This window comes from Oxyura jamaicensis, chromosome 4, assembly GCF_011077185.1.
Source record: "Oxyura jamaicensis isolate SHBP4307 breed ruddy duck chromosome 4, BPBGC_Ojam_1.0, whole genome shotgun sequence".
NCBI classification, from domain to species: domain Eukaryota; kingdom Metazoa; phylum Chordata; class Aves; order Anseriformes; family Anatidae; genus Oxyura; species Oxyura jamaicensis.
Window position 1 is genome coordinate 17,941,400 of NC_048896.1, and position 72,089 is coordinate 18,013,488.

The window sequence follows — 72,089 nt, forward strand, 5'->3', positions numbered from 1 at the left end:
ATTTGCATCAGCCCATCTATTCTGCCTTATAGTTACAGTTCAACCAGATGTTTAAATAAGATAACACCATCATGCATCAACTGCAGCTTACGCTGGAACAAGATATATACCGCATACAGATATGCTTAAATACATCTACAAATACTTAAATATACAAATGCATTTGCCTGTATACATGTGTTTATCCAGTTCACACATTCTGATATTCATGGTGACTCTGGCAGGTATTTTTTAGAAGCATACTGGCTTCGAGAAAGTGTGGAGAACAAACATAAGTGATGGTGTTCTCAGATGCAGGGCAGAAAGATTTCATATATTCTGCCTTCTTGCCTGTATTAGGCCAGAAACCTCAGAATGATCTACATTATGTTCTAAAGATGGTGCCAATTTATTTTTTACTTCCTTTTACATCTCATTGTACTTTGTGGGTATGATGAGTCTGTGATGAAACGAAAATTGTTTTTATTTCCTATACCCGTCTCACATCTCACCAATTGCCTGGGAATAATAACCAGATATGTCACCAGTGCACCTCTATACAAATTGTAATTCCATTTGTGTTACCATCAAGATGATGTGGAACCTGTGACTCGAAAGACAAAATATTTTCAGTGTTTTTCAAAAATATTTTCAGTGTATTTCAAAATATCTTCTTTTACAGTTTATCTTTTGCCCACAAATGTACAGAAGCATTTTTTGTTACAGTCCACATACTGTCTTAAATCCTATTACATTACAAATGAAAGGGGAAAGCACGCAGTGGGATTGTTACAGAGGAGCATTGGCAGTCTTACTGGACTCTTATGGGAAAACAGAACCCTAGACTTGAATGAAAACCTCAGTTCCTTGACGCCTCCCCAATGAAAGCAACCTGCATGGAGTTCAGCTGGGAACAGACGGCCTATCAAACCCGGTTAGACTGCCTTGGCAAGCAGCACTGCCCCAGGACTGGGAGAAGCAGAACAAAAACTGGCCTTTCAGAGTAGTGAGACTTCAGTCCATTAGAAATTCTGGCTTCCAAAATCAATTCAGTAACACTGAAGAACTCACAATGCACTTATAGATCATTCCATCCAGATGAGTCTGAAGATGTATAAATTGAGTTTCTCAGGAAAGCATGCTTTGAACACTCAGAACCCAGGAACACACTCCAATTTGACAGAAGGGTAAACAGCAGAGCAGGTAACAAGTTCACATCGAGAGTTCACTCCTACTCTGCTGGTATGAACGGACACACCAAAATATTTGGACACCCAAGAGAAATTCACATTGTGGCATACAGAGACCTTGATGAGTATTAAACCCACCACCAACATTCACATATTTTTGGTTTAATAAAGTTAATACATTGTACGCTTGTTAGAAACCTTAAAAAACAGGGAAGCTCCAAACCCACTGGGAATGAAGTGAATTAGCTTTTAAGAATATAAAAAATAGCCACCAAAATGTAACACACTTTTTGAGTCGGTACTGTATTTCTAAGGTACCTGTATTACTGATGTAAGGTGAAATGCCAGTTTAGTCTCCACAACCCATTCAATCACTGATCACAAAAGCTAAGGAATTCATCATTCATCTTATTAATGGATTCATTCATCTTACTAAACCCAGTCTTCTGAAGGAGTAGCTCAGCTATCAATACCTTTTTCAGTGAGTGTCAGAAAAGAAAAGCTTATTTAGAAAGACTTAACTATTCTTTTCTTCAGCCCTGGGGCGATATTGCAAGAGCAATTTCTAGATTTTCTAGATTCCCTTTTATCATGCAAGCAAAAATACCTTGTTTTAGCTCTGACTGTGATTTGTGTTTCCCAGCACTCCCAAGCCTTTATACTCTATCAGCTGTCAGAGCCTTTTTCAGGGTAATTACAAAAAAGTGACTGCTTGTGAAGCCTCACTAAAATCTACACCTTCAAACATGGCAAGACCATTACAATATAGTTGGCGTTACTTGCTTCTAGACCACAGTTCTAGGTCAATGCCCATTTCCACAGACACGACCCTCACATTGCCATTCTCTTTTCATTACTAGCAATTGCTGGATGGCAGTCTAAATGTCAGTACAGTTTATAGGACGGAAACATCAAATTGAGACTGTTACTTTAGCCAGTTCAACACCTCTTACTGCCTCACAGTGCTCTTGGTGAGGCATGTGCTGTAGAATTACCCGTTATTCCAAATATTTTTTGTACTGCAGCACAGACAAGGCGCTGACAGCCTGTTCTGCAGTGTCCCAGCACCATGCTGCAACAATCAGAACTGATATCTACAACACAATCAGTAAAGATAAGAAGCCACACATCACTTCCTGAAGTTTTAATATCATAAGAACAAACTATGAAAATGTATTTAAAAAAAAAGCAAGACTTTTTTTTTTTTAATAAAGAATCTTACAAGAGGTCTTGAAAAACTTCAAAAACTTACAAAATATAATGAAGTGCTAATAAAGCAGCATTTCTTTTATAATGTGCTTTTTCCCAGTCAGGATAACGAAGTGTAGGCATATCAAAGTGTCATTTGTATCAGGAGAATAAATCACTTTTCTCCGTTCCATGCAACGGCAGAGTGTTTTAAGTCAATTTAACTGTAGTATGTTAGAAGAACAAAGCAACCTAAGAACACCATCTTCAAAAGACAACACAGGGAAAATACACAAGCCAGAAGATCTATCAAGTCTTCAGCAGCCACAATTTAGTATGTGGAAGTGCCAATAAGCTCCTCATCTGGCTTTGTTTCACTGTCTGGTTGTACATTAGCAACTCAGGAATCAGACAAAAAAAAAAAAAGAAAAGATGGTGTTTCCTGGTTACAGCTTACAGCATAAACAACTTCATGTAATAGAAGCCTAGTGTAAATTTAAGGTATTACAGCACAGTCAACAAGAAGAAACACTAAACCAGCACGGACTGATTTGGTACTAAATGGGACCAAATTTTGTACATTCTCTCCAGCTCATTTCACCACAGAAGTGGTAACAAGCAGTACAGAGCTGCACCATCCCTAAGCTATACAGCTACTTTGAAAGAGATTTTGTGCTTGTGCCATTAGTTTCTCAGTGTTAGTTACTGACTTCTCTGATATCCACATTATCACTTCATATATTCCAAAAAAACGTCTTGCGAAGCAGCTTTCTCAGCAATAAAAAGCAACACTTAACCATGGCAGTGCTGAAGCACTCTGATCCTCATTCAAAGATAATAAACAGCCAGCACATGAACAGTACTTTTCCCTAGACTCGAACAATTAAGCTCTAACAACTTTATCTTCAAAAATCCCCATATGCACACCAAGTCCACTTCCAGCTACACATTTTGCTCAGGTAGTTGTGTTGTTTTTCGTTTTGCTTTTTAAAGTATTAATTGCAGAAGTCAAATTTTAAAACAGCATATATTTAAATAGCATGGAAATAACCGGTAAGAATAACATTTGGTTGAAATATTGTCTCAGATACTCAAAAATCTCCCACTCTGCACACAGACACACACACAAAAAAAGCTTCAGATCTGCTATACAAATAGCGTTTGGATCAAAATATCCACTAGGTATTTACTCCCAGGACAAGCTTATCAGGTACAGGTCGAAGTGTAGTTTCTGGTGACTGTTTTCAAAGCTAAAGCAAAAGCTACAGGTGCACCCCTCGCTACATTCCAAGAGTTAAAACCTGTTTTGTGTAGGTAAGCAGATCTGTAACACTACTTATGTAAACAACAGCAAATTAAAGAAAAGCACACCACACCAGTGTCACAGTTCAACGATGCTATATAAGAAACAGGCAGATTTTGGGTTTTCCTTTCAAACTCGTAGAAGAAATACAAATATACGAACCTCACATATTCTGTTACGAACAAACAGTAATTAAATAGAGCAATCCTTTCTTCACTACATTCAGAAATAGCAATGTATTTACAGTATTTACAATTTTCAAAGATTTTGGACTTCTTACATCGTTTTAGAGGAATCAATCTTCAGGTTGAAAAAACAGTTACAGTAGCTTGAGGAACCAGTCAAAATATAAACAGCTTCTGAAGTAAGTCAGGTTAGTAATTCCAACTTACTGATGTAAGTCAGGTTAGTAATTCCAACTTACTGATGTAAAGACCAGAGTGCCTTAAAAGGAAACAAAACCACTCTTTCCACCTAAACATCCCATTATTCATGGGATAATATCACAAAGTACAAATGTTTTAGACAAATTGATATTGTTCATTTTCATAGTTTTCCGATTTAAGTAATGAAACCAAGTGAGCTGCAGTCTTAACTGCTTTGTGTATTCAGGCGGCTGCTGTCATTGCAGCAGTGTTAATATCAGTTACAACTTCCCCTCGTATTTTCATTTACAAGCAAGCATATTCTTACATAACTAAATTTTGACCTTTTGCTCAGATTAAAATAGAAACATACCAGTTTGAAACAAAATCTGTTTATATTCAGGTTCACTTTGCAAGTTCCCAAGTTAAGATGGGGAGTCTTCTATCCTGCACTTGAGAAAGCTACTCTTAAGCAGTCAAAACTTGCTCTAAATTTAAAGCAAGGGGAAAGAGAAAAAAAAAAAACAACAACATAATAATTAAAGGTAACTAAAACAAACAAACATGAAAACTAGTAAAAATCTGTAGGTGAGGAAGATGGTACTTGTGTTCAGATCTGTTCTTCTAAGTTGACAATAATCAATGAGCCTGTTCCAAATTAACAGTACTGTAGATAAAAATTGTAGGCTTCACAGTAATGCAAACTTTTAGTCTTTTAGTGCCTTTTTTTTTTATTACAGTAATTCCTGAAAAGATAATAGTGATTGAAAACTTGCAGACTGAAGATGGGAAAACTTGTCCATCCTCCATAGCGGCAGATAGGTCAGACAGAAATTATGTTATTTGCCTACTTCTTACACTATAAGACTTCAAAGAAAAGTAATGTCTGAAGTCCTTCACATGCATTTGACAAGAGTTGCTGGCATAGGAGTTCTGAGTTATTCAGCATTCCCTATATACAAATCAATGCAAATTAACTATATCCAAATTACTGAGATGCTCAAGTCAAAAGGAAACCTGAAAAATTTAGTCCTTCCATACCACTATTAGCTTTTCAATGGACTATTTGACAGATTACACACTCACGAGCCGTATTTCATACTTTCACAGAACAGAAATCATTGTCAATTCATCCGAGCCTCTTACAACCAAGAGTAGGTAGCTTTGAGAATTCTACATACCTGTCACAGGCATCTTCTTCCAAAGAGGTAAGATGCTACTGCAAAAACAGATCTTTTCAAGATGAAGCAGTTACATGTTTGGTCAGAACTATACATTACAAGTATTTTGCTTCCAAATAGTAGAGTTTCTGAACTACATACAAGAAGTCTGTAAGTGGCAGCAAAGCTGCATGTAAGGCATTTTAGGAATGATTCCAACACAGCTCATTGCCTTCAGCATTTCATTAGGTTCAACTAACACGAGCAACCTCTTACATTTTCAGACTGTTTACTATTAAAGCCATGCCCATTGGGATCAACCCTGAGACATCTGTAGACCTTCCCTAATGACAGACGCAACACGAAGTGAGCGTTTCCACGCTTGCAGAATGGCTGTCCGTACAGCTGGCTTCATTGTGTCGCACGAGAGAGGTCAATCCCGCAGCCAATCCTCACTAACTGGCCCAGTCCTGGAAGCGGAAACAGTCACTGGCGATCTTCCACACCGTGTTGGTAGGCGTGGCTTGCGCTGTCAGCAAGAAGTTCTGATTGAAGTAGCGCTGCTTGTTGCCATCAAATTTTACTGTCCCACATGTCACCACGAGAACTGTCGTCTGGCTTTGAGTTGCTTGCTCTTCACAAGGAGAAAAAGTATAAAGAGAACAACCCAAACAAAGACTAACAGGTAAAAGAAGTAGGAAACGTATGTGAAAGTTTTATTCATTTCTGGTTATAATAGGTATAGGCTAACAGTTGGTTACACATCCATGAAAAATACAGTGTTGTTGCATCATTTCTACGTAGACAATAGTGTATTCGCTCACCAACAGGGCTTTTTAATAGGTTTTGTATTTTCGTCTTGTGTTGTTATCATAGAATCATAGAATATCTCGAGTTGGAAGGGACCCATGAGGATCATCAAGTCCAACTCCTGGCACCGCACAGGTCTACCCAAAAGTTTAGACCACGGGACTTAGTGCACAGTCCAATCGCTTCTTAAATTCAGACAGACTCGGTGCAGTGACTACTTCACTGGGGAGCCTGTTCCAGTGTGCGACCACCCTCTTGGTGAAGAACCTCCTCCTGTTGTCCAGAACAGTGCTCGTTTTAGAGCACTAAAAACAGCCCCCGGGTTTTTGCTTAGAATAAGCTCTCAGGATTTGATATGCGTATTTAGCAAGTTACATACATTCTCCTTTCCCTCACCCCACTAGACCTCGTATCCTTTTCACAGCAGAGCAAAGCAAGCATGCTTGGCAACAGGCTTTTGTCTTGTACTCCGCAAATATGCATTAGAAGTAATTTATTAACTTCTCAGTTACGTAAGCATTTCTTTGGCAGTTGCTAATTAGAAATCAACGTAACTTAACATCAGTTCAAGATAGAAAGAATTCAGAGTACATACAGGTTAATGATTTGTTCCACGTTATACTGCATGTCAGTATCAGAGGCTACAGCAGAGGTCTCTTGACTCTCAGACATTGTCAAGGACAACATAACCTAGTAAGCCAGACTTTTTACAACCCATGAAAATACATCACACCTGAAAACGATCTTAACAAAAAATATCCCTGAAGTGTTTTCCCAGGCATGAGATGCAGCGTGGAGTTGCTGCACCTCTTGATTTGTGCTTTATATATGCACAGCTTTACCTTTTAACCCTCAGTATTTTCTCTAAGCTAGACCCAAGAGAAATACTGAGCACTATTATAGCTGTAGTTCACTTTCAGTGGTTATAAATTACCTAACTAAATAAATAAATTGTAATGGAAGCTTACCATGAACAGGCTGGCAGTCCAACACATTAACCTGGAATTCGCTAGACGGCAACATTTCAAAAAATTCATTCAGTGCTTCTTGCCCGGACACTGCATTACCGTTCCAAACTAAGGTTGCTTTGTCCAAATAAAGCCTAGTCAAAACCTGAGGAGTTATGAACAGACATATTTGGAAAAAAAGCGTAAGCACAACACTCTCCACAAAGAGGTTAGGAGAATATTGTTTTGCATTACAGATTTCTTCTGTTAAATAAATAAGATGCCCTCCTCAAATATTAGCTCCTTTTAACAACTAGCACTCCCGATCAAGAATTTAAATAAAAACATGTTTTGCTTTATAACTTGCACAGTGACTGATGTGTCCAAATTTAAATATTGATGAGATTTCTTTAACAAAGCTAGAAATACAACTGAACTACTTGATAGCAGAAGGCAAGGGCTACTTTTCCAGAATAATTAATTGCTGTTTTTGTGTGTGTACATACATGTGACACAGTCAGGGAAGTATAATTTCAGGTTAAAGGAAAAAAATCAGTAATGGTGGAAACCTACAAGAGGACAATTACCTGCAGCAGCAGCAGAGCAGCACCTCCCCAGTATTTCATAACCTGTGGGGTGATTCCCTACCTCCCCTGCAAGCTGTTGCTACATCTGCGACTATCCTGAGTACAGTGTGACTCAGCAGTGACACCCAAGTGCTATTTTCACAAAAACTACAGCTTTTGAAATTACAATTATAATACAGTAACAGGTCCAAAGAGCAGTCAGTTCCCACAGGTTTTTGTGCACAAATATCCATTACATGATACAACATGAGTGTGGTCCATGAAGACTTCTGGAGTCAGACAGAGCGGTTTCCACTCTATCTTTCAGCACTCCTAAAGATTCCCAGAAACAGAAGGGAGAACTGCTAGTAACACAAGCTTAGCAAAATAGGAAGCTAAATCCTAGCCTCAGAGGTCACGTGGTAAACCCTCAATGTAGCTGGACACGAACTGAAATATACTGAAGAACACTAAGGCATTACCTAATCGGGCCCCCCTCACAACAATGCTGCACAGTGGCCCCCGCCGCCCGGAAGAAAAACAAAAAGAAGACAACCTACAGGGCAGTCCAAGAGGCCAAGCTGAGATCTCTCTTTTAATACAACACGTAATATCAACTTCCAGGTACTTTAAATTAATGCTAGTTAGAAAAGCAAGCAAAAACACCACAGGAAGTTCAAACTACTGTCAAAATATCTACATACCCTCCTTCTTTTATCCATTGTCTCATAATAAATGTTGACAAATTCTTCTGCTGCTCTACAAGCCTGATCCACGTAAGTTTTGAAATCCTGGGGAGAAAAAAAAAAAACAAAAAACATACAAAATTACTGAAGATAGGCAGTTTTATGGAAACGAGTCATCCACACAACTTCTCCAGCTAATTGTCAACAAAAGTCACTATCCTTTCCAACCTCACTGGAAGATGATGTTAAATAATGATGAAATTAATTCCAAATTCCTCTTCTACATGCTGGAGGTAGCAGCTTTTAGTAAGGTGCCAGTTTTAAGAATCATTTATGAATGCTGATTTATTTATTGTATTTAAATTGTGGATGCTTACATCAGATAATGGGCTATGGCTAGCTGAACTAGTGTGAACACCCAAGTATTCAGTAAAAACAGCTTTTGTTGTGATGGCTGGTCTGAAGAAAAGTTAAGGAACAAAATTTATCCACTTATTTCTGAAAATTAGCAAGAATCCCATCACACTACCACCACAGGCTCATTTTTAATCTAATTATATATATATGTAAAACGTAACAACAGTTATAACTGGATATATACGAAGGAGAGAGAAGGCCTGTGACCATGCTGACCATATTCCAGTATGAACTGCTCCAGTGCTACATCCACAGGTAAAAACCACCACACACTTCTCACATATCTCTGCTTCATTCATCCCAAGGTTATCAGCCTTTGGTGTCACATCACTGCACTGGGATCTCATCCAGTTATTCATTCAGTTTGTTTACCTGTTTGGCCCTTGATCTCTTACAGACCGTGAACAGCAATGTCTGAACTTCCTGCCCATAGATCTATAAACTTTCATTTGGTTTTGCTATGATGATTTTGTTTAAAATATTATAATTCTTCTATTTCAGCATTGTATTCTTGGTATTTGCAACTCAGTCACCAGTTCCCAATTTAACTATTTACATCTTCTTGGCAGTTTTTAATGAATTTATACCACAACTACCACAAAGTCCTACAGCATTACCCCATGAAACACTTCTGCTCAGAGAAATTCCCATACTGCAAAATATTCAAGCAACCTATCAAATAATTCATGTTTACTCCACAAAAAGAAATATTCCGTGTTACCGTTTACTATTTGTTACTATCCCACTGTAAGGACATGAGCCTGTTCTTCATCTTTCTAGCTCGTCCAACGGTGCCTGAACCCACGGGCCAATTCCCAGCAAGACACGGTACCCTTAAAGACACTGCGCTGCAGCAAGTGCCAACAGGGACTCTTTGGAACCACGAGACCAACAGTATTCGGCTGCCGGGCAGCACCCCCTGCACACACGCAGCCGGCAGCCGCTTAGCGCACGTCGCCGTTCAGACCCCACATGGGTACAGGGGATGTGAGGGGAACCGCCGGAAAAGCTGTGAAGCGCTGTTCGAGAGCCTCCAGTCGAAGGCAACTAACCACGCGCTGACGTTCAGGATGCGTGCTTTGTAAATGCAGCGCTGAGCAGGCGTCTGGGAACCCGCACGGGCCACCTGGCTGCCAACAGCCACCCGAGGGAGCCAGCTGAGGCCGGCCCTCACCTCGCTCGGGGCGCTAGCTGAACGCCTCCGCGGACGGACACTCCGCGTCGTCCCAGGCTCCAGCCCGCTGCCCCGCAGCCCCCAGGATCTCCCACTCCAACTCCAGTTCCCTCTCAAAGACCGCGGTGACGAGCAGCCGCCCCCTCCGCGCCCCAGGCCGCAAGCCCTTCACCCTGAGGCCCTCGGCCCTCCCCCCGCCCCAGCACCGCGGCCCGGCCGGGCACAGAGGCCGCACAGAGGCCCCCAAACCTCCGGCCGAGCCCCCCAGCGCCGGCGGGGCCCAGCCGTGCCCCCGGCGGCGCCCCCGCTCTCACCAGGGCGGCGGCCATGAGGCGGCGGAGCGGAGCGGGCCCTGCGAGGCGCGCGAGCGGCGGGCGGGCGGGACCGGACGTGCGCCGCTCCAGGAACCCGCCGCTTCCGCCCGCGCGGGAACCCGGGGGCCGCGGGTTCGAGGCCCGGCTCCGCTGCGAAGGGCGCTGGGCGCCTGCCCCGGCGGTGGGGTTTGGGGCGTTCGTGTGTCCCCGCGGGTTTATTTCTGGGGTTGAGCCGGGCTGTGGGCTTTGTGCAGAGCTCGGGAGCCCTGAAGGGTGAGCCACCTTGCTCTACGGAGGCCTAAGGGCACGCTGCTCGGCTTCCTGGCAATTCCCAGCACCTCATTTGCTTTTCTGACTCCTGCTGAACACAGAGCATGAGCCCAGAGTTTCCTCCAGAGTCCTAATGGTCACCTCCGAGCCCCCGGTTTTATACGTGAGGCTGGCACCAGGAAATGTGACTGCACTGCTTTACGCTCACCCGCAGGATGTGACCCCCGGGGCAGATCTGCCTGCCCAGAGCCATCCAGAGCACACCACGTATTTATAGGAGGCCAGGGTGCCAACGCTGAGCTGCCCCCAATGCTGTTTGTAAAGGCTTTTGGAGAAAATACTAGTCATGTGAGAAGGTGGCTGAGTGGAAATCCTCGGTGAGTCCAAGTGCCTTGGCTTCTACTGCAGTTTTCTCAAAATAAAGGTCTAACCAGAGCCGCACTTTGCACCATTATTCTTCCCCAGCTCTTTCTCAGGCCCAAGTGAAGCTATTAGTCATAATTTCATTCATGTGTGGGTTCTCCCCTATAGCTACAAGCACTACCCTCAGCATAGCATCCCTAATTAACAAGCTAATGCGAGAGAAGACACTAAGCCAAAATACTGCACAGCTGCTCCCCCGGCAGTGCCCTCAGCCCTTGGTGCACACAGAGAGCAGCCCGCTCACTGCACACCTGCTCTACCTCTGAATCTGCCTTCAGCACATTCAAGCCTCAGAAACACAAAGGCACCCAGAGTGCAGCAGTGAAAAAGAAACAAGAACTTACATCTGTAGTTCTGCTTTTCAGTACTAGCAAAACCAAACACTTTAAGCTAATAATTAATCTGTAGATTTGCGTTGTTTCATTCTCTAAGAACCTAACCCTCTCTGTATTTTTTCATCTATTTGTTGTCATGTTCTGCTCTCCATGTTCTTCCTTAAAAACGCTTTACAGCGAAGAGAAAATGCTACAGGCACAGAACATCTAACGTATTACTGCTCGATGCCACAGTGCCGATACACGAATACCTATCAGTGTTCTCGATACAGCCACAGGTACAAAGCACCCAGCTCCGTGGGACTGCACAGTATTGCCTTTCTGTTCCGCACAGTTTGACTCTACACATGGTGCTGTGTAACTGTGGGATGCTAACGCAAGGCATCTCCTGGTCTGTCCTCTGACACGAGAGCGCTCCCAGCCAGCTCCCTAGTGCCAGCTCTGCAGTCACCTGTTACACCTGTTCAAGGGCACAGCAGAGCACATTTGCTACAGCAGCTGTTTTAAAGAAGAGTTCAAGGGCAGAGCAATTCAGAGTTGCTTGCTTTAAAACCTGAAGGTGACAAACGGAGGTATGTATGCATTAGCATCAGGGAATTTTATACTTGCTCTTTGTGATTCCTCACTTGTAAATTTAAAATTCACAACTTCTTAACTAAGTGTAAGAAACTGTGTTTCCTTCACACAGATTCCACTTAACAGCTGCTATTTTCTTCTTAGATCTGCAGGGAGCGGTTTCACATGAACTTTTTCTGTGGCAGTGCCAACTGAAGCAGTCCCTTTGTTTTACTGGCATTCCTGTTTATGGTATGGCTCAGGACACTTGGCCATTTTTTTTCCTGTGCGATTTTTCATGCAGATCCGTTCACCACTCGAGTTCAGTGTGTGACTCCAAGACACAGAGGGCGGAAGAAGAACAGCAACAGCAAACGTTGAAGGATGGGATGGATCTACTTCAGCCAATCTAAGCCCCAGTCTCGGTTAAGATTTTCTCTAACTGTCACTTGAACAGCTGCAAACAAGTCAAGGAACACTTTGTACAAAAATGTATATAGGACGTGTTTTTTGGTTTTCTTTTTTCATAAATGCATGTTTGTACTATATATGTCTATTAGTTTGTTTAAGATGCTACTTTAAAAACATCTATTCTTCATGAGTTTAGGACCAAATTACATTCTTTTTGCCCAGTTACATTCAAGTGGCATGGAGATTTTATGTATATAATGCCATCTAACCACCAAAAAAGAGTTGTTTTCTACAAACGGGTCTATTAAACATGTTTTTCTCTGGATTATTATATGCCTTTGTTGTTACCTGCTCTTTGCCCTCAAGTATTTAAACCTGATTGTTCTGAGAAGTGCCTGCAATTATTTCAAAGATTTGGACAGGTTATGTAACAACATGCATATATATTGCTGTATCATGCCAAACTCCCAAAATAAGATAATTCAATGTGTTCCGTTTGGCAAAACACTGAGACATAAACACCCCTATTGAAATCCCAAGGAAGCAAAGTCATTCAGAATGCAGCATGTTTTTGACAGAACTATCCAGCATGCAACAGAATGTAAGTTTCTGCATAACTTCCCTGAAAATTCCTGTTTCAGAGACTGCACCAGCAGAGAAAAAGACCTAGGTCCTACGGAGATCACAAGAGAGAGTGTATCTCTCTTGTGATCTCTCAAATGGCTTACAGTCACGGTTAACGCCGCAAGCAGCTGCACCAAACATGTGGCTGGCAGGTAAAAAGAGGATGTAAAGCTGATGCAAACATGCTTTTGCAAAGACCGGTCATGTATACAGCAGAACCCACTCCCGTTAAGCAACTATGCTATGAACCTTGGACCCTGTCATTGGCAGTAATAAAAACAAACAAACTTCCCTAACAACATTTCTAGTATGAAATGAAGTGCCAAGCAGACATCGTGTCAGTTGCATTTTGACAGCATAGTCAGCAACACCTGACTAGTTCCTACGAGCAGTTAAAGTAGCTTATGAGAGCAGGAACTGAATGGCAGCCTCAGTAAGTATTTTAAATCAAGCCAAGGTTACAAGCAAAACCATTTTAGTTGCTTGAGTTTCATGTCTTACAATGACTGGCCCTTGGGCAAGAAAAGGGAAACCAACCCAGCAGTGTTATGCTGTTGATAAAGTGCACGTGGGTAATCAGCCAATTAGTTGACTCCCTTATGTAGGACAGTCTGGTGGAGATGGTATTATTCACATTGGTCTGTTTGAAAACAGTCTACAGAGAAGCACAGGAGAATGGCATTTCTTCCTTCTGCTTCTAAAATAACAGTCATCTGCTTATTGTGAGGACTGAAAAGCAGTTCAAGTACAGAATAGCCTGGAGCACAACAGGACTTAAATGGCACTATTGTGCCCCTCCATTATAATTAATTTGGTGATCCTTCTCATGCATCTTGTAACATTAATGTTAGTGTTGTGAAGCAGCACTGACCTTGTCCTGGGAGAATTAGTCTGGACCTCAGATGGCCTCTCCGCAGTGCCTTGCAGCAGTATGAAATAATTCCTCAATATTTTTATGCAGAAAAATGGAGTCAGTGTGGGTTCTTCAGCATCTTCCAGAGTTGTGAAAATATTCAGGAGGTCTTACATGCTATGCTACAAGTAGTTAATGATAATGATGCGCTCTATATGTTAATTTGTGAATGCAATTTCATTTACTGGCAAATAACCAGGTGGAAATTGCACACATTATTTACTAACTTGTTATCAAGTTGTGCTTACTTTCACAGATAGCATGGCCAAACACGCCTTATATTGTGTCTGGAAGACTGGATGTAAAAATGGGTCAATGTATAAGCACTTTGTCCTTGATTTCCTACATATTTTAGATCTCTTCATGCTTCTGTTATGTGCATCTTTTTTTTTTCCACGTGGGAGTGACTTTTCCCCAGACTGCTGTGCCGGCCGGGAGCCGGCAGGGGGGAGAATGCACCAAGATGCAGCGCTCCCCTAGCAGGGACTGAGCCAGGCAATTGCAAAAAATAAACTTGCTGGTTTGAGTCGAAAGGCCGGCAGTTAAATAGGCACAATGCAGTATACAATAGGAAGAGACCTGAAGAGACTCAAGGGACCTGCAATTACTTACTAAAGATGATGTGCAGCTGACTGTGAAGAAATCGTATACTGAAGGTGATAAACACTGGGAATGGAAAGATGCATCTGTGATAGGACTGCTGGGGAGAGGACTGAGAGTTTGGGTCAGGGCATATGAGGCTGTGCCCTTTAGTAGACTGAATCACGTCCAGCAGTGTCAGCTGTATACTAATTTGTCATTGCTGTGTAGGAGTTGTATCACTAAGAAACAACATACCCTCCTGAACTAACAACTGTTCGATGATTGCTTAATACAAAAGTTCAAACATCTTTCCATTTTAAATCTCAAGTCTGTCATTGTGTCACTACATCACCTTGCTACCTATATACCTCAAATTAATAGAAGTACTTCATAATACCTCTCTCATATGAAGAAGACCTGTCATCAATTTCCAAACAAAAAAGCAAGGCATTGAAATTATACATGACTTGTTCAAGGTCACAGGGTCACAAACGGAGACAACTGCAGAACTGAAAACTGCAATTCCAATCTTTTACACTCACCATGTAAACATCTTCACTCCATTCTGAGATACTGCTGTAAAATTAAAAAGAATCAATCCTATCTGTTATCTTCATTCTGTCCTTCATGTTTATTTTCTTCACATTAGACACAATTTAGACAATGTGTCTAAAAAGGACAGTGTCATGTTCCTTTTCTATGGATTGGATGTGTATGTAATGACTCCTGTAAATGATGGTGGAGTGAAGGAATTGTATTTGTGTTATTACAGAGACTGTGAACAACATGGATAAAACACCAGAAACGTGACAAATACCTGTAAAAGCATTACCTCTTTGTTTACTCATATGCATCTGTGAAACCTGGAAGAGTAACAGGCTTGGTACAAGCCTCCCTGCTGGCAGGCTGTGCAAAGTTCTCTCTTTTTCAAACACATTAAATTAGGAATCTGAGGAAAAGATTTTTTAAACTCTCTTTTATCAATGGCTGCTCCATCAAATGAAGTAATGTGTAAAGAATAAAATCAGAAATAGTAGAAGCCAGAGTAGCTAGTGAGTTCACAAACCTTTCTGCCAGTTCAAGATTTGTGTCTACAGATTGTATTTTTTTCATTCAACTACTTTACACAGTGCAATCATTATATTTTGTTCTGGCAACGATTCATCAGAATAATACTTCTCAAGCAGGATTCACTGCAGGTTTTTTAGTGCAAGTTAGGGAGGTAGATAATTTAAAGATTCTCTATGCCTGTTGCCTGCCTGCCTTAGCACCAGTCACAACTCAGTGAAGTAATGTGTCAAATAGAAGATGTGCTAAAAACATGGGTGCACAATTCATTCTCAGCTACTTCTAAGGATGACACAGAATGCTGAATATCCCTTTAGAGTAACGACTTCTTGTTGGGACCATCTAAAGGGGAAAACCAGAATTTTTTTCCTTAATGTGAAGCAGTATGCAAGACCAAGTTCAAAATATTACTGTGAAAGAGGTAACTCGGTAGCTCACAACAGCAGCCAAAATATATTCAGGTCTAAGCTTCCTGCAAAAACAGAGACTGAAAATCAGAAATCCACCACCACAGCATTGAAAAAGTAAGAGCAGCAGGACGAAATGTAAAATGGTTGCAGGTGGTATGGAAACTCCTTAAAGATGTATCAGAAAGCCGAGATACTCAGAATCAATTCATGCCACTTAAAATGCTCTAAAAAGATCATTAAGGTCGAGAACACTGAATAACAAGCTAACACAGAGAATTAGAAGTACAAAGACATCCTCCAAAAAATGAAGTTGTTTCCAAAAGGAGAAAATAGGGGGGAAAAACATCATGTTTGGCTGGTAAGATTTAAAAAGGAACTAAGGCAAATCAAAGTAGTTCTCAGAAACATTTTACTAAGGCACTATGAATGAAATCCTTTTTCAAACATATCAAAAGCAACAAGCCCTGCCAGAAAATCTGCAAGGCCAACAAGTGAACAGTACACACCAAAAGAAGACAAGACTGTAGTAGAAAGCTAAACAAACTCGGCGTATCTTCAGGAGTTTACAAAGTCTCTTACATTAGAGCCTTTCTTAAAAGGGAATGAAATGAAGGATCTGTCATAAAGTGAAATGTCAGTACAAAAGGTTTTAGAACAAATCCATAAAACAAATAGTAACTAATCACAAGTTGTATGCCAAGTTATGTGCTCCTAAAGGACATGCTAACCACGGCATGTAATCTCTAATTTACAACAGGTTCTGTGCCCCAAGGAATGGAAGTGCCAAATTCGAGACCAATTTTCTAAAAAGGCTCCAAGATATATCTGGGGAACAATGAAGCTGTAAGTCTGATGTTTGCCCTTTGCAAATTGCTAGAAACTATAATAAAGAACAGAACTGGTAGATACTTTGATAAATGTGACATATTAGGGCAGACTCAACGTAGCTTTTTAGGGAGAAGTTTCACAAATCTATTAGGTCTTCAAAAGAGTCAAGAATCATGTGGGGATAAAGAGCCTTGCTAATGAACAATTCCTTCTTCCACTAAGTGATTTCCTTAAACTTTGAGATTTTGCTAACTCATGGTTGTAGATTTTTCATACTTTGAAGTAGCTGAACAGCTTTTATGAAATATGAAATATTTTATTTAAAAATATTTAATATTTTATATGAAATATTTTATTTAAATGTACAACTCCAAGTACCAATCCAAATTATGACAGTGGAATAATAAGACTCTCTGCTTACCATCTCTCACTTTATCCAACTCAGACATTAGATATAACTGTAGGATTTTTATGGCATTTTTGCTGATTATGCAAAATTAGACTTCCAGAACACTCACCTAAACCTGACTCCCTGAAGATATCTTTTCTTAACTTAGAAAGCATCATTTGCAAAGGAAACAAAAGAGTCCATCTGAAACAGATCAAACATTTTCTCCAGGACTCCTCCTTTAGGCACTTTCCCTTGAGCAAGCCTTTAGTTTGGGTTTTTAAGTCTTACAGTAGTATGAGCAGAAGCAATTTCCACTTTGTGTTGAATAAATCCTAGTCATTCTGTATATTGTCCAAATATATTCCCTAAATATGCATTTGAATCTAGCTCAAGTAACAACCAAGTCTAACTCATAGTTTCTCTTCGGAAGCCCAGCTATTCCTACCAGTTTCTCAGCCTTTATCTCCAGCACCTCAAGCCAACTTACCCATGCTCCCCAGGCTTTTCTATTCTGGAAAGAATGCACAAGGTACAAATGCCAGAATGACTCAGCAGCAATGACACTGAACTCGCATGCAGAGTTCAAGCAGTTTACATCAAGATGACTCACCAAAATACCTTTACATCTGAAGATGGTTCCTAGAATATGCTCCACTACACCCACTTACCATATGGAAGGGAAATTTTGAGTTAGTTTAGATCTTACAGACCAAAGCAGAGGCAAAAAGTGTAACTGTTGAAATAGCTGGGATCAGCAATTACAACTGTGGGATGCATTGGATATATGGGGTGGATTTCAGTCTGTAATCAGTAATATTAACCTTTAAAATTATTTTTTGTTGGAAAGCTTCCTAAAAAGCTGATACTAAGAGCAATGAATTGAAACTGTAATCACAAATAAATGGCAAATAGGATGACATGCATATCAATGTATATTGATAATACCTGTATGGAGATAGGAAATAGCTTTTAGGGGTGACTGCTTTATAAATTTGGTCAAATTTACTCAAAATATCATAACTAAAGTAAAAATGCATTAAGATTTCAAAAATGTATTCAGCGATCTGTGTTACACCAGTTGTTGTTTTCTTCATCAGTTGGTACTCTTAATTAGAATTAATAAATAGCAAAGCTCTGGATGATTTCAGAATCGCTGCAAAATTGTATAATTTTTATTGTAAATTATTTTGATACCGGGTGAATAATGATCACAGGATGAATGCAGAATTCAGTCTCCAACAAGAAAAAGAATTCTCATTTTTCCCATGATATTGTCACATGGCAAGTACGTACACTTACCTTATCATCTATACAAAAATGAAGCCAGACTACATAATGCTAGGCTACTGTTCAAACTAACCTTGTACTGTGTCAAAGAAAACTGTGAGTTTTCTGTAATGACTTCTGTAACAGGCTAAAATGAGGTCAATAAGTCCTAATTACCCTTGGTAAAATGAACAGTCCTTAGTTTTGCCAATACTCCCAGATTAATGTGTTTGCAATTTTCATGGGTTTGTAATTTATTCGCCCTTAAGATTACATAATTAACACTGACAAAGTTTGAAATAGCATATCCTTTATTAAAAAATCCTACAAGCTACTATGTTTTTTAATTTCTTGATTTCAAGAATATATCCAGCATTACTTAAATCATAAACTCGCTTGAACTCTGCAGGTTCAAAATCTCACCACAACATTGTACATAACACTGAAGGGCAAATTCAGGAGGAAGCAGAAGGCAATGTTCTTGTAAATTACAATAGCTACTCTACTGAAATAAAAAATAAAAAAAAAAACAACAACCAGAGACCGAAGAAATGATCCATGGCTATGTCAGTGATTAAAATTAAACTGGTAGGTTCACTCTCTCATTATTAGGTTTATCAGCCATCACTGATTGAATGCCACACGCAGCATCCTTGTTAACAATGTCCAATTACAGTTCAGAGATTTAGCAGGTACGGTGATGTTTACCAGAAGGATTCCCTCAAGGTCAGCGATTCATGCAGCGCTTCAGCCCTCCAGTTGGTAAAGCAGTATGTTTAAAGGCTATACGCTATTCTGTATGACCTTGAATCTTTCTGCATAGTGAATGGTTCTTGTGAAACATGGTTTTCTAAACTTTTGTGAAAGTTATCAAAATGCATAGGTAATGTTAGCCACATGTAGAGAAGTTCAAGGAACCATCTCCTAAAATAAGAGAAGCAACTGACGTTAGTCAAATCCAGACAGGTTCTGATGAGTGTGATGCCTGTGAAGTCGGACCATGACTCAGTGTTCAAGGGCTTTGCCTGAGCAAGGGCTGAATGAGATCTCAATTCAATCCACTGATTGCAATGGGAACTGGGTGTAGGTCTCATATGTTCAGCACATTCACTCTTTGACTTATATGCTGGATAAGATAGACTTGCTAAAATACTGCTAAAGCTGGATTTTGGATTTATTAAAACACGGTGGACTTTAAGAATGTCTGGTTTGGTCAGTTCATTCTCAGAGAAGAAAAGGCATATTACTCTGGATAGACCCAGGCTGAACCTGTGTTTGTTACAATCCCATGGGGACTGTGGACTATGCACTGCTCCACCTCAAATTCCTGTCATACCAGAACTGGTGGAATGCAATGACTCTTATCCTGATAAACACCCCTCTTATTTTTTAAAGAAAAACAGGTCTTGTTATATATTGGACTGTTCCACAGACCCACTGGGACACAGTGAGATCAAGGTACAAATACCTATTCTAATTTAATCCATGTCAAAGCACTCCCAAGTGGGATAAATTTTCAGAACAGGTCAGTTCAAAGTGTCGCCACAGTTGCTAGTTAAAGAAATTTTAAAATCCAGTCAATTTCCTTAGGTAATGAAGTCGTATATGAGCTCTTATGAAGACTTGGCAATGTGTAAGTAAAACCTGGGTAAACATACTTGTATTAAAATGGACTCCACGATGGCTCAATGTAGCAAGCTGATAACTGAAGTGTGTATATGTACACAGAGGTGTATATGTACACACTAGGATTTATATCCTAGAGGGAAGGCGCCTATAGCCTTACCTTTTAGGCTTGCCAGGCAGTTCTCTTTGCACTTGTCCTTTTATCTCAAAGTTCTGATCAGGGCTTCAGCAGTATATTGTGCCACTTTGCAGCCTAGCATCAGCTCAGTTGTGCCCTGTATACGCAAAACAACATCGCAAATAGCTGATTATCAAGGTATCTGAATCACACAATGTGTTGCATCATACACATCAGCTGACAAGAGGATTTTACAAGCATCACTGGCAGCACATGACCATAGTTTAACTTGTGTGCAGCTGAACCAGCACAATCCATAATTGTTTCTCATCAGGGGCTGCAAGCAATAAGTTATTTTTCTTATCTCTATCTAGCATTCCTCAATTTTTACTAAAGCCTGGGAAGAAGGGAGGCACTCTTGCATCCAGTTCTCCCTTTAAATAAATTGCCTGTACATAGCCAGATTGTGTTTTGAGGAAAAATTCTGTATATAAAATACTGGGAATCATCTCCAGTTTTGGAGCACTGGTAAAGTGAGCCCAATTCTAGACCTCACCCTAGGATATTTTTAACAGGCTCAGAGACAGAACAGGAACAATTTCAAATGGCAGTAGCATTCTTGTTCCCCAAACTTATGAAAAACTGGAAGGAAAAATCTGAGCTGCAAACAACTTCTAAACCTGCTCTAAATTGCACTACAAGTCCATCAGTATCTGAGAAAAAAGGTGACGTGAGACGGATGGCCATCTCTCTCCCCTCCTTCTGTCCAAGGTGGAATGTCAGGTATTTATCCCTTTCATGTGTGTTTATAAATCCTAAAAAGCATGAGTGCACATCTTCTTATCCCAAACGAGTTTACTCATAAATCACAGTACCCCCAGTTTGCCCCATGTTGCTGCACTGTTGGAAACTTTGGTTTTAAAGTAATTATTCTTAAGAAACTCTACCACTAGTAAACAAGGAAGTTTAATAAATTCATCCAAAAAGATTAATCTTCTTCAAACAGAAATCAACCAATCAATCAAACAAAACCCACATGTATTAGTTTTATACTCTATATATGAATTTTAAAATCCAAACTAGAGGGTTTTTTTAAGCCAATAAAATTTTTGGAGGCAACAGGAAGGCTTTTGACATTAGAATGAACCAAAGGAAAGAGCTAATGCAAACATTAGATTTAGGTTATCTTAATAGATGCCCAGAGACTTTCTCATATGTGCTTTGCACAACACTGTAATGTTTTTATGGCTTTAACTACATTTATCTCTGCTTTTAATTTACTTTCCTTTTGAGGTTCACAGGAGTGCTATGGTAGATAAAGGCTATACAAATAAAAATAATTAGCATAATCAGAATTGTTTCTGATAAACACTTCCATGTTCTGATACTTCTTGTTTGTAGAGGGGGAAAATATTGTACATTGCTAGAAAGAACTAAAGATCAAAGCATATAATCCAAAAGCAAATAAATACACATTGCATGTTACATCTTTCATCATGTTTTACTGCTAGTATCTGATCTACCACTGGAAATGGTCTGAAATGCAAAGATTGTGCCATTTGGATCTGGAGCTTTTGTTCAAGCCAGCTCTGCAAACCTTTCAAATGTTCCCCTTCTTCTTGGTAATTCCATTGCGTTTCTTTAAAAGGCTGAGCAGTAAACTACAGAAGTGTTTTGTGTTTGTTTCACTCCTTGATTTGTTCTGGCAAAGTTTGCCTGTTTTAAGTAGTTGCTACAGGTACAAATAGCATGCAGAACAGGAGCTGGAAAATGTTCCTTTTCCACTGGTAATTTCAATAAAATCAGCATTTTAAAAAAATTTAATCAAAAACAAGAAACCAGCAAGATTTTGTTTGTGAACAAATTTTCATCTCTTCTGGGTCAAAACCAATTTTTCTTCCCAATTTTCAGTTCTCTGTTGTATTTTTTTTCCAGTATCTTTTCCCCCTTAGAAAGCAACTTTTTTTTTTTTTTGAGACTTTTTTGAGAATGGTCTAATTTAGTTGAAAACTTTTCATTGAAAAAGAAGTTTTACGAACAATTTTTGAATCAGCCATAGATGAAGCATTAACCACTCTACATTACAGATTTAATAAAACTACAGAACAAAGTTCACCCTGATGAGATAGGCCTGAACGGCTAGAATTATGATTTATATTCTGTCTGAAATAGTTCAGGTCAGCCTGTAGCATATTTGGAGCTAAATTTACATTTGGCTCACACTTAAATGCTGGGCATCGGTAGGTAGGCCACAACAATTCACTGGTTAATGGGATGACCTAACAACAATAAAATGCTAAGTAACATTTCTCCAGGCCAAATGTACCTGTGCCCATTTAAGGAATCATTTTGCAGTAAAGAATCATTTACTTCCAGCTGGATGTAAACAGCTTTGTCAGTTGCTTTTTTTTTTATTTCTTAAATGGAAGAGTTGAGAGGATCCTCTATGATTATGAAAGGAGTACATGCCTTCAGATTTTTATGAAAATGTTTTACTTTTATTCCCTGAATATTGTAAAATATTTAGGACTGTCTGAGCATCTGAGCTATGGTTCCATGGTCAGTTGACCTGCAGCTCTGCAGTGATCAGAAATGCATACCTTCCTCTCTGCATTGCCCTGCTCTCTGGGTTATCTGCTCCCTCTGTTGTTTTTACTATCAAGTTCATCTTACACAGAGCTAATTTAATTAACTAAAACCGTGAAGGACTCCACCTTTTCTTACCGTCCATATACTTGGCAAACTAAAGTAGATCAAAGCGTTGTCTCACAAGTGACAGAGTTGGCAAATAACAGCAGGTGGCTGGAGTATATGGCTAGGATGAGAAGTGGAAGGAGGGAAGGTGGGTGAGAAGAGCACCAACGTGCTGTTACATCATCTCAGGCCACTTTGTGAAATGATACCTTGTGGCTGAATTTGACATACATGCAACCCACAGCCAAAAAAGTATGGTCCCATTTTTCCCCCTTGCTATCTCAGTTGTGCATTCCCATCACTTCCTTTGTGCCCACATTTATGCAGATATTTGCTGAGACTGATCACAGAAGTGACCTGACTGCAAATCATTCTGTTGAATTGATTCTCGGGTCATTTCCTCATCTATATTGGCACGAGGAAGGTGATGGAAGCATACACTTAGGGCAGGATTGCCCCTTCTGGTAGTAGCAGGCACTTAGGTCAGCTTACAGCAGCTGTGGAAGCATATCCAGCAAGTCTAAAGTGAACAAATAAATAAAACTGACTGTGGATATTTACAAACAAGCTGGGAAAACTGAACATCAAGCAGGCAGAAGAAATGGTGGCAGTATTGCAGTGTTTGTTTTTTAAACATACATTCAGTTTTTGTAGTGGAAGCTCTTCTAGTAAACAGATGAGGGTATTTTCAATACCTACACATGTATGAAATCTATTTTGACAGTGTATCTCAATGCCTGGAAGCTAAATTCTGTCTAGATTTATACCTGAGAAACCATATCCTTTTAATGAGGGCATCTACATAATGAAAGCATGCTCATTAGCGTACTGTAGGCCATGACGCTTGTCGGTAGATCTTCTGCCAAGGCAAACCCCTCTGTTACTGTGCAACAACCCACACTGAGAACACGTATAACCTCACTGAGGTCTAGGGTGGTCTCTCTTAAATGCTGAACACAGTGATCTGATAACTTCAACCTGACATCAGACTGAAGAGGAATTATTTAGTTAAGCCATTGAAGTTGGAATGTGGTAGATTTCATTACTGTGAGAAAAAAATGTAGCCCACTGTTTTCACTTAAGAAATGTGGATAGCAAGGATTACTTATGTAAGGTGCCTCATCTACAAAATCGAGTTTACATAAAAATCTTTCATCCTTTAGCTTCATGTACTTCAGTGCCCTCCAACATGGGCAGAGTGTAACTTTAACACAGATTAATTAAGTTCTTACTGCAAGTATAAACAGCTGAATTGTTTTAGGAATATAAAATGGAATCTGTTTTATCCTTCTTCATTACATGGATTATAACACATCGGATTGGAAAACAGTCAAATTGCATTGGCAAAGCCAGTACATCTATTTTTATCTATTGAGTAACTTGTTAAAATACACAGGAAAAAATGTATTGGACTTTGCAACTCACTTCTCTTTATCCTAATAACTTGCTAACTTGCATTCTATAAGCTTCATCTGTATATCTTTCTTTTATAGCTTAATAATCAGTGGAGCATATTAATTCTATACAGGAACTTCACTTTTTTTTTTTTTTTTTTTTTTTTTAATTCCTAGTAGTCTATTTCTAGTAGTCTATTTCTGTGGTCCTTTGCATAGGCAGAGTAAAGTAGAACCAAAGCTCAAAGAGAAACGAACTGCATGATTGCCTGAAGCCACCTAACGAACTGCAACAGAGTACTCACAACCACAAGAAAGAACCCCAGTGACATACAACCCAAGATAAGCATTACCACCCTAAATCATTGACTCATATGCCTCTTGCTTCACAGATATTTCCTGTATCGGAAGAAAGGTAGTTGGAAAGCAACCTGATGTCACTGGAACATTTAGACAGATATAAAAACACAGACCACAGAAAGGAGAAACAGAAGTCGCTTATCACCTCTTCTTCTGATCGTATTTTCTATGCTTAGATAATATTGATTGTTCCTGACAGCTATACAGATCAGCAGATGGTGGGAGACAGTTATTATTCTGCAGAAATGGGCCATTATTTTACAGTTCATAATCAACATTTTACAGTGTACTTTCTAGAAGGGGGTTGTTTCAAAGAAAGCTTTTTCACATTATTCTCTCTTCTAGGATGCTTTACAAATAAAAGCAAAACTGCTAGGAATATTCAGTGGGAGTAACTGATAAAATACTTCCTCTTTTTCCCTTACATGTTTGAGAAGGTGAAGTGCTAGAAATATTTTCTTTCATTTTAATGAGGCAACAGATGTTATTTGATAAACAAGCTTACCGTCTACTCAGTGTTGACTGAAACCCAGACTAGGTTTTGAATTTGTACTAAAACCTGGAACCAAAAGAAACTATTTTGACCTGAGTGCCACATGCATGCGCAAAGCAAGACATCACAAAACCTGTAAATACAGGTTTTTTTTTTGCATGACAGTGCAGTATTCTATTCTAACAGTAAACTCCAAGGACAGAGCTACCGAGAGTTCCATAAAACACCTGTAGTCCAGTAGTCAATGGCTAAAACAATGGCAAAACTCCCAGTAACTCTAATGGAAGCCAGATATGGCCTAAATATCAAACGAGGGAATAAAAGTTTCTTCCAAATGTAACTTTAATCACTACCTCAGTTAGAGAGCCTCATTGCTCAAGCCACAGTTTTAGCAGATATTTTGGCAAAAGGTCAAGCAATTCCATCAGCTCTTTGAAGACAAATATTAGACAGAGACAGTGTCTGAAATAATTTCCCCAAGTACCATTCAATTAACCTACTTGGCTAAAAGGTGATGCAAAAATCAATATTTTGTAATAGATGCTTGTGTTTCAGATGAAACTAGTCAATAAGCATCAGAGCAATCTCAAATTAAAGACCAATATAGACAAAGTTAAAATATCAGGCTGTTTCAGTACCAAATGTGTTGTAACTTAAAATATGTCTATTATTTTGTACAGGATATTCCCCCAGTTACTATTTCAATATGTCACTTCTTTTATTAAATTCACTACGACTTTTCTAAAACAAAAATAAAAATAATTACTGTCATTTTGGGAGAACTCACAAAACAGGTGCGAGATCCCCCTGTTGGTCCTGCAACAGCTGTTAACTGGAACTGTGCATGTGGTTTCCTCTGAGTGTATCAGTTTGAATAGACCTGAATATTTGGAATTTTTCTGTTTGTTTTTCACGAGCAGCTTCTCTTCCCCCATTCCTTGTAGCCATGTACATACATAATCAGATGGAAACAACAGGGGACCCAGCCAAGAGCCCAAAGGATAAATTTTAGCATCAGAGGGTGTGTTATTTTGTACCTACAGCTGACTCAAGGAGACATTAAGCATGTCAGTGAAACAAAAATAAATAAGCATGGCTGACTGAACAGTAAGAAGTTTCTTATTCACAAGCCTATTAACAGAAGGGGTTGTCAGTAATGACAAGGAACCGTACAAAATGAGCCGATTCTAATCTGTGTTTTCCATTACACTGTAAATATATCCTCCAATAAAATTTACTGGAGTAGGACACAGGATGTGCAGAAGCTCTTCCAGTGAATTGTTCTGGTTCCACAAAATCACTGGCACACTTTTGGCGGGTTGCCTGGTTCCCTTTAGCTGCAGTAACAGCTTGCTTTCCAGCAGTGAAGTGCACTAATAAGTTATTTTCTACACTTACTGGGTAGAAGATAAACATTTTTCCAAATGGATAACCCCATGATGTAAATAAGGGTTTCTCTGCATGTAAGCACTCCACTTTGGTAGGACACTGGGAAGGCAACGCACATTCCACTTTTCCTTTGAAGTCGTCAGTGTGGATGTGGGATAGCCACGGAAATACTGGACCTGTCAGATGTCAGCGTTACACCAATGCTTCTGCTCCTCTGTGCTCCCCGGTGATACAATGGTGAACCTGACATCTCTGTGAGTGAAGACTTGCAAGAAGGATCCCATCTACTCTTCTTTTTCCCAAATACTGTGCATGCCTCCCCACCCCTCACCAATAGTTTCATGGAATATCCATTTCAACAGGGATGTTTGTTCCCCCAAATAAGAAGGACTTAAGGGCAAGTCCAGGCACAGCTTCCTTTTTACCTCTACTCTTTTACAGGTTCTCCAGTATAACGACCTCATCTATTTTTCTATTGACAAGCTCTAATATTTGGAATGCATCTCTTAGCACAAAAAGCATATGAATCTTCCTGCAACATTTTTACCGTGTTTACCAAGTACCCAGTAGGATGGATTCGCACTCCCTCTGAAGTTATTGGTAACTAACTCTGCGTTGCTGCAGCGAAAGCACCGACTCACCAAAGACCACTACATCTGATTATTAACTCCCATGATTGGTCTACCCTGCTAGTGAGGAACACACTCAAAACGTGAAGTGGGAAGCATGGGGGACACTCAGTTGTGAGTCATTTGTAAGAACCTTTCTGAATTTATTACCAAACAGCCAATAAAGATAAAAAATATCATAAGACATTTGATACATTTTCTGAACTTGTTCAGAATGTGTATCAAAGGGAGGAAAGGGATTATCATCTTTAAAAATACTGTTCCTCCAGGTCACCATTCTCTTGAGATGAGGTTCAAGGACATGAGGATTCTCTTCAGAAGAAAGGAAGACTAGACTTAGTCAGAAGCATCAAGGATTTCTTAGATGACCTCTGAATTTATCTTTCAGGATTATTTTGCAGGGATACTGAGAGTTATTTGCTCCTTTCAGGCCCTAAAACAGATCAGGTTGATTCAGGATATTGGTAAGAGGCTGCAGAACCCCAGACTTATAAACTTCCAGTCAAATCCATCCAACTTATTGAGGGACCTAAATGGCATTTATTACTGATCCTAATTCAGTTCCCAGAGAGTACACAATTTCATCAATAATGGCGCAGCCGTTGTTCCACCTGGCACCATTCCCCAGTCAGCAAAATGAGGATACAAGATTAGGGACCTGTAGGTAAAAAAGCTCTCTCTGCTCCTGAACAACTTAAGAAATCTAAAAGACAAAGCACAGGAAAAGTGAACATCTCCTGTAATCATGTTTTTAAAAATCAAGGTGAATATGCTCATAGATCAAAAATAGGCTGTGTCCCTAAGTTCTTCTCTATTAGTAATCACTGTAAAACCTCTCCCTCTTATTTAAATTTCAACACATTAATGCACCATTGTGTAATAAATGGTTTCTTAAGGATCGAGAGGAGAGCATCCAAGAAGCTGGTGGAAGTGCCATCAAAACAGCCAAGAATAAACCACCATGCCAATGCTCTGTTGATTTATTCCAGAGCAATGCACCTGGACCCACCAGCTGTCATACATATTCCATCTGGAGCAGCAGCTGTTTGCTCAATAGTTGTCATATTGTCTGACACAAACAATTGCTTGTTAAATTTGTCATCAGTGAAAAATGGAAAATGTTACATTTTGTTCCTGTCCTTAGGTTTTGAGTAGTTTTCCTGTGCAGGGCTTCTGAATGGGAGTTTGTGCAGCTGAGCATTTGTAAGTGTAGTCAAAATTACAGACCCTGCAGCTCCTCCAAAAGGGTCAAGTTCAAGGTGGTTCGCTGTGAGCTAAGGACACCTACGTTAGCAGGGGTGGAAAGCAGTAGCGAACAGATCAAATTGCAGAGCATAGAAGATTTCCATCTTCTTGGATTGGTCAGATTCTCAGGCAAAGAACATGAAACTGACGAGGACATTTTATACAAGCTACGGGGATGAAGGGAGACAGAAATTCCGAATTGTGGAAAGTATGGAAGATGTTACAACAGCCAGGGCTGGGGAGTGACCTAAGAGAGTCATAGCTGTGGGGAAAGAACAAATATGTTTATTAGAAATGTTATTAGAGAATGTTTTGCATGAAGCAGTAGAATTTGAATACTAGATGAATGAAGCAGCAAGTTATTACAGGGTTCAGCAACAGGGAGGACTGTGGTGTTATTGCCTGCAAAGAAGATATTCCACAGGAAATGAAGCACCACTGTGATAGGCGAGTGCTTAGAAATGGAGAGGAAGATCTGAAAAACTTCAGAGCGTAGACAAACTTTCAAGATGAGGGCTGATGAAATCACCATACAAATGTGTGTAACAAGAAAATGTGGAAATTAAAGACAGTAATGTAATATCTCTGAAGAACAGAGAACAGAGTGGTACCTATCAGAATAGATGTTTTATGAGATAAGCACCAGGAATGAAGGTAATGAAAAAAGTAGATTGAGATGCAACCTGAAAAAATTGCTTTTAAAACACATTCCAATGGGAAATCATAGAATCACTAAGGCACATAATGGATGGGAAATCTAGTTAGCAGAGATAGTACCTGCCAGACAATTATCCACCTAATTACTTCTGTGTATCTATTGTTTGTGGCACAGGAGAATTTGGAATGAGTGAAAATACTCAGCGTGCTACCTTACACTGCTCACAACAAACAGAAAATCAACAGCCACCCAAACTGTCTCCAATAAACCTTTCCACTAACAATATGCACTACCAGAAGCACGTGTGCTTGATGAAACTCTAGGGCAGGCAGTTTGGCTACACAAGCAGAACTGCCCTGAAACTGAAGATGACCTGCTTTCCTCTGAGCTGCATGCATCCACGGTTTGCTAATGCCTCACAGCACGTCAGATTTGCTTACGTTTTTTGGAGTAGTATAATGATTAAAGAATAACATACAGGCATCTTTTTAAAGGACCCTTTTGGATGAACAGTGTGGATTTATCATCATAAATCATCCAAAATGATATTTCTCCAAAAATGGGATCTGATTAAACATTGCTAAGCTCAAGAATTTTTAAAGGGGAATCCGTGGTGTAAAGGAACTAGGTCAAAAATAAGGGAAACAGCAGACAGCGATGTCTCCATTCTTAACGTAGGGTAAGACTTTTACTAAACCGAGGCTGACTGACACCAGTCATTAAGTTCCCTAAGTATAGATAGACAAGACAGACAGAAAGACAAAAAGAAAATCCAGTTGCATTTTATTGACAGCACTGTTCCACTTCTCCCCGAGAGGTGGCATTTAACCAACACCCCAAGCAGCCCGTTCCACGCCAGGCACTGTGGAGCTGACAGCACGGTGTATTTCCACACTCCAGCAATGATTTATAAGGGCAGACATGGGCTAAACATTCTGGATTACCAAGCAGTATATGGTTTGTGACTGAGGTCAAACATCAGGGTAACATTTAGTCATCACATGTCAGGGTAAAGTCTAAAGGACAAGATTTGGTGCAATATATTTACTTTCCACTGATGGAGGAATTTTGGTTTAAAAGAGTAAGGAGGGAAAACACAGAAGACATATTTGTACGTGTTCAGTACCAGAGCCCTCTGTCCGTATTGAGTTGTGGATACAAGTGCAGCTTTCCCTTGTCTGGCCATTCCTTTTCAACGTACTGATCACACCGAAACACTACTGAAACAAGATCCTGTGTAGTTGGTGTCAGAATTTCTTGCCCCAGAATTACCAAAATTTAAAGCACCTTTATTGAACTTATGTGAGGACCTGAAAGCTTTCATATTTTGCAGAAGTTGTAAAACCTTTGAAACTGCACCAGGATACTGGTAAGAGTTTAAAAAGCTTAGAGAGACAAAACTTTAAAGTTGTTCTTAAAAACTGCATTTACCACTGGCAACCACCACCTTAGCCAAGTACTCAGGCTTCTCAGCACTGACTGCATACCTCTGCAGGATTGGTAACAGTAACTAACAGCAATAATTAATTTTGTTCCAAGCACAGCACTCTGTAACTGGGTAAAAGCAAGAGAACCAGAGAGGAAAGAGGAATATTCATGTAAGGGTCTGACAACATTTTAAAAGACCTTTTTCTTTTGGAATTCAGCTGATTGTATGAAATGTTAGATGTTTGCAAGAATATTATGGAGGAATGCTCTTGAATATCAAAATGTTTTCTCAAACTACCTAAAACAACTTGCATACATCTTACACAGAACTACATTTTTTTGTATATTAGGTCTCTGTCCAACATCCAAGCCATGAAAACAAAATAAAACAACACTACTGGAAATCTGGAAATCACATTGTAATAGAGGATCTTCACATGGGGACAGTACCTCTGACTATCTCACAGAATACTATTAAAGCAATGGGACAGGAAACTGTGAAATACTTGATATTCACAAATAAAAGACCTTGTGGCACTTAAGCACAGAATTGGAATGAATGCTCCCAAGTTCTTATTAAATTTCAAGCAGAAAGACAAGTAGGCAAAATGACAGTGATAGCATGCATCTTACGTTCAACTGTGGAAAAAGAACAAATGACACATACATTCAGAGTGATAACTAAAAGTGGCTTCTGGAGCATGCAATAGATCAATAAGGAGAGGGAAAATGGGAAGTATTTAAACTAGATCCCCCAGACATTGGAGACTGCTGAGAACTAAAGAAGTTTTGTCAATGGTCTTTGAAGTCTTCCATACACATTGAGCACATGCTTCTATCCTTCCTGTCACGGAGGGCTCTGCAAAAAGAACATCTCCTCGCACCTCAGCTTAGGTGACAATGCTAGTCCTTCGCCAGAATGAATCACACAGCCATTGCACGCTGCGAGCAGCACTCACCAGTGCCCGGGTGCGTTCAGCAACATTCTATATTCAACTAGCACTACTCGTGTCAGCTGCTTTCTGGTTGGTCTCATTTGAGAAAGGAGACAGGAATGTGCACCAGGGACATGTTCTAATTTTTATTTTTAGACAGATCTTTACAACCTTGAACAGCTATCAAGAAAAAGAACCCAATGTTGTAAACAAACGGAACTAGAAACTCTAAGGTAATTGCATTACTCCGACGGTAGAGGCAGCAGATTGCAGGTCTCTGTGAAGTAAAATGCTTGGTGCTCCCCCAGTTCCATTCCTGTGCTGTCAGAGTACATCTCCTGTAGCCACCCCTCTGCCTGTGGGTACCATCTGCCTCATACTGTGAGAAATCTGAGTGTCACCGTGGTTGCTTTACCAGTCTCTTTGACTTCTGAGACCTCACATAGATCCAAAATATTGCAGCATCCCAAAGCAACCAATGAGAAATTCTAACTTCCCTTATATCCCAGTACAGACTTCCTCTCAGTCTGTGCTCTCAGGTTATTTTAAACTGTTTTCTAATGGCATCACACTGGGTTACAGCACTTGGATGCTTGTATAAAATGGCAATAAGCTTAAAAAAGCCTGACATGGACTACATTAGCTCCCAGATAAACTTCTGTGAATTTTGCTGGTATAGACTCAAAGCCAGCTGAGTTACCCTCAAGTACCAGAGTGGGTGCTTTATAAGCCAGTGGAGTAATTGAAAGTAAAATGATTAAGGATTTTAGGCTCAGAGTGGGTGCACTTGATATCTACTCATCGGAGAATGGAAGTTTATGGACAAAATGTATATTATTAACACAAACAACACTTCTGTCTTCCTGCATAATACTTTTATATGTGGACGTAACAGTCCAGCTCTGAACAGGTACTGCAAGAGCAGTAAATTCTACTGACCGCCCCCCTCCCTCCACCCATTTTATTACGAAGGAATAGTCCTATAAAAAGAGGTGGATTACTTGTGGTCATGAGATGATGATACTTCAAATAATTTTAGTGAAATTTTCAACCCATTCCACAAGTTGCTTAGGAGTCTGGATACTACCTTTTAAATGTGTCTGAGACTAAAGTAATGGACATGAAGGTAGCTATTTTGGAAAAATTCTAGCTGAGAACAAAAGTTGTGAAATAGCCTAACCCCCTGATTACTAATAGGTTTGCCATGTTTTGAACCTAGGGCTGTTTCTGCTGATTGCATCCTCAGGCTGGCATGACCCTTCTGCAATGTGTGACTTCTCTTACAGCAGGGGCTCTGGAATGTCACAGGTTTACTTACCACAGTACAACACACAACTCTGCCAAATACAGAGACGCATATCTCTTGTTAGCGCTAGTGTCCCTCAGAACTCACACAATGAGGCTGCTTCCTCACAGATGAGAGGCTGTGCGTGCCTGAAAGCAGCAGTGTGCAACATGAGAAAATTTAAATTTGCATCCTTACATAAAATATGCCTTTACATTTTTAAGTCCAAACATGGAAGCTTGCACAGACAAAACAATTTGGACACGGGAAGAGAGAAAACATTCTGTGCCGTTATATTGCTATAAATCCTGAAATCAAAGTAATTACTCACTGAGCTGGGAATCTGGCTTCTGGGGTAGTCTATTTTTACTTATTCCCTCATGACGATTAAAGTTAGTAGCCTTTGTACAAGATAAGTTTCATGATGTACTTGGAAGATGGTAACACTGATGATAAGGACCAACCTGCTTTCTCTGCACCACCAGTGATTTGCAATGCAGCTTGCCTGTCTCTGATCTCACAATTGTTTCTACTTACCTCACGGTATTTCAGTTCTTGAAGCACTTTTGGAAAGGAAAAGGGATTCCTTTCCAATGAAAGTGATATAAGAAAACAGATACAACCTTTTTTTCACACTGTTCCAAGAGGGGATCCCCCAGCAGTTACCAGCATGCCACGTACAAAAGCTTCTCCGTTTTGCAGGCTGCCCAGCAGCATAGTGTAACAACTGAAAGGTAAGCTGCTTCTGCCTTACTTGTCTTGATAGCGTGTCTGTCAGAACTGAGTTTTATTCTCTTCATAGATTCTTTTCACTTCCTTTCCTAGCTTTGGTGCTCTTTTTGTGTTTTCACTTCTCAGCCTGCCTTCTCATGGAAATGTCTTTACATCTTCCTCTTTTCAGGACATCCCCATCCTCTGCCTTTCATTCACATATATTTCTCATTTCATTTATGTTTCTGCCTTCTTTTCGACATATCTTTGCTTGTGTCCCAGCCACCGTTGCCCAAAGGTACCTCCTAGGAGCCAAACGATTTGGTTACACTGAAGACAGCCAAGGGCTCCTTAGCGGTACGGACTCTCAGCAGCAGGTGGGTGCTGAGGGTTTGATCAGAACACGTAGCAATGCCAGGTTAGAAATGAAATTGGTTGTTCTGAAGGTTTACCACATCAAATATGTTCACATGATGATACAATGGCAAAATATTAAGAAGGAAGAAAACCACAAAATGCTTGCTCTCTGCAGCTGGCAGAGATTGTGCTGGAGCTCTTCATCTGACTGGAAGCGAGGACAGCCACTTGGTAAGGTGACGCTGTGGCGCTCCCCTGGCCTGACCACACTCCTGGCTTCACTGACGACTGCAATATGAGAATTAGGGAAGGTAAAAAGATCGTGCACGCCTGGGTACCTGGATGGCTGGTTACGTTGTCCACTGCTGGAATACATGTTGGAATACACAGAAAGCAAGAAATGAAGTAGGAACAGGGGGAGCAACAAGCAACATGATCTTGGTGGTGTCAGCAAGATGAAGTTCCTACCACTGCACCCCATCAGGGGTTGCTGGAATGGAGTCCCACTACTGAGATCACCGGTGTGAGACAAAGTTTTTGTTATCGAGGCTCAGACTGTGAAGAGAGCAATGGTTTTCTGGCTGCCTTTAAGATGAGGTAGATAGCAAACCACTGCCTACAGAAACAGTTGCTCTAAGTCAGACAGCACCTAAAACCAAATAACTTTCCACGATATCCCTCAGCAGAAATGCGAGGAAATCTGCAACAACAGCACAGTAATTCAAGTAATATGAAAACCACAGACATAGATTTTACTGAGGAAAAACCACTGGAAGGAGTACATGACATTGTCATACTGCAGGGCAGAACACTAGAAGGGAGGGTATCTTATTGCAAGGAGAAACGGTGAGGTAATGGTAACATTATTTTATAAACTGCATACACATCAATGACAGCTTTAAGCTCAATGTACTGGAATGTCTTGAAATAACAGAAAAAGAATTCATCTGACCAGATAACAGGCACAGAACATTGTTAACAACAATGCCAGCAATAAAACCAAGAGGAATTTTGTAGGCTTACATTGACCTGGGTTGCAGACCAACATTCCTTGTGTGTGTGTCAAACCGTTATTTATTTTTTCCTCCCCCAAAAGGTTAGTATAGGAAAATAAAACAACATCAGATGAATCTATCATGTGCTATGGTAGCAATGAAGGCCCATGAAAATCAGGCCCAGACCGTGCTGCACATTCTGTGAGAAAGTAAGTCAGGAGTTACTGAGTGTACTTATAAAAGAGTGCAATATAAATGAAAATAGTATCAGTGTCTGCAGAACTCTGTTGTTGTGCTAGCACAGCATTCAGTTGTTGTGTTTCCCAGTAGCAACACCCAGAAAATTGGTGTGACTCGGGAAAACAGAGGTGTGGCTAGAGCCATGAAATGATGTTGACCATCACATGGTTTGTTATTTTGCCCTTTAATAAACTTTTCTTTTTTTCTGCATGGTAAGTGAATTCACATAATACAGAGAAGCTCTGCTAAAAATGTAACTACCAGTTAGCAGTTCTGTAAACCAGAACTGTTAGGGGTCGTGAAAGGTTGTGGTAGGGGTCAGTCCTGACAAAGCCCAGAAGCATTACTGAATGACCAGCCCCACGAGCAGGGTTGTTACTGAAGTTACCTAAATTCATTAACAGATGTCCTGCTACTAATGATGTTGCCACTGATTTCTGCTGGAGCCTGCTGGGTTTAGAGGCATCCTGTGATCTCCACTGTCTGTTGTCTGACCCCAGCACTGCTCCAGCCGTTAACAAAACTTTACATTCATTATGTATTTTATTCTCCTTTTATGTGTTGCATTGAGCTACGCATCAGTCTTGGCTCAGCTTTTGGCTTACAGACCTTTCACAGCAATTGCTCCTTTCCTTAGTCAGCCCTGCCAGAGCTCTCCCTCCGGCCTCCAGCTGCCTTCAGCTGTGCTCAGGAGGCAGTACCACATCGCTTTTTATCACATTACTGTGTGTCTCACTATAGCTTACTACAATCAAACTGGTTCTTTTTTTTTGGGGGGGGAGCGGGAGGGGGACTGTACATAGGTTTGATTTTGCAGAATACTAAGAACTTTCAATTCCCTTTGGTTTCCATGGAAGATAAAGATGTCAGCACTCTGGAACACACCCATTCAGTTTACATAGGCTTTGCACCTGCAAAACCCTCAGTGAGTTTAACTGGTTATCCTGTCAGATGTGTTCTTTAGATGTACACTTTGCATAGACTTTGATAGCAAATATTTCAATGGAACTATTTTAAAAGTCTTTTTCTTTATTATTTTTTATTTATTTATTTTTGGCTTTTCTGTTTTTTCTTTCTTTTTAGAGTTTCTGTCATTTCCCCAAATACATCTACTACACTTTATTGAAATGCTTCCTGTAATGCCATCTTTGCTCCACCTCTCCCAAATAATATCTCAAATTTCTGCTCATTCACAAACATAAATGCTTTTGCATACCAAAAACCTGTTCAAGCAGCGCTTTCATTCAAATGGAGGGAAAGCTACTCTTCTTCTGTCAAGCATTTGGAACTTCAAAAACCAACAGACACATCAGGCTGATGTCTCATACGGCCCCAGCCTAAGGGTAAAATAAAATGTGAAGATGTTTGAAAAAAAAAAAAAATAATAATAATAAAAAAAATATTGCTGCATTTTAGATTTAGGGACTTGAAAACTGAATCCTGTTTTCATCATTACAGGCTATTTTTGATATTTTCCTTGACCACAACTGACTCAAAAATAGCTTCACTGATGGGTTTCCTTTTCCTTTGAATCTATGTATCAATTAAGGAAGTTGTAATTCTAAATTAATAAGCATGGAGGCCAAAGAGGAACCAGTGCTTCTCATTGTTTAGGGAAATAATTTGGCATTTAATGAGTTCTTTATGGTGGCTGAATAGGAAAGTAAGAAACAATTCATGTTGGGAGGGCCCCCCTGACACTTCCTTTTAGCAAGCCCAGTAGTTGTGGATTTTTATAATACAATCTTGCATATTTGCTAAATCATATGTGTTCATGTAACCCTGCCTTTTGTTAAACGAACAAATTAAATCCGTATGTAACACTGAACAATTAGAAAACAACGGCCATGTTATATATGAAATGCTGACTTGGTACTGTCTGTCATTCAGACTGCTCTCATGAGCATAGGATAAAGGGAAATGCAAGAGGAAATCTGAAAGAGGGACTAGATCAAAAAATGAAACTAATAGGGATTCTGTCATTCATCGGCATGAATCCAGTCAGGAATTACTGAGACTGGAGGAACAATTATATGCTTAGTGGAGAGTCTTCTGTGTTTTTTATTACTATTGATGTTTCTATTCTCTCTGGTTTGGAAAAACAGCCATTGAAGCAAAGTCCAGACCTGAAAATTTAGCCTTCTATTGATTCATAGTCTAGAAAAATAAGAAATAAAAAAGCAGAAACAGAGAAACACATAAACGTTGAAATGTAAGTGTTAAATCCAGCACATTCTAGGGATAGCAAAGCATTTTCTCAAATGTTTCAATTAATAAATTAATGATACAATTAAGAATTATCTTAACCTTCTTAATTTGGTTAAAGTAAACTGATTCTAAAATCATTCCCATCTGCTGTGTAATCTTCTTTCTAGCAGAAGAATCCCAAAGAATAGCACTCAACGTTCTTCAGAATGGTTGTTAAATCAAGGCTTGAAGGATGCCCTGAGAATTACAAGGTATCAGGTGTTGTGTGTAGGTATTGTGTTTCCAAACTTTTATTGAATTACTGACATGTGCAGACAAATCCAGGAACATTTTTCTTAACATTTTTCCTTCTCATGTTTTTATAGATCCAGTGTACCAATAAATCCAACTAAATGTTTCACTGGCTAAACTTATACAGGTATCATCTAGAGAAAAAAACAACCAACCAACCAAACAAACAAAAAATGCATTTGTTTTTTATAATCTCTTTTTTTCTTATTGCTAATCTATTGGCTAACAGGCAAGAAGGCATTGACTGGACACAACAGAAACAGCACGAAGGGTGCATCACTCCCTGTCTGAGAGGTGTGAGCTCAGGAGCCATGTGTGAAAGCAGACAACACAGACTCCAACACAAGCTCTGCCTTTCTGCCAAAGGGGACTGGAAGTGATCTGAAGTGCAAAAAGAGACAGAAACCACTGACTTCAGTGGAATGTGAGGCATGCTTTCCCCTTTGTTTTCCAGCATGCTTGACTATTACAAGAAAACATTGTCTCTAGCTTTGAATCTTTCCAACCATAACATCAGCCAAAGCTAAAAGGTGCTGAGCACTTTCAGAGAAGGTGCAGAGCTCCACTAATTCCCATTAAGGCTCTGTAACAAGAAAGAGGCAGCCTTCTGACACTGAAGCACGTTCGCAGCTTTCAAACTGTAATGTTTCTGTGTCATAAAGCTGCCCTGCTGGTACTAAATCTAATCACTACCACGTGCCCCATCTCTCATGTAAGCATGTTTTGGAGAATACTTTCTACAATAGCTCATCTGTAGATTCAACCACAAATGAAATGTCTTGCTTATGTTGCACTCCCTTTCCTGCCTGCCTGCGCAGAATAAAGAGAAAAGTTTCTTCAATTATCAGGCAGCCTGCCTCTTTCTCTTCTTCAGTCTGAACATATTCAGCGTGCCTCCGAGATTACTGTACATCTGAATTCCCTGTACACATACATAGATGTGTACACATGCAAATGTAAATATATCATAATAATTTTCTATTGCCATCCAAATTGGAAACAAATATGGAATATTTCTGACTTTAAAAACTTTTCTGGAGCATTCTAACACTAAGAACATATTGGTTCTAACATACACATACCTGAATTCAACAGAACTGCAAGAATTGCTAAGTAAATCCTGTAAGAAAAATAATTCTTTCCAGCAAGACGTTAAACCTTGTAAAAATATAAAAATATTTCTTTTGAAATCAAAAATGATCTAGCCATCTTCTTACTTATGCACTCCTACTATCGACCCAGTCGCCTAGCCATTCATCAACATCTCTGGGGACGTTTTCTATCCGCAGTTAGAGCTTATTACCTCTCTCCCTAGGAAAAATGTATTGGAGAAAAGGATTTTTGGTCTCCATCTGTGTTAAAAGTTTGCAGGCTCTCTTTTTATTTATTCTCTCATTTTTATTTCATGGATTCCTGGGAAAAATAGTTTTTTCTGACTCTTTGATACGGGCCTCTCCATATAATTTCCTGTGCTGAAATTCCTTGCCCTGTAAATTCTGTGTGTAGCAAGGTTCCCTAATTCCTGGTTGGTTGGGAGAACAAAAGACTGAATGGTTGCTTGTGAATTTGCAGTGGTGTTACCGCTAGACTGTTAGCCCAGCTCTCTGTAGCTAAAATGAGTCAGATTTTGATACAAAGTGCTGTTTCATTTTCTTAATTGAAATTTGAACAGGCTTCTGGTATGCTTGTTCTCCAGTATACTATGAAAAAAAGCTGCATACTAGTTTGTTTTTAATTCTTAGAAAGCTCACTCGTCTTTCGAGGTTACTCTGCTGTTGTTTACACTGTGTTGCTCCTGAATGGTGGAGGAGGACCCTCAGACTTGACACAGGAAATCATTAAAATTCCTGGTATTCCTGAAGCAGACTTGTGCACAGCCCCTTCTCTTCCCTGCCCTTGCACAAAGTTGTGAAATGCTAGCTGCAACACAAACTGTTGGCATCAGATGGACTACTCTACCTGATCAATCAAAAGTGCATTTCTGAAGTCAATCATATAGCATACGTGAATTAATAAGACACAAACGGAATACATTTGTCATTTGCTCAACTATATTTTGCCCTTCTTAAAAGCTTTCAATCTGAGGAACTCAAAATATTTCATTAGCATTGAAGAGCTAATCTTCATAACCCCCTTGTGAGTTATTGTCCCATTTTATAGTTGAGGAAATGAATGCAAAGAGATGAAATGGCTCATTTAGAGTCACAACAGAAATAGTAATATTTGTGTATCAGCAATATGCAGAGGCTGCAGCTGAAACTTAGGCCCCGGGGGTTGCACAGACATACTCAGTCAGCTTTCAACCCCACAGAACTTACATCCTAAATGAAGACTAACAAGAGGTTATAGGGGAAATGGATGCACAGAGCGGCAAAGTGACTTTCCTATAGCCAGACAGAAATCCAGATCTCTGATGCCACACTGAGATAAACACAGCATAAATGTCAAACCTGCTCACTAAATAAAGTCCAGACATGTAATCCCATGCCAGAGGAAAAAACCCTACTCTTTTCTTACCCCATCAACCTTTTTTCCTTATTCTTCCTTTTTTATATGGTATTAACATCATATTTTATAACAAATATTTTCTGGTACCTAGATAGTGTCAGATGGGAAACAAAACTTCAGCTTTCTCAGAGAAGAGAGGGACATTCTCCTGGCTAACAGACATACAGTCAGCCAAAGAACATGACCCTCCCTTTAGCTCTTGAAGCTGTAAATAGTTTATAACATATGTTCTATCACTGTTTTGGCAGAGCTATTCCAGTAATAATTGTAGGGGAGCAATACATTGGGATACACCTATTATAAAACATTTTACATGCAAGTCCATAAGAAAATATACTAAATGTTTGCATTTTTCCTGTTCCTTCTATCTTATTCAGCAAAATATAAAACCTGCATAGGCCCTCTCAGATAGAGCCAACAACGCAAGAAGGTTTTATAAACAACAGTGGTCTAGTTAAAAGTAAGATGAAGTCTAACAGGAAATTATCAGCATTATTAACATGTTATTTTTTCTCGCCCAGTTCAATTCACTTCAGGAATTATGTCAGAGGTGATACTGCCTAATAATGAGTTTTGGGGTATGTCACTGGGCATGCCTGATTACCAAGAACCAAAGTCCCAGTGAAAATCACATTTCACAATGCACGAACCACCTGGAAGACCCTACCCATTCATGGGAGAGCAGGAACTATCTGCCACATCCCTTCTCTTTTCCCAGCTAGACAAAGAGTGCAGAGATGCAGACAGTGAGTCAGTCCCTGTTGCTGCTCCTGCCTACGACACTAGTGAGAGTCTGCGAGCTCAAGCAGAATGGGAAATACATGCAATTTTTCTCAAAATTGCAATCTTTAAAAGAAACTAAAGACTGGTCTCTCTTTCATAGGTTACTTGGGATGCTCTTAAGCAGGGCGCAGAATGAAGTATTTTGCTGGCTGGTTATACCTTGTATATCTTGATTATTTAATACCACAATATTTGGATGTCTCTCCATACGGATTAAAATTAATATTTGCTTACTGTGATATTAAAAATAAAGCAAAGTTGCCCTCCTCCTTCACCTAGAGAAAAAGAAATGCTATTTTTTCTGTAAGAGAAGTGTTTTTATAAAAGGACTAATTCTTGTTAAATTGGGCCTAAGGCAATTAGCCTATTTCTTACTGTCAGATTTAACTGTAATTTGACCTACTTGAAAACTAAAACCTGTGCTACACCTGTCTGAATTCCCTTTTTGTACTGAGACTGAAAAACATCACATCTGGAATAGACAGTGCACAGAGGAATTAAAGCCAAGTGTGGGGCTGCTATGCCTTTGGAGAAGCATTTTGGAGGCTAAGCACTTCCAGGAGATAGAGAGATTCAGTCAATTTCAGTAAGCACAGACTGGGTCTCTTCTAACCTCTTCCCAAGTAACTGTCAAAAAAATTACTCCAGATATACACCAGTATTAGCTACAAGTGAAACAACTGATCTGTTTTAAGGAATGATCCAGAACCTACAGAAAAACACAGGGAGAAAATGTATTGCTTCCAAACCATGGATTTCTAAGAGATTCAGGCAATGGCACTAACATATGGGTCTTGCTATCTACTATTTACTTATCACTCTATTACGACAAGGAAGCATATCTGGAGCACTACTAGATGCTCCTGTGAAACGGTGTGAAGAGAAATTCCACGTTATATAGTCCATCCCTTTTTTTCTGCCAAGGGTAAATCATACCATCAGAAATTCTGCATGTCATCTGTGTTTTCGTTTGGTTTAAAACCAAGAGTTTTGAAATATCCTTCCATTTTAAACACATATTTCATTCAGCATTTAAGCCATTGGTGTTTAATATCCCTTCCAAAAGAATAATTATGGCATATATAAATATATGTACATGAGTGCATTTGTGCATATGTATATGACAAAATGTTACACCTATACATAATCCAGAGCTCTTTCCTGTACTACATCTAGATGTATTTAAGCTTGCATGGAGGCTGCCTAGATGTCTCCCCTTTCTATTTCAGAATCCTGCCCTTTACGGACAACCAGAAGTGGGCCAAAACTGGAAGGCAGTCTGAGTATTTGCAAAAAAAAAAGTTATAAATACATTTAACAGCTTGTTAGAGCAGAAGAAATCACTTGACTGGACCAATGTCTGCAGCATTTGTCATTCTGCTCGAGGTTGTTTTGACTACACTGGAGACTGCATGGGATGATTGAATATTTTGGTTTCTGCGTCTTTTGCCTGAAAAATGACCAGTAACCAGGACTGTCATATTTTCACAAATGGAAAACAATTACTCAGCTGATTCTGTAAGAACTGAAGAGTTTTCTTCTTGTTTTTCTGGATGATCAGCAATATACTTGCATCTCTGCTGTGTACAAAGCATCTCTCCCATTGTAGCAGGTAAGAGCAGAACAGAACAGAGAGATTTTAAGATTTGACTTAGCCTACAGACTAACAGAACTGTACAAAGAGATCCTACGGCCCCATAAATTCTGTTAATTGTAAAAGGCCATTGATATGTCAACTGACTCATTTCTGTGGTACTGATTTTGCTGCAGTAACATGCTGTGCTTTAACGGTCAGTGAGAACAGGGCTCTGATAAATCGGGTTCGACAACCACCGAGTGAGTCCATGATAACAAAACAAGAAGCTTGAAAACAAGTAAATAATAAAGCAGGTAGAATGGCCAGAATTCTGTATTATTCTGATTAGAGCAGAAACACTGTAAATAGGAAAGAAGGCTTTTTCTGTTGTCTGGGGCATTTATCAGGTTCCCATCACAATATTAAGATCCATGGCATTAGGATTGTTCCTTCACTTCTTGTTTATTGATTTGAACAGTAGTTGTTGCTGTTCCAAGAGGGAAGGAATCTCATACAGTTCTCTTTTGTATATACTTAGCACTTGATACATGTACACAATCTGCTCATTTCTTCAGAGAAAAACATTTAAATTCCTAAGAAGAAAGTATGCTTCAAACTTCCTGCCCAGAATGCTAACTGCAGTTGTCACCTATTACAAAACTGAAAATGTTGAGATCAAATACTCTGAAATAAAAATTAAAATACCAATACCAATCTTCTGGAATACCAAAGCAAGGATTGGTAGATGACCAAATTTGCAAGTGAGAGAGCGTGGCAAGAATCAGCATCTGGCTTTCAGTGAAACCCAATAAACAACAGTTCTGCTCTCAGGATACACTAAATGGAGTATACTGTTGTCAATTATTGCCTTCTGTGTATTTTAAGCATGCACAGACTCCCACTTAATTTATAGAATCTAGCTTTAGCGGCATACTCAATTTTCTTACTTGTCTCAGTAGTTGGGAAGGAACATACTGCATCCACAACGGCTTGCTCAAACTTTCCAGTTTCTTATCTAAGTTCAAACATAAGAATTACATTAAAAAATGCAACCCTTATATTCAAAATCCAGTCTTTGCAGACCCTTATATTCAAAGCCCAGTCTTTGCAGAGCATTCGGTTTTCTTTTAGGTTAATTTTATAATTTTATGATATATTTATTTTTAATAACACTATAATTTTTTAATACCACTATTGTAAAATAAGTCTAGGTATTGGACACCTGTAATTATCATTAATTCAGCAGGAAGATACAGGTATTCAGCATTAACCAGGATTTGCACCTAAAGAATAATGTCTTTCAAAGACAAACAACCCATGCTGTAACCCTTACTACACATATCATCGAAATATAATGGAGTTCTGTTTTTGACTGAATATATATTTATTTATTTCAAGCCTTACTGAAATTAACTTACTGTACCTTGAATTATTGCAGACTGTAGGTCTAAACAAACAATGTCAATACTGCTAAGCCTGACAAATTAGGTTGGGATTATGTATGTTTTTGATTGTTGTCACAAATCACATGTCACTATGTGATAGATTATTTTGCTAGAAGCAAGAACAGGTAGAACATGAGGCACTGGATATGTCTGTTTTGTAAAATAAGGTACACTGCAGAGATTCAAGAGCTCCTGATAACTTGAACCAGTATTTTCATGTGGCATGACACACTGCCAGTGGAAATATTAGCTTAGGTACAGAAATATATATATATATGTTTATGATTTGCTTTGAATATGAATAATTAGAGTTTCCAGTAAAAAAATAAGACCAGGATAAAAAATACTCCTTGTGTAATGCTGACTAAGAATTAGACTATGTGGCATGAATGGAGATAAAACCATTTCTCAGGATGGCTGCTGCAGTTTTTTTCCATAACGAACAGTTTAGATAGAAGGTACGTGACCAAGTAGACAGGCCAGAAAAGATGTTAACTGATTCCCTGTAGGGAAGCTTGTCAAAAACTGTAAATAGCTCTGCTTTGATATCACAAATAAACCACTTCATACAGACTGGAACGCTTGCTAATTTGTACATGTCATTTTCATTGATATGATATGAAAATTCCCAAGGCAACTTCTAAATTTAATCTAAGACTTCCTTTTCCTCATTTAAAGCTGAATGATTTCCTTGTATGGTTTTATCAATGGGCCAGAAAAGCTGATAAGATTGCTTCCTTCCTTTGTTAGATATGTTTGGACTTCTGCCATGCCATTTTGAAAAGTAATACATTTGCTTTCCTGTCCAGCGCAGAAGCAACAAGTGGGAGGCGACTAGCTTCATTCATAAAATGTAGCTAGGAGAGTGACACGCAAGTAGAAAATCAAACTAACAGACAGGCTTGCATCTGAGCCATTCAGCTTCTTGGCCCCTGTGCCTCCAACAAGCTACTGCTATAAAGATTGCAAGGGTACTATGAAGCAAACTGCTCCTCCTAAGGGGACAGTCTGTGAACTAGTGTGAAGTCCCCTCACAAGGAAGGTAGTCAGAGTCTTAAACTCTCCTCCTGCCTTTCCCTTTTGATTCCTCTCTTCCCTCCTCATCACACACTTTCGATATGGGGCTCTATTCTTATCAGTTCTTTGCACACCACGATGAAGTAGGTGTGAGGGGGATGAAACCATGACCTGATTTAATCCTGCACTGCCCCTCTCCTCTGAAGGGGAGTAACTAGGGCTGCAGCCAAAAGTGATTCTGCACTTCTGTGGCATTATGGGGAAGACCTTTCCCTTCCTACTTCATCACTTCAGCCCCACAGCAGGAAGAACAATTTTGGATTTAACAGGATCTTCAGTATTTACCATTCAGGCTCACGCATCCCCCGTTGGACTTCAGCCCAACATGTGAGTGAGTGCAGCAGATAGAGAGAGCTTGAGTGACTCCTGTAAATAGATGTCAAGGCATTATTTGAAGTTATCTACTTCCTAAACACACCTACAAAAGCAGCAGCTGTTTTTACAAGATACATAATATCACATCCTCCTGGGCCTAAAAGAATCAGACCTGAACTGCTATATAGTGCTTTAACTGTAAAGGGCCCCCATTAATTGATAAAGTTCCATCACTGTGTGTGTGTGTCAGTTTGAACCATATTTAATTTGAGTGACAGCCTTCTGGAAGGAAAACCCGGGGGACTACAGACCAGTCAGTCTCACCCCTGTGCCCGGCAAGATCATGGAGCGGCTCCTCCTGGACACTCTGCTAAGACACGTGGAAAACAGAGAGGTGATTGGTGACAGCCACCAGGGCTTCACTAAGGGCAAGCTGTGCCTGGCCATTTTGGTGGCCTTCTGTGATGGGGTTACAGTGCTGGTGGAAGAGCAACTGATGCCATCGACCTGGACTTCTGCAAAGCATTTGATGCTGTCCCATGTGACATCCTTGTCTCTAAACTAGAGAGATGTGGATTTGACGTACAGATCACTCAGTGGGTAAGGAATTGGCTGGATGGCTGCACTCAAAACAGTCGTGGTCAATGGCTCAATGCCCAGGTGGAGATCAGGAACGAGTTGAGATCCTCAGGGGTCAGTATTGGGACCGGCACTGTTTAACATCTTTGTCGGTGACCTATTATTGCACTATAGTTCATCAGTACAGAATGTAGAGGTGATACACTGGAGCTTTTATGCTACCTATCTCAGCTTTGGTTGCAGCAGGCTTAGTGAAGCCATTAGTTTGCCACATTGAGACAGATGCACCCAAGTTGGCAGCTGCTTCCTGCAGCCTACCATGTACTAACCTCAAGATGAAAAAAACAACAACAGGTTCTTCCATCTGCAACATTCCTGTCCGGCCCCTCCTACGTTCCTGTTGGCACATTGCCCACTTTCTCCTCTAAGTTCTCTTAAATTTTTGTACTCTCACCCTCCAGCCACCTTGTTCTCACTGTTTTCCAGTCCTCTGTTCCTCTTTTCCTCCACCCAGATATTTCACTTCCCTTTATGTCCACCTCCGCCCAATCTCTAAATACTTTTCTGAGCTACATTTGGATCAAAGCACGGTGTATTCAGAGTACTTCCGATGCTTTCCTTCTGAGGCTGTACCAGAATTATAACTACTATTATATCCTTTGTGGTTACTCACCATCCCTGCTCCAAGAAACACTGAGATATTACAAAGCTCTGGGCGTATCTTTGATTGCCATAGAACACCTGCAAAATGCTTACTGCCCAGAAAACTGTTGTGGGAAGGGTGGAAGCCTGCCCATGCCTATGTCATATTGCACAAAAATAATAATAATAATATTAAAAATCATGCAGTGGCTGTTTCTAAGGGGCAGTATCTGCATGATACTATAAAAAGTAAGCCAAGCTACTTTTCAACAAAGTTGTGACCACAATGTAGACACATACGTGTATGTGTTTATATATATGTACTCGTATACATACATACGCGTAAGTACTTACATAAAAATACTTCTAAATGGTTTCATTATTTGTTCCTTCAATTTCTTGAATTCTATAAAAGCCTAAATAAATCCCATGCTCCCAAGCTTCAAGAAAGTACAGTGACATCCATTCAACTGCTGAGAGTGGCAGCTGCAAGAATATGGAACAAATTAAATGCCTAAATTATGATATGGTTAAGTTGAATATGGCTTGGAAAAACTGCACTTCTAGTGAAAACCAACCTCTTGAGGAAATTTAAGAGGTGAAGTCATAATGTGGGCTACTTACTGCCAGAAGAAAACAATGTCATCCCACGCTGAAACGCTGATTGACCTGGCAGTAGTCTGAATATTTGGGGTATTATAAGTATTATTCTTCAGAAGATTTTAGTTTTCAGATTCATTAAAAGCTGAGTTTTAACTCTAAAATCTTATTTTTTTTATCTTTACCACAGTAAAAAACAATGCAAACAGGGTGAGAGAAGCAACAGACCAAGAAACCTTGCAAAGTAATTGGTTTGAATTTTCCATGACACAAAAAATGTGGTCTAGTGGTCTGGGTACTGTAGCAAGAGCCAGGAATTTTGTATTTCCAATCCTGTCTGGATTTCCCAGTGGCATTAAGAAAGCTATTGACCTACACACCATAGTATTTCAGAGGGGAGAAAGTTCAGTAAGAAGCAATGGCAATAATCTAATAAATACTTTGGTAGAAGGGAAGAGATCTGTAACTTTAAATTGGGACAGAGAGATTTTCCCAAATTGGAAAGAACACCAAGAGAACATAAAATAAAATTTTTGCATAGTTTGTGGACAGAGACAAAACTCCCTCTTTAACAGAAGGTGGACCTTTGCAGAAAAGGCCTCCAAAATGTAGTATGGATTGAAAACCCACAGATTCTAGAGAAGCAGAAAATGGTTCTGTAGGAACACTACATGCCTAAAATATCTATAGACATCCGGAGAATCAGAGCCTTTCTTTGGAAATTTTAGAATTTTATAGAAGTTTAGAATTTTATAGAACAAATATCAATTTCTGTCAATACTGATAATGATAATTATTATGATCTGATATTTATTGACAGTTTGCCATTTCCTATTAGAATGGGAAAGCCATCCTTTAAAGAAAGAATCACACTTCTGTGCCTGAGGCTCTATGTTTCTTGTTTAGACTTCACAGTAAAATGTTACCTAGGAAGTTGTTTGCCCTTGCTTTCATACTTGGCAGCAGAAATATAAGATAACAAACAGCAAGTACGCAGACTATAGATGAATGAACCTCAGTGTATGTTTGAAACTGACTCTTGACCTGAAACAATTAGACTTATTTTTTTTTCTTTTGGTTTTACTGCTCTGTACTATGAAGCTGTCACTTCATGGTATGTTATGTTTTGACAACAAATCTAAAAGTATGCACAACCCCAAAAGTCAGCACTTCTGAGAAAGATCACGTAGCATTCCCTGCTTTCTCCAACTCCATGTTGCATCTGCTTACCTACCAGCGAACATGTGTTTTTTGAAAGACACTGATATTAGTTAGGCATCAGAGACAGGCTTCATATGAGATGTAGGTGTATGAACATAGCGAAAGAAAAAATGCAGATTGCAGCTGGACAAATACAAATTTATATGCTCTCAAAAATACGGACTTAGAAAGTCAACTTAATACCACTACTAAATGCATATATTTGGCCATGTCCATTACATCAAACCCTTGAGATTGATTCAGCTTTCATAAAGTTAACCAGTATTTTAAGGTGGTACTGTATGGGAATGGGGGAATCACAGAATAGTCTAGGTTGGAAGAGACCTCCAAGATCACCCAGTCCAACCTCTGACCTAACACTAACAAGCCCTCCACTAAACCATATCCTTAAGCTCTACATCTAAACGTCTTTTAAAGACCTCCAGGGATGGTGACTCCACCACTTCCCTGGGCAGCCTATTCCAGTGCCTAACAACCCTTTCAGTAAAGAAGTTCTTCCTAATATCCAACCTAAACCTCCCCTGGTGCAACTTTAGCCCATTCCCCCTCGTCCTGTCACCAGGCACGTGGGAGAATAGAGCAACCCCCACCTCGCTACAGCCTCCCTTCAGGTACCTGTAGAGAGCAATACGGTCACCCCAAGGTCACCCACCTATAGAGAACGATAAGGTCACCCACAACAAGAAAGATTCCTGATAAAAGTTATGAAACTAAAGAAACTTAGTTGATGAAAAGCAATTTCTTTAGCTTATTTGAACCAAGGGTTGTCTTTTCTCAAAATATATCCGCACCCCTCCCGTTACTGTTTTTATGTATCTTTTGACATGCCTTATCTCAAAAAGTGCCTCGAATTGTGAATGGATTCCTAAATGTCTTTGTGTCATTTGCCTCTCTTTGCTAAAGACTTCCTGATAATTGTATTATTTTCCCAAAACTTAACTTTGTATCCTTGGCCCATTCTCCTAATTTCTGGAGGACCTGCTTAGAGCTGAAAGCTACGGAAGACACACGTGGCTCAAAATGAACCATGTTGCCTTTCTGCCACGTGTTGGCTAGCAATGTATGGCATTCCCCGTCTCAGAAGCATACATGGTAAAGTTTGAAAATGGAACAAATGTATATATCAGAAATTCCTTATTTAATATTTCCTTCTGTAAGCAGATTTAAAACATGTGGAAACTGTGATTTTCTTTTATTTAAATAACTGAATAATTATGCAAGATAATTTTTAAATTTTCTGCACAATAACTCTTGATCTGCTGTTTGAATAATTCTTTAAGCATTTGCCAATCCAAATATGTATTTTGAATGGTGTTCCCAGAAACGTAGGCCAGCAGACATGTTTTTGTTCCTTTGTTGACAAATCACAGATAGGTAATTATAGCACGTAAGTACGGAAAATTGATTTTTTAAATGTTGTTTCTTTTCAAAGTACTAATCCAGTTCTAATCAGTCCTTTGCATTCACTCACCCGCATCTTCCTCAAACATTTCTGTCCTTTCAGTATATCCTTTAAAAGTGTGCAAAAAAAGTCCTTTAAATTAACACAGTCACCCTCCGCCTTTAAAAGAACCTCTCCTCTTTTCTGTAACAATGTAAACATTTTTAAACAATGATGGATAGAGAGATGTTAGACTAAACTGTTTGTTTGGGTTTATACCTTATTGACCTGCTCTTATTCTGTATCTGCCCTGACTGTGAACAACAGTTTTTTGAAGTTTCTTTAAATGTCTTACACTAGTTTTCATTTCCAAATGTTAATCAGACAGTATTATTGTTTTAACATTATTTGAATTGTGATAGTGTCTAGAAACTTCAGCTATAGATGTCATAGCAGCTATAGCAGTCTAGAAACTGCTGCAATAGATGACAGCCCCTCATAATTTAAGACAAAACTATCTGTTTGCCCTGCTAAATGATGACAGTCCTTTTCCTTGCATTTCCAGTAGGCTCTGTACATCAGCTCCTAAATGTTCCAAGTGATTTTATTTCCAGCGCTTCCTCTGGGAGATTATTTCACAATCTAATGGGTCTCTCTCTCACGAAGTTCTTCCTGCTGTTCAGCCTACATTTTCTGTTTCCTTTTTAAGGCGTAATGTTTCCCTTTGTGTTGCCCAATACACCTCTTGGAATGGAATCCCTGTTAAGAAGCGGCACGGTAGGGTTTCGATGATTGGGTTCTTTCATATTTGGGATAACTTTATAGGAAGTAATATACTTCTCCTAATTTTATCATTGTATATTTTGAATTAAAAGTTAAACAATAACTAAATCAGCCATTTGGGACACTCATCAACAGAAAAATACTAGCCTGTAGCTACAGAGAGCACAGCCTTTTCATTCCAGGCCTGATCTGTAATATTTCCTTTATATCCTATCATTTGTCACTGGGCCTCTTTTGCTGTCATCGTTCTTACATCATATTTTGTTGACTGCTCTAATATACATATTCTGTGATATTCTCACAGTTAAAAGCATTCAACCTATAACATCCTTCTGTTTACTTCAGTTAACATTAAGTGAATTTATTTTTCTTTTACAATTTGGAGGAGACGGTGATAACTTGCACCTAATCCTTGAAGAGTCTTTACAGATATAGTCTGACTTGGGATTTAAAGGACTAAATTTATCCCTGAAGTAAACCTGCTGACAATTAACATTCCATATGAAACAAACACTCAACCCTCCAGCCTTTAAAAGAAGATGTGCTGGGTCTGAATACTTTAATATATTTAGCAAGACTATAGTGCTAGTGATCTCACTTTTAAAGAACTTGTTTTCTAACTAATAGTTTGAAACCACAGCACATGGAATCATCAGCACCAGAGCTCTAGAGGTGGACTATTCTATGTCTGTGTGTGTCTATCGGTCACTGCTTTCTGCAGGCAGAAGAAATCCTGCTCGTGATTAGAGTGAAAGCAAAGCGGCTGCCAAACATCTGTGAGAAATTGAACACTATTCATTTATAATCTGAAACCTGAGTGGACAGCCAGTCACTGGCCTCTTCTGTCTAGACTGATGTTGCTCCCTGCCCCCACCTCCACGCAAAAGGGTCAGCCAGGAACCTGCAGGCCAGAAAGAAAGCGGTCCGACTTTTCATTCAAGTCATCAGAGTTCACTTGCACGCTCTTTTCTCCCACCTCCATCAAAAGATCAGTGACAGGAAAGCATGATTTTAAAGTTGACAGCTATGAAAATAAAATGCCTGGCAGAGGTTCTAAGGAAAAGCATGCTCTGGTTTTAATTTGTATTACGTAGAGGGCCTCTAAAAGTGAAAAAGCATGTGGTATGCTCGAGGCCCCTTGCAGCTAAAGGACTGGAATAAGTTCATTTATGCCCTTACTTTATTTCCAGGCCTTTTCACATGAAGGTGCTTTTTGAATCGCTCAAGAGCTTCATCCTTAACTCTTTCTCCAGGTTTTTACCTCTCACAAAAAGCTGTCACCTGGAGAACTCAAACCACTGTGAAGAGTTTGTTAAGTTCCCAAATTACGCTTACATTGAAAAAAGATAGGTATCATATTCTTTCATTTGAGAGACTGGTAAAGTGATTTATGGAAATATATTTTTAGAAAAAAAATGGTGAGGGAAATGTCTAAATTTGCATGCTACCACTTTGAAGTAAGAGCAACTACAGGTAGTTTGAAGCTCATTTTTGAAGGGTTGATCATTCAGATATTCAACTGAGTTTAATTACTAATTTACAACCTAAACAAGCTTACCTATGAAGTTGTATAAGGAGACACATTATAAGGAGACTACTACCTCCATCATATCACAGTGTGGATTACATTAATTAAACATCCTTATGTTGGCAAGCTAGAAATTTGGATTCAGGTAATGAACATCAACATGAAGCCAGCGTAGCGCAATTCCGAAGTCAAGATCTCGAAAGAGGTGATCCTCAGTGAAGCCAGAGTAATACCATGACAGATCACAGTATCAATGGCAGGAAGCTGGATAAACATGATGTCGATGTCGACTCACGTATTTAATCCATTTTGAGAATGTTTGTGAAGAAGTGCTGTTCTGTACATCAGTCTCTGTCTGAGCATATTGGTTTGTTATTTAAACAAAGCTTGTAGTATTTATTCATTTATTACAGTTTTCTACACAGTAGATCAGATATGAAAATTTGTATAACAGCTGTGATTAACAAGACAAAATGCCTCTTTTTAGTTCCCATGGCATTTTCTTTACAGACAAGTGGATTCCTTTTCTTTAAAAAATGTTAATTATAGCTGTGAATACAACTGTATTTTTATCCATTTTAATAGTTTAAATGTTCTGATTCATGGGAACTGTTTTTTGCTTTTAATGACACAATATCCAATAGGTTTATGTTAAAGCCCTCATTGTATTCCTCCTGTTTCAGTTTTTGCTCTTGGGTATAAAAACAGAAATGGTCACACAACTGCAAGCATGGAGAAAGATCAGAGAGACAGCTAAAGATAAAGAAAGTACGCATAACTGCAATGAAGATTGCTGATAAGCACATCATAGTGGTTGTTGTAATCACACAGTTATGACTACTCTCTTCAAGTTTGAGTTGAAACTTGGTATTTGACAAACAGATCAAAGACACAGACTTGCTTAATATTAAGGAAACCGTTTTTTAATTATCTTAGGGTCTAGAAGACCTGCAATTGGAATCCAAATTTTTGTAGATGCTACGCAGTTAATATACTAGATGATATATTTGATGAATATCCATGCCCAAGAAAACATACAATCTAAAAAAGATAGAATGAAAATCTGAAGGAAAGGTGGTATATTTTTTTCCATTGTACAGGTTGGGAATTAAAAAACTAAGTGATTTCAAGCTTAACCCAAAACATAATGATTTCTATGGGTTTTGGCTAGACTCTTGGATTATATCAACATTGTTTCCAAATGTCACCTCAGTAGCTGCCAGACTGTACACAGTACAGTGCAAGAGGTTTTGGCAAGATGCTGCAGGCTGCTCTGTGGAATAAGTGATACAGGCAGCAGAGACACTGCTGGTCATGACAGCCTGCAAGGACATACTGGAAGGACTCTGCACAAGTGGGTGTTTCTGGAGACTCCCCACAGATTGCCTACAGTCTGTCTTTACGACTTCATAAAGGCAATCCCAATTAAAAACTAAGGTCCTCAGGAAATATGGCCTTACAGATACTATCACGGGCATATTTATCCATGTAGATGTATCCTAAATGATTACTCAATGTCACAAAAGCAGCTGAATCTGAATCTAAGCTTCCCATAATTCACAAATAACCTGCTCCTCTAGTCTGAGTCCTTAAGAAATGAAATGGTTTAATTCCTGCAAACACATGCAAGTTTGGATGCTTCTCCAGGACTCTGGAGTCTGCAAAAGTAGGGCAAGAAATCTCATAAAAATGTGTGTGACTTCAAGAAAAGTTCCATGCAGGGTGTGGTTGTAGAAATAGACCTCACGAAGTGCTCTTTTTGCTCAAACTTCATTTTCCAGAAACTGCTCTGTTGGTCTGACCCTGCGCACGTGGTCCTGGGTACGTATGTTTGAGCCATACATTCTCTCAATACCCCAAAGAGGTAGGAGCTGTAAGCATGTGACGGTCAGCTCCACAAGGTGCTGAGTGTAGGGAGGCACATTTGAAGTGGTTTTGCACAAACGCATGCAGTATGAGGAATAAAATGGAAGAGCTAGAAGTCTTGGCCCAGTCCCACAGCTAAGACATCATTGGCATAAGCGAAACCTGGTGGGATGAGTCCTGTCACTGGTGTGTTGCAATAGATGGTAACAGGCTCTTCAGGAGGGACAGGCAGGGTAGGCGAGGTGGCGGGGTGGCGATGGATGTGAAGCAGGGGCTGGACTGTGTGGAACTTTAAGTTGGCGATGGCAAAGTTGAGAGCCTCTGGAAAAGGATTAAGGGATGAACACATAAAGGGGATGTTGTTGTGGGAGTCTATTACAGACCACCTGGCCAGGATGACAATACCGATGAATGATTCTTTGCAGAACTAAGAGATGCCTCGAGATCAACTCCCCTTGTCCTTATGGGGGACTTCAACTTGCCAGACGTCAGCTGGGATCACCACACAGCTGACACGAGCAAGTCCAGGAGGTTCACAAAGCACCTAGATGGTAACTTCTTGGTGCAGGTGCTAAGGGAGCCAACTAGGAAAGGTGCCCTCCTAGATCTGTTGCTGGGGAACAGAGAGGGTCTTGTGGGAGGTGTGGCAATTGGCGGCCATCTCGGTCATGGTGACCATGAAGTGGTTTAGAATTTATGGTGACAGAAGGAAAACTGCCACCAAAACTTCAGCCCCGGATATGGGGAAAGCAGACTGCAGGCTGCTCAGGGAACTAGTCAGCAAGGTCCCCTGGGAAACTGCTTTTGAAGGCATTGGCGTCCATCAGTGCTGGTCAGTCTTTAAGCACTGCCTCCTAAAAGCACGAGATCAGGCAATTCCAAAATATCATAAGTCAGGCAGGCAGGGCAGGAGGCTGGCCTGGCTGACCAGGGATCTTCTACTGGAGCTTAGGTGAAAAAAGAAAGTGTACGGCTGCTGGAAGGAGGGTCAGGCGACGAGGAAGGAATACAGGGATGCTGTTCGTGTTTGCAGGGAGAAAATTCATGTGGCCAAAGCCCAACTAGAGTTGAAGCTGGTCGTGTCTTTTTTAGATATGTGAACAGAAAAAGGAGAACCAAAGAAAACACAGGTTCGCTACTTGATGGGGAAGGTCTCCTCACAGACAATGACATAGGCAAAGCAGAGACGTTTAAAGCCTTCTTTGCCTCTGCCTTCAACACTGATGATGCGCTTCAGGACCCAGGGTGCCCTGAGCTGGAGGACCGTGACGATGGGAATGACAAACTCCCAACCAACCCTGAACGTGTGCGGGATTTGCTGCTCCACCTGGATCTGTACAAGTCCATGGGTCCAGATGGGATTCATCCCAGGGTGCTTAAAGAGCTGGCTGACATCATCGCGGGACCTCTCTCAGTTATTTTTCAATGATCTTGGGAATCTGGAGAGGTCCCAGGAGACTGGAAGCTGGCAAATGTTGTGCCAATTTTCAAGAAGGGTCAGAAAGAAGACCCAAGCAATTACAGGCCTGTCAGTCTCACATCGGTGCCTGGTAAAATTATGGAAAAGATGATCCTTGAGGTTATAGAAGTGCACCTGAGGGACAATGCAGTCATTGGTCCCAGCCAGCGTGGGTTCATGAGGGGTAGGGCCTGCCTAGCAAATTTGATTTCCTTTTATGATAAGATCACCCGTCTAGTCAACCAAGGGAAACCAGCTGATGTGATCTTTTTGGACTTCAGCAAAGCTTTTGACATGGTTTCCCGTAGGATCCTACTGGACAAAATGTCCAGCATTCAGCTTAACAAAAACATCATCCGATGGGTGAGCAATTGGCTGACGGGCAGGGCTCAAAGGGCTGTGGTAAATGGGGCCACATCAGGCTGGCGGATGGTCACTAGTGGGGTCCCCACGGCTCCATTTTAGGCCCAGTCCTCTTCAATGTCTTTATAAATGATTTGGATGTAGGACTAGAAGGTATTTTGAGCAAATTTGCCGACGACACCAAACTTGGAGGCGTTGTGGACTCGGATGAGGGTGGAAAGGCCTTGCAGAGAGATCTGGACAGGTTGGAGAGCTGGGCGATCACCAACTACATGAAGTTTAACAAAAGCAAGTGCCGGGTTCTGCACCTGGGACGGGGCAACCCTGGCTATGTGTACAGACTGGGCGACGAGGCACTGGAGAGCAGCCCCGCAGAGAGGGATCTGGGGGTCGTAGTTGACAGCAAGCTGAATATGAGCCAGCAGTGTGCCCTGGCAGCCAGGAGGGCCAACTGGGGTGCATCGCTAGTCGGTCGAGGGAGGTGATTGTCCCGCTCTGCGCTGGTTCGGCCTCACCTCGAGCACTGTGTGCAGTTCTGGGCACCACAGCACAAAAAGGACATTAAGCTGTTGGAGAGTGTCCAGAGGAGGGCGACGAAGATGGTGAAGGGCCTGGAGGGGAAAAGGTATGAGGAGCGGCTGAGGTCACTGGGCCTGTTCAGCCTGGAGAAGAGGAGGCTGAGGGGGGACCTCATCGCGGTCTACAACTTCCTCGTGAGGGGGAGTGAAGAGGCAGGTGACCTGTTCTCCGTAATCACCAGTGATAGGACCCGCGGGAATGGGGTGAAGCTGAGGCAGGGGAAGTTTAGGCTGGACATCAGGAGGAGGTTCTTCATCGAGAGGGTGGTCGCACACTGGAACAGGCTCCCCAGGGAAGTAGTCACTGCACCAAGCCTGTCTGAATTTAAGAAGAGATTGGACTGTGCACTTAGTCACGTGGTCTAAACTTTTGTGTAGGCCTGTGCGGTGCCAGGAGTTGGACTTGATGATCCTCATGGGTCCCTTCCAACTCAGGATATTCTATGACTTTGCTGATGTCTTCTCCATGTATGTGTTGCACCACAGTATTTGAATTATCTAAAGCTGTTTTTCTTTCATCAGGGATGTCGTAATATTGCTGTCTGACCTGTGCAGACACTAGGATCTGTCAATGCAGATGGAAGGAGTACCTTTGTGGTTATGCAAAAATGAAGTGAATGGATTTGTTTACTCGTTTGCTCACTAAGGATCGGACCTAGTAGGATGGCTGACATAAACAAGACTGAGCCATTATCATTTCATTCAAAAAAGTCCCAATACATAGAAAGCAGTTGCAAAAGATGTGTTTACTGCTTTCAAACTTCAGCGTGGTACATTAGGACAATATTTTAAATCTGTAAAATAAATTAAACCTTACAATCTCAGACAAATACAATGTCTTTGCTTGAGACTTTAACAAGTAACATTTAGCCACAGGTCCCCTGAAAAATCAAAGATCAATCTGCTCACAATGTGCCTTATTGATTTGTCTTCTCTGCTGCAGGTTTTGCAGACCTTAAGCAGCCTGTTAAGATCTGCACAACAGGTCAAAAAGAAGCAAGTGTTACATTTTGACTATTTCAATCTATATGCTTGTTTTCTTATTGTACTTGGTGTTCCTGAATTTAAGTAACAGAATTTGTAAGCTTGCAGCTTTTGACAGCTGCATTTGCTGTGCTGCTTAATTAAACAAACAAACAAACAAACAAAAAAACACAATTACCATCTTCCTTCTCCACCATTTTTGAAGGTGCTGACATTGCAAATTACCTGCCTTTATAAATTCACGTGCATATATAAGAAATATTTAGGACTCAGATCAGGATACAGCAATTATGATAACCTTTACAAGGATTATTGTAATATTTTCTCTTTCAGTGACAATATTCCTCATCAACAGGACATGTTCATCCCCATAAGATACCTCTAGGAGAGAATGTACCTATCTACATAAGAATGTAATGGCATATAAAGACTCTATGCAATAGCAGTATGAAAACCATGTTAACTTTGCTTAAAGCTTGCCAGCTTCTTCCCATCATTTTACTGCCTCGGTTAAGAAAGTATTATAGAAGTGAACAATGTAAAGGTACTTCTGAATGGAAAAGTGTAGCTCATGACCTGGTATTTGCCACTAATGTGAACAAACAGTCCAATGTGATGCTTAGTTTAGTCAGTAAAAAAACTCATGTTGATTTCCTTAATCCTTAAGGCAGACATTCAACAAAAATACCAAATATTGTTTCAAACAGTTCTGCAGCCATCCAATTATTCCTTAAAATGGTGTATCAACCTGCCCCTCGTTCTGTTCAGATTAAGCCTTTCTTCTTTTCCATCTGGGCCCTGAAGGTTACATTACGCATCATGTGTATAGACCACATTTATTTGCATATTTCACAAATACTCATTCTATTTTCTCTTAAAGTCTATTCCACATATTTAGCACTTTTATTTTACTTTGACTTTTAACGGAGTTTTTTTCAGTTCCAGACTTTTTACCCACCTCACTCCTGGTATCCAGCTCACGTCCTACCTTACCCCATTTATTCTAGTGTATTTACTCATTTATTTTACATGCAGACATCACACAAACGTATACTCATCTCTTTGCCCCTGCCACAGCTGTCATCTTTCTTTTCCATGCCCCTAGCTCACTGGCCCTGGTTTTGCAGCAGCAGAGACTACAGAGGATGATGGAGGTGCCTCAGTGGGTTTTATAAGTCACCAACTCTTACCAGCAGGGAGAAGGGAAAGCAGAGTAAGCTCCACCTTCCTGCCAGTGAAGCCTGCCAAGCTCTGTGCAGCTCAGACTCCTGGTGCAATGCTATACGGAGGGTTTACCCTTTTGCACGCTGCCCTAGTTTTCTGTGTTTCCCATGCAGCAGGGAAACAGTGGGTCCAAGAGTCTCACTACCTACCCTCTGATAAAAGTCTGTGTGTTTCCCTTCTGCATGTACAGTCCATTTTTTTCCACAAAGTATACTCAGGGATTTGAGGACTGAAGATAAAAGTAAGCCCATGAGAATAGATGTTCAGAAATCTGGACAAAGATCAAATGACTCTTTTCTACCTGACAATTTGTTTTATATTATCTGTCTGTAGTAAGCATTTTTTTTTTTTTTTATTATTGGTGAGCTGAAGTATCTTCCTTTCCTGCTAGTACTCAAGTTAAGACCTCCTGATGTAAATATGCGTCTGTTCTCAAGCTTGTTTGTGTTAATCAGGAGTTCTTGGAACAATACAAATGCATTTGCATTTTAACACACGTTCTGTCTTTTGAACTCCAAAAGACTAATTTAAGCAAGGATTCACTCAAAAAAAAAAAAAAGACTAAATATTGTTAGCACTATATCTACTCTGATGACACTGAGGTCAACATAAATATCTTGTCAAAGATTCAACAGAATCGACTTTTCTATTTCCAGAGAGAACTGGTAAAAAAAAATAAAAATAAAAATAAAAACTGTTTCCCTGTTGCAAAACTGTTCACTTACAGTTTTCTATCAGTAATAAAGATTCTGCAGTCAATACTTTAATAAATTTCTGAAGTGTGAAAATGAACAGAATGAATATAACTTCACTTTTTTACTGAAGCTCACAAAGAGCAGCAAAACGATGTTAAACAAGCAATATAACGGTAGCTAGACATGATTTTATGACCTACAAAAAGAATCCTGCTTAAATCATCATTTTTGCTCTAACCTCACTCCTGTGTAGTACTAATCATATTGTTCTGGAAACTAACTGAAAACATTTTTTTTGAAAACTGTTTAAAACTGCAACTCTGAAATGGAATTTCAAAAACTGAAAATCCAAGCTTCTATATTTATTAAGCCATTCTATAACTGATTTGTTCATATGCTAAAATTTCCAGCAGAGAAGAGCCATATATTTTTTTCAAAACATTCCTGCATCCTGCAAGGGTAATGTGATACTCAAAACTAAATCTGGTTTTAATTTTTATAATTCCTCATTATTTTTACAATAGCTAAAACTTCCCAATCTATAACTTTACATGGAATGTGGGGACTGAAATACAGGACTGGATTCAAATTCTGTGTCTGGTGTCAATTATAAATATCACAGAAATTAATTTGTCAGTTATTTTGAAAATATTAGCTAGCAACAGATTTATGAAAAAATAAGACAGTGCTATGGATTCTACAAGAAATCTGGAAGCTACTTCCCTTTTCTATTAACTAAGCTAGTTTATTCTTTCCAACTGGCTGATTAGGTGGATTTGTTCTCATATTCTTATTAAAGTATGAGATGATATTAAGACTTCTGCCTTCATAAAATAGGATAAAGAAAGAGGATACCGAAATAAAAAGTTAAATTAATACCTTTTACACTTTTAATATTTATCACAAACATAACATGACTTCTGAACAATTGAGCAGTTTAAGAACCTATTCTTCAGAAGTACAGCCCTTAACTCTCAGCATACAAAATCTGTGCTGAATGTGGTACAGTACTAGAGCAGGGCCTAATTTTGAACTCTGTAGTGGCCACCTCCAAGCAGGGAAGGAGACAACATGTAAGTAGAAAGGAGGAGAAAAAAGGGAAGAGCCTTGCAGCAGAGGTGCAGTGTACCCTGGAGGGTACACTGGCCGTAATAACTTAGCTAATCAACAGTCTAACCTACCTCCTGCTATGCCGACATTGTGTTTCAGTTGATAATGCAACTTCTCAGAGCCACTGTGTTTCGGAACAAGTTGTACTTGGCAGATTGCCATGGTGCTGAGTGATCCTTCTCCTGCGGGATTCCAGAGCTTCCACAAACACAACAGGTCACTTTCCACTAATGTGACATAAAAGAAATAGATTGAAAATGTCAGTGTTGACATTGGCTGCCTGCTGAAATCAGTGTGCAGAACCCAGCGCTGTTTACAATGCAGATACATTAAAGGGAAATCACGTAACTCCTCGTCCCCCACCCAACTTCACCTCTCCCTCACACAGCCACGCTACCACATCGAACAGCTGGCTGGAGTCTGGAAAGAATGCCCACAAATTAATGAACTTGAATTATTTTTTAATGAGCGCACATCTAGCTTTAGGATGATAATGGTCGAACACAAAGTGCTATACCGCCCCGAATCCAGGGATAACCTCACTCTACCTGTGGTACTGGAAGGAATGCATAAATATCTAAGCAACAAGCATTATGAGCATTTCTCAGCTTTTAAAATCAACAGGTGAAAACACTTTTTGTACAATTTTGTACATTTGAAGCATCTCTTCTTTCTGTTGTGTTTTTTTTTTTTTGTGTGTGTGTGTCCCTTTAAAATATTAAAGAAATGGAAAGCAAGGTGTCTGCCTGTAAATTAGTGCTCCATGGAGTGTCTTTAAATTCTTGTACAGTAGGAAATGCCTTCATCTTAACCATTTGATTTATTAATGCAGTTGAAGCTACTTGAGCAAAGGTTGGAGAAATGTCTTTTCTTCTTTGCAGATCAGATTAATTTCAATGTAGCTTTCAGACCAAATAATCAAAAACAGTAAGTGAAGAAGTCTAGATGTTAAGTACGGATGAGTAGAGTGGCATACCTGCAAAACCAAATCCTTTTTAATGTTACAAAATGTGCTCAAAAACTATAAAACAGAAGATAAAAATTGTTAAAATGCTTTGGAAAGCAACCCATCAGTGTTACTATTGATAAGTTACATAATATGCTTCAGAAGAGGGGATGTCGAAACACACAGGAGACTTACTCATTTAGCTCTAGCAGGCTTACAGCTGCCTAGATTTCTCTCCCAAAGATCTGCTGTGTTTATATCAAGAAGAGTGGATTCTTAGAAAAAAATCAGGAGAATGCAATCAATTTACACTATTGCAGATAGAACCCACAGCATCCAGGAAAAAAATAATTAAATCCATATGGTTTGCTTCCTAAACAGGCTTTTGAAATAGCTCAAGCCTCAGTACACCATTCAGTACAGAACACCACTATGTGAACGGCAACGGTATTTCAATCATGCACCATCGTATATATCCTATTATTTTTACATTAACAAGTAAATCAACTGTGAAAAGATGTTGGGAACATGGGAGAGAAAATGTAATCTGATTAGCCAGCTAGGGTTTTTTGGATTCTTTAAAAATTTCATTTATGTCATGCTTCCGTAGTCTAGTTGTATGGCATCAGTGAAAGCTGGCTTGCCAGTGACTGCTTATACTGTTTGTTTATTTGTACCCACTTGTGTTAGTACTGGAGCTGGCTGCCTACCAATTTCCCTGTCTCCATGGATTATCTCCTCTATTTTGATGCATATTCTGAAGCCCTATAGCAACTGGATATTACAATAAAACAAGAGGGTTTTATTTATTTGTTTTTGAACCCTTGCAGTAAATTTAAGAATTTAGTCAAAATTTGTTCTATCAAGGAAGTTGGATTCCAAATCAATTCACATTAAACGCTATCATTTTTATTTTGGAAACAGTAACAGAAACATGTATTAGCTATTTTTAATGCAATGTTAGTCTTAATCTGTTTCAGTAACCTAGCACACCGATTCAATCCGCAACTAAAAATTACATTCATGCTTAAGTATGTTCCTAAATCAGTCATGGTAAGGCTAAGACTTGGTTCTCAGTTGCTTTTTTATTGCTGTTTTTGAATCCCATTTTATGCTGGCCTGACCTTATGAATTTCAAAACCATGAAACATTAGAAACAAGGAAAAAAGTAGTATTAACTAGAGTTCCCACAGGGTCTCTCTTCACAAGAGAGAAGACAAAGGGTACATGTTGCACTGGCAGAGGTTTCATCTTGATGTAAGAATGATTATTTTAAAGTGAGAACAATGAAACATTGGACCCTCCCCCCCCCACCACTGTAGAATTCCCATCACTGGAGGTTTACAAGATGCAACTGGAAAGGGTGTTAGATAACCTCAGCTAGGCTCAGAATCACAGAACTGAAGGGGTTGGAAATGACCTCGAAAGATCATCGGGTCCAACCCCCCCGCCAAAGCAGGTTCCTTAGAGCAGGTTGCCCAGGTAGGCGTCCAGATGGGCCTTGAATATCTCCAGAGGAGGCTCCACAACCTCCCTGGGCAGCCTGTTCCAGTGCTCTGTCACCCTCACCGTGAAGTTCTTTCACATGTTGGTGCGGAACTTTCCGCTCTATCTTGCGGCCATTGCCCCTTGTCCTGTCCCCCCAAACCACTGAGAAGAGGTTGGGCAAATCCCTCTGTCTCCCACACCTCATCACACATTGATGAGATCCCCTCTGTCTTCTTTTCTCCAGGCTGAACAGATCCAGGTCTCTCAGCCTGTCTTCATAGGGAAGATGCTCCAGGCCCCGTATTATCTTTGTGACCCTCCGCTGGACTCCTTTTTCCCCAGGAGAAGTTGGACCTGATAATCTGTTGAAGTCCATTCCAGTTTGGGCTGTTCTGTGATTCTATATGCATTTATTATACTTTAATTACTATTACTGCAACAGCTCGATGCAGTTTTCCCCCGTGGATGTAAGGATGGGAAGTCTGAGAAACACTTCTTTGGCAACCTGCAGCCTAATTCCCCCCTCCATGGTCAAGAACCTGAAATCCCAGAAAGACCTCATCTTTCACAAATATGTGAAACCTCCTCAAAAACCTGAATAAATCATCAGGTGGTGAGCCTGCAGTAAGCTACATGCTATTACAGCTACAAACCCTGCTGGTACTCCTGATCACTGATTCTTCCTCTGTCCTTTAGCTACTTATCCGAGCGAGGATCTTCCCTCTTAAACTGACAGTTTGACTTCCGTGGAAGCCTTAGGAAAGTGCAAATTTTTATTGGCCTTTGGAAATAAAAGAAGACTGTAGCACTTGTTTTTTTTTTTCCCTCATTCACCTGGTCAATGTCTCCTTTAAAGATTGCAATAGATTTGTGCCAAAGTTGGGTTGACTTACACTGAACAGGTAATATTAATTCCTGCGTGCACTTACTCCACTCTTTGAGTTTCATTTCTGAAAACTTGCCTTGTGCAGGTTTCAGTCTCACAGGATTATTATCCTTAGAGAGGGAAACATGATGCATACTTTGTTTTGCATATCATAAACAGAGATTTCCAAGACAGACTTTCATTTGGCTGCAACCATTGCACATCAGTTAGCAGCTGGGTTCTTGCGTAAGTTGCCACTGTGCACTTGAATACTATGTGGCTGAATAAAATTCAGCCAAAAATCCTTATAAAAGCTTTAGATTAACATCCCTAATTTAATTATTCTATTTTCTCCCTCTTTTATTTTCCTATTCTGCTCAGTTACGAAGCACGTAGTTTAATAAAATCAGAGCACTGTCAAATGGGCAGGGCATCTCTCACCTGCAGACTGAAACACAGCATGGAAATACTCAAACCTGTTTGAAAGGGTTAGTTCAGCTGCCAAAAGCAGTCTAGCTGGGGTGTCAGGGAATTTGGTGTTAAGCAATTTACTCTACCAAACAGAACCCTACCCTTGTTCAAGATGACTCAAGTCACCCATGGTAACAATACCTCAGGAATGCTGGGCAGTTTACAATGAAACTATCATGCTTTTGGATCTAATAACAACATATTAATACATAATTAAGATTTTCTAAAACCAAAAGCTTGCCCACAGAACAATGCAGGGCTCTGCAGAAATACCTGCCACTACCTATGCCATACGTGAACCGGAGGTTATAGGGATTGTTTACACAGCACAACGTTGGGCAAAGCTGTGTAGCTACCTTGCAGGGGCTGTTGACCCAGTAAGTCTGAGCAGAGCGCTCTGCTAACGTAGCTGCACTGCTTTCAGGACCTGAGCTCCTCTGCACTGCACAGCACCAGGTGAACATCCCTGAAACCCTCTGTTTACTCATGGATCAGGCAAGGCAAGCCTAACAGCCACCTTAACTTCTCAAATTACCGACAATACCCTAAGGCCCTTCAGAGGAAATCTATCTGTTGCTAGGAAGATGGACTGAGGCTTTAAATCCACTCAGTATTATGCTTCTCTGCTGAGATTACCACCTGCGTTGTAAAGAAGAGCCACGCTGTGCTGTGTACCGAGGGGCAGCCTAATGTTACAGCTATTTAGTTAGCTTGTGCCAAAAAGGATGATGTCCCCGCCCATCAGCTCCTGCCTCCACGCTCCTAATCTCTTTCATGTCATCGGATAGGATGTCAAATTTCTAGTCTCTCTCCAAATTCCTGCTCTTCATATTAAACCACTTGCTTGTGTCTTACAGTTCCAGTGCTTACAAAGTAAGAAAGTCTTGCTCAATCTCTGCTGCTATACCAGCTGAGAATCTGGCCATCAGGTCTGTGTAAGCCAAGCCTAGCCTTCATTGACAAACACTTTTTTTTATTATTATTATTTTTTTTTAACCAGATATCACACTCACCTCCCTTAGGAAAAAAATGCCATTTTCTAATGATGTCCTCTCTTTGCCCTCTGTTCCCGATTCCTTTCCTATAACACTTCTTTCTGTGGTTAATATCATGCCATGATTGTATGTAGGGAATTGCATTGGGAAAAGTCCACAGTATAAACAGGAGGAAGAAAGCGCATATTCACCAAAACAGTATTTAAAAATAAGTCCTTATTTATCTATCTGATAGCTGATACCAGATTTAGTTAGCTTAGCTTCTTAGTTTTTTAGAGTGATCTTGTGCCTTTTTTGTTTGTTTTGTTTTTTTGCTAGCAACAATTTATTATTTGTAGAGGAAGGATTTCCTTGCTTGGCAGAGACATCAGTAATAATTCAAAGTAAAAATTACTCCAAGTTGGGAGAGGTAACTGAAAGGAGCACTACACCTCGTCAGAAGCCTGCAAGATGAACGTAAAAGAACGTAGTACACCATGAACTGTGATTAGAAACCTCAGGTCCTGGTTGTGCCCAAATGTACATACAGAACTGAGTACAATGTATGCTGATCCCATAAACCAAATTTCTAGATTAAATGTGAAAGGAATTGCAGACTATCTCATCTAGCCTTTGGAGCGTGCTGCATCTTTGTCTTGTACCAACAAGTGATGAGGCACTGAGGAATTTGATTGTTGTTTTAACTGCGGTAGGACACTAACAGACAAACAAAAGGTTTTCAGTGCTTCTGTTCCATAAAGCCGAGCCTGCACTTGTAAGAGGGTCTTGTTTTTTATTCAGTCCCTCAAGCTGAACTCACAGAATTTGTTATCCTCAATTCAGTAGCATAGCTTTACCGATAAAAAGCAAAAGGCATTTCTGTCAGTGAAGAACCTAAATCAGATTTGTACTTAAATTTTCATCAGCTTTTGTTTGTGTATTCTACTCAACAACAACAAATGCCACACAGGTTTCTCCTGAGAGAAGTGGAAAAGATCTTCTGTTGTGTCTTGCAGCCTGGTTTCATTAACAAATAAAAACAGAGTGTATTCCTCTAAGGACGCATTGACATGAATCATTCTATTTAAGAAAAGATGTATTAGAAGGGAATGAATCATTGTTTGTTCTATGCAGTATTCCAGCACAATGTAGGTACAAGTATTATTCATCCAGATGTGTAGTTACTTCACTAAAACACTGTTCTTAAGTATTCTGGCCAGGGACGTATTTTCCTTCTGGAATTTTTAACTGCCTTACTCTGTGCAAAGATATATGCCCTGATACAAATGAAATCACTGCAAGCAAAGCAGTCTATCTAGTGTTATCAGCTGCCTCTATCTTTTTCTGCTAGCAGACTATCCACACGGACTGAAAGCACTTAAACACATATGATCTTGGAAACTAACCATTACCAGCCCCAGTCAGCATTTAGATGGGAGATTATAATATACAGAAGCAGAGCTGATGCAGAACAAAGAATTGTGACAGACTATTAACTAAATATTAGACTAAGATTGACTATTTAGTCCTACTGTTGCTGCTAAACTGCAATGGAAGCAAAAGAAAACAAGAATGATGAATTCCATGCTCTAGAATCATAATCAATTCACAATAAACATTATTTTCCATTTCGAGAAAAGATGTGCAAGAAAATAAGTCGTCAGGACCATTTCTTTCTTCCTTTGTGATTTCAATTCATGTTAAGTAAATCTATAAACTATTTTCATTTTCAGAGCTGAAAACATAACATTAACAGTTTAGTTACAATCTAAGAGCTATTTTCAGCAAAGGAAAGGGGAAGAAGTATTTCAAGAAACATATATAACCTTTTCTTAACCTAAAACTGCTATTTAAACTTCATGACAAAAATTAATCTATTAAAACACACTTAGAAACATCTGCAACTGAATTTAGCTTAAAGATTTTCATGGTAAACGCTGTTTGCCTCTCTAACAGGATAAATGATACCTTTAAAGTTAGTAAGCAATAAGAAAAAGGAAGTATCATTTCATGCCAATAGGATGAAAGACTGACAATAGTATATTAATGTAATTACATCCTCTTTCTGCAAAAATAAAAGTCCAGTTTTCCCCTTACAGTAGATATGGATTTTGTATTTTATCATTTACAAACAACCCAATATATAAAATTTTTCATGCCAATTATTCAACACAAGAGAAACACAGGCTTCAAAATATCAGTCCTTCCTATCAATTGACAAGGAATTACTTTTTCAGTTCTGTATTAGGGAAATAGTGCTTTGATTCAGTTGACAGACTGAAAAGCAATTGGCATTAAACTGCATTTCAGGATTTTGGAGGGGATGATTTTAACAGCATGTCCAAGCTGCATGCTCTGCTGCACACCTTATGAAATGAACTTAGTTCACAAAGGTAAGTGCCCTGTTCTCAAAACATCCACAGCAAACGAGATGGGATCTCCCTAGCAGAAAGCATGCAGTCCCTCTCAAAAGGTTTGTCCCTATTTGCATAGTACCTAAAAGGAAAGTAGAAACTACAACTCTTTATTTGTTTAACTTTGCTATTTATATCGACTTGAGTTTAATTTATAGCTTATAGTTTACATTGACTTTATATTGAGTTTATATTGATTCTAGTTGATCCTCATTTAACTATGTATATTTATTGTCTACAGTAGATTAGAAATTCATTCAGTTGCAGACTTGTCTGAATAAAAACAGTCTACAGATCACTACCACCAGACTGTGTACTATGGGACACTTTGACACGTACAGTGGAAACATTTAAAATATTATTAGATTTCATTGACTGAAAAGGACTTTGAAGTAAGGGTTGTATCCCTAGGTATTTCCGTGCATAGACAGGTGTAGAGATACAGAGAAATGTTTGCCACCATACACGATAACGTAGTCACTGACAGAGGCATACATCAGCTGCCAAAGACGTGTTTTGCAGTCGTACTTTCATTTGAATACCAATACAGAACATGGTGTACTTAATCTTGCAGGAGAAGGCTGTTTCTGCAGCAGTTTTGTCTCATTCTGAACTACTTATTTTGGTTAGGGATAAAGGTAGCCATTTCATTTAGCTTTATCTCAAAACATTGCTGCAGGCAAAAATTTAAACAATGTTGCTGAAAGCATGTTTAAAGTAATTTAAAGGGTCTTACTTCCTAACTTGAGCATGCAGAGGATGACTAATGAAAATGTCAACTTATACAGCTAATTGCTACGGGAAGTCAAGGGAAGGCTCCCAAGAAAGGAGGACAAAGTAGTTGTGCAGCATGCCAGGAGTTTGAAGCACAACTCTGAGAATTTAAGATAAAGATTATTAGCATAATACTGGTAGGCAAATACTAGATTTTTATCTAAGAATGATTATGGGAAAGACTTCCGGCACAGTCTAGTACTAGAATGTGTCACCTATGTAGACAGAGAATAAAATTAACCACAATTTCAATGTACAAGGTTTACTTTCACAAAGCTTTTAGTGAGTGTTTCCTCTATTACTCACACTCCTTTAATTCATATAAAACTGTTACGAAATATGGGTTTTAAGAGTTTTTCCCCCAAGCCCTCATCTGGTTTACCATGTTGACGAAGGAGAAAGAGGAATACTCTTCACCCACTTTGAAGTAACAGTAGCTTATTCAACTGCCCTTACCAGCTGAGGCCACCCCAACTCACAGCAGTGAGTGCAGCGAGCACGATGAGCACCACCAGAGCTCTGCAAACAGCACCAGTTGCCAGCACACGGGGAGCACCTGGGCAGCAGGGCCCTGTGCTGGCACAGCAAGGCATCTGCCGCTGAGCCTGTACAAATGCTGAAACACTCCCTGTTTCAGTAATGCCGTATTTCCACTGTATCTGAGGACCTTTATCTTGCAAATGACTGGGCAGGATTTGCCCCTGAAAAAGCAAAGATTAACCAAAATATATAGATAAATAGAAATTTGCCTTTTGCTCTAATCCACCACGACCATGCACATTCTAGGTCTGTGCTGTAGCAACAGCCAGCCCAAGTTGTACACACTTGCGAGCAGTTTGAGTGGGGCTCCACATCAACCACGCATCACCAGGCTGACAGCACATCTGTAGGTGTTGCAAGTACTCTTGCTAAAGGGGTGTCCAGAATGTTTTGGGAGCAAGCTGCAAACTTAGTCATCTCTGTCCAATTGTGAAGCAGCATAACCCATCACAGCTGTTGTTAGCTCCTTTCTCTGGAGGGTGTTTCTTACGGCTTTATCTAAACGTTACACAGTTGGCAAAGGCAGGCCGAATGAGCTGCACTGCTGTAAATGTCCAGTTTTAAGTTAATATATTTCCTTACAAAGAAACTCCTTTCTTCTATTTTCTTCCATCTTGTTTTCCTTCCTCTTTTCAAGAAATCGTGCTCCTAGATTCAATTGTTCTTGTAAATTCTGAATTATTTTACATAGAAAAAGCAGTGAACTTCTGGAGCACACCACTGTTGTTCCGTGACTACAGCTGGCTGCAGCCCGGCCCAATATATTGACTCATGAACTCAGTGCCCCTCTGTCATTCTTCTAAAACCTTGATCTTGCGTGTGAGTCAAAAGCTAAGGATTCTCTTAAACAATAAATTTCTGAAGTCTCATTCTTGGGTGTCAGCTAATCTGTGAACTCCTTGCAAATATTTAGAAAACAAGCCAGAACAGTTGTGTTGACTCACCAGTGCACTCTACCACCTCTCGGTCAGGTAATGTACACAAGAGGAGTCTCTCGCATCGAAGGCACTGCCAAAGGGCCAAATTCTTGCCCTTTCTGGCAATCCAGAAGAATAGCTCTACTAGGTATTTTACAATTTACAGAAATGTATTAAATCTTTGGCACTTTTGCTTCTGCTTGTATAGGCACGCTCTAGCACCCTGTGTTTCCTTCAAATGAAATCCTAAATACATGGGGAACACAGAAAAATGAAGACTATGTATCAAAAATTCTCTCTTCCTTTTCTAAATCCTAAATATGACTCCTCTTAAAAATGCCATTTTCACTGATTTCATCTTCAAATTTTTCATGCATTGCTTGTTACTTATGCACAAACATTTCAGTTTGTAGAGACAGATCATAGCCAATTGTTTTAGCATTCTACAGATTTAACACCAAGCCTGAAAATTTATCAACAGGTATGGAAATAAAGCACACCAATTTTTGCATGAGAATTTATACAAGCACACTCAGGCTGCGTACACCTATGGGTGCAAGAAACTTTTAAAGATGCTTGTGAAAAATCCAGTCCTTTTAAGAGGTTCAGGAGGGCAGGCTTTCCCTGCTGTACTTTGAATCAGAAAGCTACAGTCTTTGTCACCTGTTCTTCAGTTACAAGTAAAGTTATTTCGGAGCTTTAGCTAAGCAACTTTAGATACCACCAGCTCTCAATTCTTTGGTATCCTACTAGCTGCAGTTTGTCAAACAGTATTACCAGAGATATTTCTGAGTAACTAATAAATCATTGCACAACTGTGATCTGAGAAAAAGCACGGGGAACTGTTTGTGCACAAAAGCACCAAAGTTCAGACATAAGGCAGATGATATACTGAAAGAAATATCAAATTTTAAGATATATATATTGCAATTGAGACTAAGTATGAATTGTAAAACCTTTCCTGTCTTAAGTGGTCTAGCTTTCTATGAAGCTGCTCTAATTACTGTGCAGCTAAGAACAGAATTTTGTCTCAGAGAACGGGGAATGAAGAACACTCGTATTCTCTGACACACCGTAAGCATTTTTTTCAGTAAAAGCACAACTGTGCCCCCATTATTACCAAGTTCTCTTTCCACAGTCTGTAGAAGGCAAATGAACAAACACACACAAATACATTGCTCCATCCCAACCTCACATTCAGGGTGCACCCACCCCCAAAATAGCAGTGCTTGTGCTCATTCAGCAGCAGCTCTCGTACCAGTATTTTTATAATGGGTTGAAGAAGGAAGAAGAAGTATTTAGGAATAATAGGAAGAAGAGTATTTTATTAACTTTTGGAATAGTAAAAATATGTATTTTAATTTACATCGGGATAAATAATCATGCACATTTAGCAAAGAAACAATACTTGTTTATAAGAAGTTTGAGAACAGATACAGTTAATCACGTATTTTAGCTTTGCCTGTGCAAATGTAAGCAGCCTTTAGCAATCTCCTTCGTTATCTGTACTTATTCACCATTACAACACATAATTATTTAAAAAAATACTATGATGACATGATGTTTTTGCAGAATATTATTTGGTATTCATTTTAAAACGAATCTCTGTCAGTTGTTCCACAAAGTAGAAGAAATAAGATTTTCTACAAATAAAGCCCACCCAAAGTAACATTTCTTCCACTGTATAGTAACTTCCTTCACTCTAAAAGATTGGAAACAGACCAAAATCTCTCAAAAAATACGACTTCTTTTTCCACATAAGCAAGCAGAGGCAAAGACTGTTAAGGTGATTTAAGTATGAATTAAATCCAATAACCCATTCTAAACCTCATATTACACTATCTTTCCAGAAATCACCTCAGAGAGTCAGGAAATGATACCTGACAGTGGATATATTTGTCATACTATTCCCAAAAGCTTTTATGAAATACTAGTATTGTCCTGTTTTTTAAATCTCCAGATTTATGATAAATGATAATTTAACTAACAAAATGTAAATCTTCTTGGCACATACATACTAATCTGCAGACAACAAGTACACATGTTACAGTTTCTTCTGGCCCTTGTGTTAGTAAGAGTAACACTGGATAATTAACCCACAGTCAATTTGCAGAGACGGCTTTGCCAGGTAACAGACATTCTGAACCTTGTGTAAATAAAAGGTGACATTTCTCAGACTTGAGTGCTTTTTAGAGCAAGAAACACCGGGATGGCAAAATGTCTCTTGGATGCAATAGTAAGGCATTTGCTCTAGCAGAGACTGAAAACGTGCCTTCATTATCCATTAACAACTTCAAAGGAGCAGAAGTGTAACAACTCCACAAATGGTTACTTACACACTGTTACATTAACAGGAAATACAGCAGGTAATATAGCAAACGCTGTGTAGAGGCTGCAAATAGTATTATCTGTAAAGGTATATTAAAGCTCTCTTCTTTCAGGAATCTGAGCTGATTCCTGTGAGGGGAATGATAATTCAAGACAGAACAGTGATTCAACAGTGGAAGATACCATTCTGAACCCGGAAGGAACAGGAGTTTTCTAGATGAATCTAAAGGACTTCTGACTTGATGAACAGGAGCAAAATAAACAGAAATAGATGAGATTTGTTATTTAAAATAATAATGTGATTATTATTTTCTGAAGTATCAGAAGTTTCCTTTCCTTTTTATCTTCAGCAATCTCAACATTACTTGAAGACATTTATGTTCTCAACTTTGTCGTTGCCTTTTTTTGTTTGAAAGATTAGGTT

General features: G+C 39.6%; 1 protein-coding gene across 3 annotated transcripts; it reads right to left on the bottom strand.

The window, feature by feature from the left end:
* Positions 1-2,302: 2,302 nt before the first annotated feature.
* NXT2 (nuclear transport factor 2 like export factor 2) lies at positions 2,303-60,166 on the bottom strand. 3 transcript variants are annotated; one of them, XM_035324632.1, is made up of 5 exons: positions 60,020-60,166; positions 19,962-20,076; positions 8,213-8,299; positions 6,964-7,108; positions 2,303-5,819 (listed from the first exon to the last, which is right to left on the bottom strand). In XM_035324632.1, the coding sequence occupies exons 3-5, from the start codon at positions 8,228-8,230 to the stop codon at positions 5,641-5,643; spliced, it is 342 nt and encodes a 113-aa protein (XP_035180523.1). In that variant the 5' UTR covers positions 8,231-8,299; positions 19,962-20,076; positions 60,020-60,166; the 3' UTR covers positions 2,303-5,640. The 3 variants fall into 3 exon arrangements, with proteins under 3 accessions (XP_035180523.1, XP_035180522.1, XP_035180524.1); XM_035324631.1 differs by lacking the exons at positions 19,962-20,076; positions 60,020-60,166 and adding an exon at positions 10,100-10,200; XM_035324633.1 differs by lacking the exons at positions 19,962-20,076; positions 60,020-60,166 and adding an exon at positions 10,035-10,056.
* Between the last annotated feature and the right edge of the window lie 11,923 nt (positions 60,167-72,089).

Excerpts from the sequence above, each read along its gene's own strand:
- NXT2 (XM_035324631.1), bottom strand. Across the intron at positions 7,109-8,212 it reads CAATGGATAAAAGAAGGAGG|GTTTTGACTAGGCTTTATTT; the intron begins GTATGTAGATAT and ends ATAACTCCTCAG. Across the intron at positions 5,820-6,963 it reads GGACTGCCAGCCTGTTCATG|AGCAAGCAACTCAAAGCCAG; the intron begins GTAAGCTTCCAT and ends CTCCTTGTGAAG.